A 72089-nucleotide genomic window follows, 5' to 3' on the forward strand; every position below is an offset into this window, starting at 1 on the left:
TTAGTGCGTTTCTGGCCAAGGGAAACATCCTGAGGCTGAACATAAAATGGCTGCAACTACAGCTGCTGGCCTCTAGCCCATTTCTGTCCTTTATCGAGCCCATCTTTGCATGAAATGTTCCCTTGGTATCTCTAATTTTCTTGAAGAGATCTCTAGTCTTTCCCATTCTATTGCTTTCCTCTATTTCTTTGCATTGATCGCTGATTGCTGAGGAAGGCTTTTTTATCTCTCTTATCTATTCTTTGGAACTCTGCATTCAAATGAGTATGTCTTTCCTTTTCTCCTTTGCTTTCTGCTTCCCTTCTTTTCACAGCTATTTGTAAGGCCTCCTGAGACAGCCATCTTGCCTCTTTGCATTTCTTTTTCTTGGACATTAGTTTGAGTAAACTCCGGGTGTTGGTGATGGACAGGGACGCCTGGCATGCTGCAGTCCATGGGGTCACAAAGAGTCAGACACAACTGAGTGACTGAACTGAACTGAATCAAGGGAGGAACGGCCAAGAAACTAAGGAGGCAAGATTAAAAATTAAAGGTTAAAGGGATTAAAGAAGATAATCTAGATTAGGAGATCACCTGAGATGACATTCAGTTCAGCTCAGTTCAGTAGCTCAGTCCTGTCCAACTCTTTGTGACCCCATGAATCGCAGCACGCCAGGCCTCCCTGTCCATCACCAACTCCCAGAGTTCACTCAGACTCACGTCCATCGAGTCAGTGATGCCATCCAGCCATCTCATCCTCTGTCGTCCCCTTCTCCTCCTGGCCCCAATCCCTCCCAGCATCAGAGTCTTTTCCAATGAGTCAACTCTTCGCATGAGGTGGCCAAAGTACTGGAGTTTCAGCTTTACCATCATTCCTTCCAAAGAACACCCAGGACTGATCTCCTTTAGAACAGACTGGTTGGTCTCCTTGTAGTCCAAGGGACTCTCAAGAGTCTTCTCCAACACTACAGTTCAAAAGCATCAATTCTTCGGCACTCAGCCTTCTTCACAGTCCAACTCTCACATCCATACATGACCACTGGAAAAACCATAGCCTTGACTAGATGGACCTTTGTTGGCAAAGTAATGTCTCTGCTTTTGAATATGCTATCTAGGTTGGTCATAACTTTTCTTCCAAGGAGTAAGCATCTTTTAATTTCATGGCTGCAATCACCATATGTGGTGATTTTGAAGCCCAGAAAAATAAAGTCTGACACTGTTTCCACTGTTTCCCCATGTATATGCAGGTCAGGAAGCAACAGTTAGAACTGAACATGGAACAACCGACTGGTTCCAAATAGGAAAAGGAGTACGTCAAGGCTGTATATTGTCATCCTGCTTATTTAACTAGATGCAGAATGCATCATGAGAAACGCTGGGCTGGAAGAAGCACAAGCTGGAATAAAGATTGCCGGAAGAAATATCAATAACCTCAGATATGCAGATGACACCACCTTTATGGCAGAAAGTGAAGAGGAACCATAAAGCCTCTTGATGAAAGTGAAAGAGGAGAGTGAAAAAGTTGGCTTAAAGCTTAACATTCAGAAAACTAAGATCATGGCATCTGGTCCCATCACTTCACACACCCTTTATATCTAACCAAACTCTTCATCTCCTTACCCTGGATGGCTCATTCTTTTTACCTTCATCAAGAATCGCCCATCCTGGATGTTTCCTCCTAGTGGTTTCATGTCCACCAACCTCACAGTCTTCTCATTGGCTGTAACCCCCTAGTTGTCTTTGGTCCATTCTGAGTCAGGCCTGATCTCTTGCCCCTTATTGCAATTGTCTCAAAAAAAATTTTTTTTTTCTTCTTTACCATTTGAACAGGCATCAGAATAATTTCTTTTAGCTTGTTTGAGAAGGAAACAGAGAAGTGGCCCAGTTGTCACTTCTTGGTCTGTTCCTACAGGTGACTGGACTATGGCCAGAGGCAATTTGGGGAGACAGCTGTCAGTTTCTGTGTTTGGTAAGTGGACAGTGGACTGCCTCCCAGAATTCATGTCCTTCTTTAAAAAAAGTATAGAAAAATGAACTGTGGGCAAAGTGATGCTGGGGAAGGGCATGTAGTGATCACTAGGGGCTTAGTAGTTAAGTGTTACTTCTGCATTCTCAGAACTAAGGGAGAAGCACCTGTCTATCTGGTGTTGGAGGGAGGAGGGTGGGGAGACCACAAAGCAGGGGTGCAGGCTCATGGAGGCGTCTGCACATGAACCCATGTCCCTGCAGCTCCCAGGAGGACATTGTAAGATCCTTTTATCAATCTTGGCCTCTTTTCACGTTTAAGACAATGTGTGCTGAGGAGTGCTCTATCTGCTCCCCCTTTAATTTCTTTTTTTAGATAGTTTTATTTATTTGTTTGTTTTTGGCTGCACTAAGTCTTTGTTACTGTGCTCAGGCTTTTCTCCACTTGTGGTATGCAGGCTTTCATCGTGTGGTTTTTCTTATTGTAGAGCATGGGCTCTAGGGGGCATGGATTTCAGTAGTTTCAGCATGTGGGCTCAGTAGTTGCAGCTCCCAGGCTCTGGAGCACAGACTTAATAGTTGTGGCACACAGGCTTAGTTGCTGCATGGCATGTGGGATCTTCCTGGATCAGGAATCTGATGTATGCCTCCTGGGTTAGTAGGTTGATTCTTTACCAATGAGGAAGATCATCTGGAGAAGGAAATGGCAACCCACTCCAGTATTCTTGCCTGGAAAATACCATGGACAGAGGAGCCTGGCAGGCTACAGTCCATGGAGTGGCAAGAAATCAGACATGATTTAGCGACAAATCCTCCTCCAACACCACCAGCACCAGGGAAACCATCCTTTAATTTTTTTTTTTTAACAAAATTTTTTGCAAAGAGCAAGAGACAGAAAATATAAGAGCTAGGTTGATTCATGAACAAACACAGATCAGTTAGGAGTATGTTGATATTACTTGTGTAACCCACCATCAGAAATGTTGCCTAGTAATGAAAATAAATCAATTAAAGCAATACAGATTACATTAGCGCTACTGATGCAAATATCAATACTCCATTTTCACTCTCTGCAAATTACAGAGATGAAATGGGGCCATGAAAGAAAATTGATCCACTGCACAAGTAGGGGAAAGTGGGAAAGGAGCAAGGACCATTCTTCTCTGCAAAGTTCCTAGCCTCTGGATTTAACATGTTGAATCACTTTAAGAACTGTTTGAAAAGAAAATGAAAGTGTTATTCACTCAGTCCTGTCTGATTCTTTGGATTGTAGCCCTCCAGGCTCCTCTGTCCATGGGATTCTCCAGGCAAGACTGCTAGAGAGGGTGACTATTCCCTTCTTTGTGGGATCTTCCCAATCCAGGAATCAAAAGCTGTTTAGCCACCATTAAAAAGATAAAGGCTATTGATACAGATTGCTGACAGTGATTCTGCAGGAGAACACAGATTTATGTTTTGAGGATCTATTTGGAGAAAATATGTGGTGTCTCCAGCTGAAAAAATTTAGAGTTCTAGGGGAAAAGCTTTCTAGACATTAAATAAAATTTATGGAAAAAAAGAACCAATATAACCCAATATAGTTTATGTTATAGTTTTTAAAAGTTCTATAGAAAACTCAGAACAGATAATGCACAATTTTTTTTTAATGGTTATGAAAACTGACTTTGGTTTTAATCTCACAATGTACCATAAACATTTTTCTATGCAATGAAACATAGAGGCCTGTGAATAATGAGAGTGATACCTAAAGTATCAGATTAGCATGATAATGTATGAAATTTTAAGCTAACCTTTTAGATCATCTTTCTAGAGTGTGATTTCTTCTTGAGCTGGAGACTAGAGACAAGGGCCCAACTGCTAAGGAAAATTAAGCTGAGGAAAGAAGGTGGTGATGTATGGGGGGAAGGATAGTGGTTTTTAAAACACAGCCTTCACTAGAGAAACAGAGCTATAAATACCAGCGCAGTTAAAAACTCAACAAAACAATATACAGTCAAGCACCTAGACTTTTTTTTCAAGGTGATAGTGAATGTGGAGCTATTTCGGAAAAATATAAAAATTCTCCATGTCATCTATAGATATTAGAGTTTGTTGAAGGGTGTAAGTGTAAGTGTAGTTTGTCAGTCGTGTCCGACTCTTTGCGACCCTATGGACTGTAGCCCATCAGGCTCCCCCGTCCATGGGCTTCTCCAGGCAAGAACACTGGAGTGGGTTGTCATAGAAGCTCTGAAAACAGACTCCAAGTTACTTTTTGTAAGGGACATTTACATTTAAAAAGGAAATCTCCATTTGTATTGGTGGCTCTTGCTATGTACCAGGAAGAGAAGGATGACTCCAAATTACAAGAGAATCTGCTAAGTGAAGGAGGCATACACTTGAATCTGCATCACAACCTTGTCTTTGTTTATCCTGTTCTTCTAGGAGACAACCCCCCACCCCCGACCCCCACCCCCCAACCTCCCATCACCATCAGTGGCTTCCCTTCCCTAACACCTTTATTTCATCTTTAGCTAAAGATGGTATTTAAAGTGGTGGATTGGGTGATCTGAGGATTTAATAATTTTTCTTGGGTATCTTTCCTGTATCCATGAGGTATACATGTTAATAAACTTTTTTTTTTTTTTTGGTCAATCTGTCTTTTTACAGGGAGATCTCAGCCAAGAGCTCAGAGTACAGGGAAAATTATTTTTCTTCCCCCTCCATGCCAAGCATAAATTTAAATCCCCAAATTAGTTGTGATACTGTGGGGTCCTGGGCACAGGGCCTTTCTGGGTCCCCCATTCCTTCGATTATAGGAAATAGCCTTCATTTAGGCTTCATGGTCTTCCCTGAATTCTAATGGGCAAATTCAAGCAGTTGTTAATTGGGGAAGAGAGGGGATACAAGACCAGGGAGAAACAAACAGTCAAGAACAGCCTTGGGTTGAGATCCTGTTTCCCCATCAACTTGTTGCAGGAAAGAAGCCAATTCTGACTCCAAGCTGGAAATTGTTTCTTTGACTTGCTTTTATTATTATAATCATATTCAATGGCTTGCCTGGAGGACCCTGCCCCTCTGCTTGACTATAAACTGAAGTGCCTTTGTTCAATTCATGGAGAGATAGTTTGTCCCTGCCCACCTGTGAATGGAGGAGATAAACGCACCCCTTCTGAAGGCTGGACATTCTCTTGGAGATGTTTTGCAAGACTGAAGACCCTTTCACTTTACTTCCCCACTGCGTCTTCCTCTCTATTCTGTCTTTCGACTTTAACTCCTCATTGCTTCTTTCTCTCTGATCTATTAAAAAACCTGGCATCCAGACCCCAGTAAGATGGCTATTTTGAGTCACAAGCCTGTGGTCTTCTCGGTCTGGTGGCTCCTGGATTAAAGTCTCTTCCTTGCCTCAACACCTAGTCTTTCAGATTCATTGGCCTATCGTGTGGCAAGCAGAGTGAGCTTGGACTTGGTAACAAACAGATACACACCACGGTATCTTTGAGCTGTTTTTCAGATACTGAAACCCTCTTCAGGTGGAAGAAGTTAGCAATTAATGATGATATACTGCCCAAAAGCATATAGACTCCAGACCAGCTGGACCTGAAGTTTGATGATGTTGACTCCTACTTACCTCATCATCCACTCATCAGAAGAATGTATGGACTGATCACACTCTCTTTGAACAATTACTATAAAACAATTACTATAAAACTTATTACTGTCTTCCCCAAGTGGGAGTATATGGTTTGGAAGGTATGAGCTCACCGTGTCTCCCTTTGCCTGGCAAAGCAATAAAGCTATCCTTTTATATTTCACTCAAAATACTGTCCGAAATTTGATTCGGCACCAGAACACAGAAAAGCTGAGCTTTCAGCATCAGTTGTTAAATTGTGATAAATATTAGTTTTTCCAGGCCCAAGTTTCTGATCTGAAAAATGAAAGAGGAGGGCTAGCAGTTGGAATATTTGTCTTATGTCTCTATAACCTGTTTATGGTTTAACACTCTCTCGGATGAGGATAACACAGAAATCTTACGGCCCCTGTGTCCATGGAATAAGTGATCCCTATTGGCTGCCAAGAGGGAAACATTTTTCCTCTCATCTTCATGACGGGCTCTCATGGGAGTGGATGTTGCGGGGTTAATGTGTAACCCTGACAGCTGAGGCATTCTGGCTTTAGCTGTAACAAGCAGGATGTGTTTGTCACCTGCTCCCTGGCACTAATGCCCACAAGTTGATTGGCTTCAGACAGCTGACTTCTCAAGGGGCTGAAACTCATACATTCACAGTGGGAATTTTGTCTTAAGACCTCATCTCCTGGGGCATCATCTGTACACCACCTCCTTAGAGGAGACGGGGGAAGGTGCCTTTGTGGTAGAGGGTGGTTAGTCCTCACCTCTTCCCTGGGGAAAGCGTCTGTTTTTCTTTTTCAGGGTAGCAATGCCTTGAGTGAGGCTGTGTTTGATATGTTATAACAATGGGAGTCTATGCCTATCATCCAACAAGTATTTGTGAAGAAGTTGCTCTGCTCTCTGCCAGACGCTGCTGGGGATACAGTCACATGTCATGTCTTGTCAAAAGCAGGAATGTCTCAGTCAGGGGTTGTATTTGGCTATGTATAATAGCCAGATAGACTCTTGAGTCACCCAAATAAGAGTGACTCAAATTACGAGGGCTTATGAAAAAGGAGAGTGGGGGCTGGTGATTGTTGGTGGAGAGCCGCAGCTGCATGCCATGGTTAAGGTCTTCATGCCTCCCACCTGCCTTCCCTCTAGTCCCAAGACAGAAATAGACACATTTGTTTGTCAGCAACAGACACATCCCAGGGTGCATGCCCCTTTCCAGACACTTTCCCAGATGTTAAACTGAACAACTTCCAGTCATGTCTCCTTTGGTACCACAGCTGCAAGGAGAACAATACCAAGTAACTCATGGTCTGTATTTGGTTATTTCTTTTTCATTGTTTTTTTTTTGTTGTTGTTGTTGTTTTTTAATTTGTGGCTTAATACAGATAACATAGGGCTTCTCAGGTGACACTAGTGGTAAAGAACCTGCCTGCCAATGCAGGAGACATAGAGACAAACGTTCAGTCCCTGGGTCAGGAAGATCCCCTGGAGGAGGGCCTGGCAACCCACTTCAGTATTCTTGCCTGGACAATCCCATAGACAGAGGAGTCTGGGGGCTACAGTCCATGGGCTCACAAAGAGTTGGACACTACCAAAGTGACTTAGCATGCACAAACAGTTAAAATAAAACTTGACATCTTAACTGCTCTTAAGTGTGAAGTGCGCAGTTTAGTGGCATTAAGTAATTCACACTGTTATGCAACCATCACTGCCATCACCTCCAGCACTCTTTTCATCTTTCTAGACTTAAACTTTATACCCGGTAAGCAATAACTCCACATTTATCTGGGTTTTAAGTTGGTGAAAATCTTCTCAAATTTCTCTAAGTGTGCCATTATTGTACGTGTGCTCGGTTGTGTCCAACTCTTTGCGATCCCTTGGACTGTAGCTATGGTTTTTCCAGTGGTCATGCATGGATGTGAGAGTTGGACTGTAAAGAAAGCTGAGCACCGAAGAATTCATGCTTCTGAACTGTGGTGTTGGAGAAGACTCATGAGAGTCCCTTGGATTGCAAGGAGATCCAAACTGTCAATCCTAAAGGAAATCAGTCCTGAGTATTCATTGGAAGGACTGATGTTGAAGCTGAAACTCCAATACTTCGGCCACCTCATGTGAAGAGCTGACTCATTGGAAAAGACTCTGGTGCTGGGAAAGATTGAAGGCAGGAGGAGAACGGGACAACAGAAGATGAGATGGTTGGATGTTATCACCAACTCGATGGACATGAGTTTGAGTAAACTTCAGGAGCTGGTGATGGACAGGGAGGCCTGGCATGCTGCAGTCCTTTTGGTCGCAAAGAATCGGACATGACAGAGTGACTGAACTGAACTGGACTGTAACGAGCCAGGCTCCACTGTTCATGAAATTTTCCAGGTAAAAATACTGGTGTGGGTTGCCATATCCTACGTCAGTGGATCTTCCGGACCCAGGGATGGAATCTGAGTCCCCTGTGTCTCCTGCGTTGGCAGGCAGATCTTCACCACTTGGGGAAGCTCCAGTGTAGTAGGTTAGAGATTTTTAAATGTGTATGTTGTTCCCAAATTATTGTTCCTCCCCCTGCCCAGCCATTTGTTTATATGAGTATTTGTCTTATAAACCATTGGTTCTCTTTTTCCTGCATAGTGACTGATGGATATTTGTTACAAGAGAGCTTGGTAGCCAATGGAAATTTATGCTGTGGTTTTGAATGGTAGTCATATCTCCAGTGAACTTTGACTGGGAGCTCAGCGGATCATTCACTGACCAGCTGACTTCACTTAGAGTATGTCCCCAGGGGCCTCTGGGATGAAAAAGGTACTGCTATAGGCAGGAGGTAGCAAGTGGAATGTAATATGTGTCCTTGGTCTGCTGTCCTGAACTGGACTTTCTTATATCTAAAATTTTAAACCTCTGAATAGTTTTCTATAATATTAAGGTGATACAGTTTAATTAAATTCTCCTTCTAATGTACATCTAGGGTGTTTCCATTTTTCATTATGATGAACAATATTTCTATTAGCATCCACTTAACATATGCGATTATTTCTATAAAAAAGCTTTTCAGAAATGTTATTGCTATCATAAAGCATACATGCACTTTGAATTCTGATTGATAAATGCTTATAGATAATTCTTTTTAAAGTCCTAGACCAATTTTCTACTGGAAATGTATAAAAATAAGTTTTCCTTCCCATGCAGAAACAAACAGATTCATTTGCTTACACTGGATATTATTAATCTTTAATATTTAGGCTCATCTAATTAGCTTAAATGATATCTCACTGTTTAATTTTCTTTTCTCTGATATGTTTTGCTAACCATTTGTGTTTTTCATTATCTAACTAGTCTACTGATATCTTTTATGCATTTCACCCCTACTGGGTTGTTGTAATTTTCTTTTTATGTTAAAAAATTTTTTGTACATTATTTACTTTTTTTATGGTGTCTTGCTGTATTGAAGTTTAAATTTTAATGCAGTCAAATCCATGTATTTAGTGATATTTTCTTTATGACTTTGGCACTTCCTATCTTCATTAGTAAGTACTTTGTCTCAACCCATTTGGATTGATAAAATACCATACACTGGGTGGCTTACAAGAAACAGAAATTTATTTCTTGTCCTCTATAGGCTGAAAGTCCAGGATCAAGTCACTCTATCTGATTCAGGGTCTAGAGAAAGCACACTTTCTGGTCTTCACACTGTGTCCCCCACCTGGCAGGAGTGAGGCAACTCTCTGATGCCTTTTTTTATAAGGCACAAATTGTATTCATGATGGAATCACCTCTCAAAAGCCCCACCTCCAAACATCATCATATTGAGGGTTAGGATTTCAGCATATGAATTTTGGGGAGACATAATATTTGGTCCATAATGTTACTGAGTCTAAGCTCACTTTGCTCACTGCACAACAGGCCAATTAACCAAGACGTGAGGTGTTGAGACAAGGAATACAACTTTATTTGGAAAGTTGGCTGACCGAGAAGATGACAGACTAATGTCTCAAAATAACCATCTTGTCTGGGTCTGGATGCCAGATTCTTTCATAGAACCAGAAAGAGAAGTGGTGAAGAACTAAAGTCAAAAGGCAGAGTAGAGAGAGGGAGAGGCAACAAGGAAGTAAAGTAAAAAGGGCCATCAGTCTTGCAAAACATCTCTGGGAAGGAATGTGTTAATCTCTTCTGTCTTGCAGCCATCCACAGGTGGGCAGGATCAAATTATTTCTCTGTGAGCTAAACAAAGGCACTTTAGTTTAACAGCCAGGCAGTGGGGAAGGGGCCTTTCAGGCAGGCCATTATGTATGATTATAATAACAAAAACAATGAAAATCAAGTTAAAGAAACAGATCCAACAGGCAGTCAGAATGGGGTCTTTCCTGCAACCATTACAATACTTTTGTTACTGAAGACAAGTTCTTGTGCATCATGCACAGAGAGGAGAGAGAGGTTTAGAGCAGGAAAAGGTTTATTGCCAGGACAAGCAGGGTGAATGTGTGCTCATGTTGAAAATCTGAACTACTTAGGCTTTAAGTAAGAAGTTTTTAAAGGCAAAATTTAGGGTGAGGGCTGCAGGGTGTGATTTTCTTTTGATTGACTGGTGGTAAAGTACCAGGGTGGTGCTTCAGGAATCTTGAGCTCAGCTTAAAGTTACCATCCTGAGTGGGGGCCTTAGTTCCTTAGTTCCTGTTATTATTATACATATTTCTTCAAGAGGAGCCAGGACCCAGCCCCAAGGCTGTACTATTATTTCTTAACTGCTCCTCCCTTGTTCTGCATTCCCTGCTTTCCCTGATTAGCAATGGTTTGAATTGGCCCTTTGGAGCACAGGGAAGGTCCTGAAGGCTGAATGAAGCTTGCTGTTATTTAGTCGTGTCTGATTCTTTTGTGACCCTCTGAACTGTAGCCTGCCAGGCTTCTCTTTCCATGGGATTTCTAAGATAAGAACACTGGAGTGGATTGATATTTCCTTCTCTAGGAAATCTTCCTGACCCAGGGATCAAACCCACATCTCCTACATTTCTGATTCTTTACCACTGAGCCACCAGGGTAGCCCTGAATGAAGCTTATTGTCTACAAACAAGAGATGGGGGACACAGAAAGGATTCATACTCAGGAGACCCACAGGGTTCTTTTGGTTTCACTTTCCCATCCAACAGTTAAAAATATTCCTCCTTGGTTTCTTCTAGTACTTGGTTGAATTTGCTGATTAAGGTTGGTAATTTTTTTTTTTTTAATAGTTTTTGTTGGGATTGTTTTGCATTACATTTCTAACAGGATGTTCCTTGTTAAGATGTTCTCCTGTGTGAAAAAACTGTTACAAAACCAAACTTGCATTTGCTCTCCTGCCATATAGTAAAGCCAATCTATTGATACCAAGGTGAGGTGAAGGAAAGACAGTGTTTATTTGCAGGGAACTGAGCAAAGAGAATCCACTCCATTATTCTTGCCTAGAACATCCCACGAACAAGGGAGCAGGAGGGTTATGGTCCATAGGGTCGCAAAGAGTTGGACATGACTGAAGCGACTTAGCACTGCACAGCACAGCAGAAGTGAAGAGAATGGGTAGCCATTGGTTAAAAGACCCAAACTTCCTGATGGCTTTCAGGAATGGGTTTTTAAAGGCAATACTAGGTGATGAAGGTCACAGGATTCGTGCATGATCACCTTGTCATTCTTCTGATTAGTTGATGGTACAGTAACAGGGTGATATTTCAGGAATCTCAATTCTCAACCTTCTGATTCCAATCAGTCTGGGGTCTGTGTGCTTGTGGTTTCTAGACAAGGGAATCTAGTTTCTGTAAAACAACTCAAAGATAGGCATCAGATTGTTATCTATCCCTTCAGCAGGAACTAGGAGTGACTATTGTTCATGTTTAGTACTTTTCTTGTTTGACTGCTTTTCCTTTGTTTCTTCATTTTCTCACTTCTGTAATCATTAACTGTTTGAGTTTGCTCTTTGGAAATTGGGGGAAGGATAGGGTACTGAAGCTTTTTCTGCAAATAAGAAGCTGGGACAAGAAGGGGCTTGTACCCAGAAGGGCCCTTCAGGGTCCTGCTTAGTTTCAGGAAGAGTGATTGTTGTTGTAGGAACTGTGTCTGCCCACCTAATGGAACTCTCTTACTACTTCCACCAGGTTTATATTGATCATTTTGAATTTTGTTAAGACAAGCATTATTCCATTATTCAACTTTCTAGTTTTTTTCTCCCTAATACATTGGCTAGGAACCTCAATCATGGTACATCTTTTTTTTTTTTTTTTGAAAATTCAATATTGTGAATTAAAGTAGGAAATTTTATTTTTATAAAATCTTCAAAGTAAAATTTGTAGTTTGAACTCTGAAGTCGTAACTGCAAACAGCAAAAAAGAAAAAAAGGAATACAACACTAATGAAATTACACATTCAAATATAGAACATCATGAAATTTCTACTTTGTGGTTAAAGGCTTCCAGTTGTACACTTCCCCGCACCACATGCAACATTCTAAATTCGGGGGGCGGGGTGGGGGGGGAAGAATCTAAAATATCCTCAGGGCAAAAATATTTTTATAAGATACAAAAATCAGTCAATATATTGAGATATAAGGCATTCATCTTGCACAAAACTACAGTTATACAAAAGCAGCTGAACACCATGTTTATGTAATTACCAATCTTAGATAGAACATAGTAGAATATGTTTCTACTTCAGAGCTGTGTAATCTACCCGATTGTTTTCTGTGAAGATGAAACTCAATTCATATCATGTTCCCAGGACCCAATGAACAAATCCCTTTTATGTGTAGAAATGGCATTGGTAATTCTTGAGTGGCAATGTCACTATTTGTTATCACAAACTTCTTTCTTTTTTAAAAAAATATTATTATTTATTTCTTTGGGGCTGCACTGGGTCTTTGTGGCTGTGCAGGCTTTTTCTAGTTGCGGCAAGCAGTTGCTACCCCTTGTTGTGGTGTGCAGGCTTCTCATTACAGTGGCATCTCTTGTGGAGCATGAGCTCTAGGTGCTGGAGTTTTAGTAGTTGTATGCTCAAGCTTAGTAGTTGTGGTACATCGGCTTAGTTGCTTTGAGGCATGTGGGATCTTCCCAGACCAGGGATCAAACCTGTGTCCTATGGATTGGCAGGCAGATTCTCAACCACTGGACAACCAGGGAAGCCCCATTTCTTTCTTTTTGTTTTGACTGCACCATGAAGCAAGTGGAACTTCCCTGACCAGGGATCACACCTGCACTGCCTGCAGGGGAAATTCAGAAACTTAACCACTGGACCACCAGTGAAGACTGTAATCACAGATTTTTCATTTTAGTCAATAACTTCTCACCCAACTCTATACCTGAATGTTATTTAAAAAAATTTTTTTAATTTATTTTTAATTGAAGGATAATTGCTTTACAGTATTGTGTTGGTTTCTGCCACACATCAACATGAATCCACCATGGGTATACATATGTCCCCTCCCTCTCCATCCCACTCCTCTAGGTTGTTACAGAGCCCTGGTTGCATTTCTTTTGTTCTTCTTTACCATGCTAGCTCTCTTGATCCTATAGCTCTCAACTTACTCGTCACTTTATCAAGGCGACTAACTCTTCCTGATGCCTAGGCTGGGTCACATCTCCCCTGGGGCTCTCTCTATTTTCCAATTTCTGGTGTAAAAGGAAAATAAAAACGGAGTCAGTGTTGTTAAGAGAGCACTCTAAAATGGAAATAGGAGGCCATTGACATTGTGGGACTTATGCATGTCTCAGCCCAGATGGAGTCTGAACTTTTAACCACTTATTATCTTAATATAAGCGTCCAGATCAACTGTGTTGTAGAAATGTAGTGTTCTACAAACCCAAGATATCTATGGGACCCTTACCCTAAATAACTAGTGACATCCTATGTCTTAAAAACAAATACTTCCCATAATAGCCCAGACATATAAGCAACCTAAATGTCCAACAACAGATAAATGGATAAAGAACAGTGGTATATATACACAATGGAATACTATTCAGCCATAAAAAGAATGAAGTAATGCCATTTGCAGCAACATGGATAGACCTAGAGATTATCATAGTAAATGAAGTAAATCAGAAACACAAAAACCATATATATCATTTACATGCAAACTCTTTTAAAAAATGGTATGAATGAACTTATTTATGAAACAGAAATAGACTGACAGACATAGAAAACAAACTTATGGTTACCCAGGGGGAAAGGTGGGCAATAGAGATAAATTAGGGGTTTGGAATTAGCAGTTGCAAAATACTATATATAAAATAAACAACAAGGTTCTACTACATAGAATAGGAGCTATATTCAATATCCTGTAATGGATAGGAAAAATGAAAAATGGAAAAGGAAAAAGAAGGAAAAAATGGACAAATGTCTCCCTTTTGCATCAGATCCAATTGTCAATCTTTTAAAATTGTATTTATTGATTGATTTTTGGCTGCACTGGGTCTTCTTGCTATACGTGGGCTTTCTCCAGTTGCAGAGAATGGAGGCTACTCTAATTACAGTGAATAGTCTTCTTGTTGCAGTGGCAGTCTCCTGTTGTGGAGCAGAGGCTCTAGGCATGCTGAGGCTCCGTAGTTGCAGATCATGGCTTCTAGAGAGTAGGCTCAGAAGCTGTGGCTCATGGGCTTATTTGCCCTGTGGTATGTGGAATCTTTCTAGATCAGGGATCAAACCTGATTCCCTTACATTGGCAGGTGAATTATTAACCAGGAAAGTCCCAGTTATAAGTCTTGCAAGAGAACTTTTAACAACCTTGTAGCTTTTCTCTCTTCCCCAGACCACTCTTTTGGTTTTACCTGGATCCCAGTTTGCTGAATTGTGATTCCCACAGCTACAGAGAAAACTCTGTCTTTTCAGTCTCAATACTGATACTGTTTGATACCAATCATAACTCTATTTGGCCCTTCTACTGGGATAGGAGCTTGTCTGGGCACGTGTGTTCCTGGCATCTTAGTCCTGTATTCATCCAGATTTGTGGAAGGAATGAATGGATAGTTTTCATTCTTGAGCTTCTAAGAATTTTTTTTTTTACCAGCATCCTGTTCTGCTTATTTATTAATATGTAATATGTCAATTAGCTTATTTACTCTCTCTATAGGATGTTTTTTCTTTCCTACATCTAAAGTGCTTATAATTTTGTCAACAAAGCTACACCTCCAAGATGTAAAATAACAGAGACTCATACCCTCCAGTGGTGGGGAAGGGTATCACCAAACATTACAACAAAGTCTGTCTCCAGTCTTGAAAGTGAAAGTGAAAGTGAAAGTCACTCAGTATCCCGCTCTTTGTGATCCAGGCCATTCTGCAGGCCAGAATACTAGAGTGCATAGCCTTTCCCTTCCCCAAGGAATCTTCCCAACCCAGAGATCGAACCCAGGTCTCCCACATTACAGGCAGATTCTTTACCAACTGAGCTATCAGGGAAGCCCCAAATTGGTAGTTAAAAAAAAAAAAAATCATTAACTACAGTCCAGAAAGCTTTTAAAAAAAATTATCTTCAAGTTTAATAATTAATTGTTTATATAAAATTACAGTGGCATTTTTGTCATATCTTAGTAAGTTTTTTCTTCAAAAAGGATAAAATATGAAAATATTTTTCAATATTAAAAAGAGGATATTGAAAAACAGTTAACCAGATTCTAAACCTTATTCTAAAATTATTATAGTTAAAAGTGTGATTTTTTTCTCTTTTTTTAAATTGACTGGAGTATAGTTAATTTACAATGTTGTGTTAGTTTCAGGTGCACAGCCAAGTGAATCTATTATATATCTATATCTCCACTCATTTTTTAGATTTTTTTTTCACATATAGGCCATCACAGGGCACTGAGTAGAGCTCCCTGTGCTATACAGTAGGTTCTTATTAGTTGTCTGTTTTACATTGTAGCCTGTATGTGTCAATCCCAATCTCCTTATTTACACCTTCCCCCAGTCCCCTAGTAAATTTGTTTGTTTTCTGTATCTGTGACTCTATCTGTTTTGTAAATAAGTTCATTTGTACCCTCTTTTTTAGATTCCATGTATAAGTGATATCATATATTTGTCTTTGTCTGATTTAGTTCACTCAGTATGGGAATCTCTGTGCATGCTAACTCACTTCAGTCATATCCAACTCTTTTCGACTCCACGGGCTATAGCCCACCGGGCTCCTCTGTTCATGGAATTCTCTAGACAAGAATACTGGAATGTGTTACCATTTCCTTCTCCAGGGGATCTCCCCAACTCAGGGATCGAACCTGCATCTCTTACGTCTCCTCTTTACCACTAGCGCCACCTGAGAAGCGTGTCTCTGCAAATGGCATTATCTTCTTTTTTACGGCTGAACAATATGCCACTGCCTACAGGTACCACAAATTCTTCATCCATTTCTCTGGGATTTTTGTTTGTTTGATTTTTTTTGGCTGTACTTCAAGGCATGTGGAATCTTAGTTCCCCAATCAGGAATAAAAAACGCTCATCCTCTGCAATGGAAGGTGGAATCTTAATCACTGGACTGCTGGGAAAGTCGCCTACCCATACCTCTGCTAATGGAGATTTAAGTTGCTTCCAGGGTGAGAAGCGGCTGCAACGCCGAGCGGAGGAGGCAGGAACCCGAAGGCAAGCAGGAGCTGGGTGGGGACCATGGCCGGGATCACCACCATAGAGGCGGTGAAGCGCAAGATCCAGGTTCTGCAGCAGCAGGCCGATGATGCAGAGGAGAGGGCCGAGCGCCTCCAGCGGGAAGTGGAGGGAGAAAGACGGGCCCGAGAACAGGCTGAGGCTGAGGTGGCCTCCTTGAACCGTAGGATCCAGCTGGTTGAAGAGGAGCTGGACCGAGCTCAAGAGCGCCTGGCCACTGCCCTGCAAAAGCTGGAGGAAGCTGAGAAAGCTGCTGATGAGAGCGAGAGAGGTATGAAGGTTATTGAAAACCGAGCCTTAAAAGATGAAGAAAAAATGGAACTCCAGGAAATCCAACTCAAAGAAGCTAAGCACATTGCAGAAGAGGCAGACAGGAAGTACGAAGAGGTGCCTCGCAAGCTGGTGATTATTGAGGGAGACTTGGAGCGCACAGAGGAGCGAGCCGAGCGGGCAGAGTCCCGTTGCCGAGAGATGGATGAGCAAATCAGACTGATGGACCAGAACCTGGAGTGTCTGAGTGCTGCTGAAGAAAAGTACTCTCAAAAAGAAGACAAATATGAGGAAGAGATAAAGATTCTTAGCGATAAACTCAAGGAGGCAGAGACCCGTGCTGAGTTTGCTGAGAGATCGGTAGCCAAGCTGGAAAAGACAATTGATGATTTGGAAGATAAACTGAAATGCACCAAAGGGAGCACCTCTGTACACAAAGGATGCTGGACCAGACTCTGCTTGACCTGAATGAGATGTAGAGCACCCCAGTCCCGCCCTGCCGCTGCTCCTCCCTCTCACCCCGACTCCGCTGAGGCCAGCCTGCCCGAAGCTGACCTTTAAACTGAGGGCTGATCTTTAACTGGAAGGCTGCTTTCTCCTTTCGCCACCTCTCCCACCCCCCTACTCCTGTGTCCTTTTCGCCAAACTGTCTCTGCCTCTCCCCAGAGATTCCAGTTGGGCTAGAGGCTGAGCACCTTTGGAAACAACGATTAAGGGAATGTGAGCACAATGCAAAGTGTCTTTAAAAGCATGTTGTGATGTACACATTTTGTAATTACCTTTTTTGTTGTTGATGTAACAACCATTTGTAAAAAACATTCCAGATAATTCTGTAGTTCTGAAGCAGCAGTCTAATCCCTTTCTCACTTTTGGAAGGTAACATTTCAGCTTAATACATATTGCCTTCTCCAGAGAGAAAGGGAAAAGGTTTGGGCCTGCCTTACTGAGAGCCTAGCAGCCGAGAGAAAGGCTCCATTTGGGGAAACCTCATTGCTCTGTAAAAAGTACCTGCCAAACCAGAAAGATGATTCCAGGAGGAGTTAGCAAAAAAAAAAAAGTGCTGTTCAGGTTTTCAGCTTTACGGTATCTTTGGACAACCTTTTTTTTTCATCAGAAGTGACCAAACAATTAAGATGGTGAAACCTCTGAGGCCAAATCCTTGTCCCAGCTCTACCCTGTTCCCAACTGCTCGCAGAATGGATCAGGTGCCCCTTATGTTGAAGTGACCACTTATTTGCTCTTCTGCCTCCTTGAAAGAAAGGAAAGAAAATTATGTTTTGCCACTGATTTAGCCATATGAAACTCATCTCATTACCCTTTTCTGCGTCTGAAGCTGCTGTCTCTAAAAAGTGCCATCTCATTGTGCTTTGTATCAGTTAGTGCTGGAAAAATCTTGAAAAGCGTATGTACAAAACTTTAAAAATTTTCTATTATTTTGGAACTTTGCTTCTTTGGGGTTGAGGCACACTGGTCACCCCTCTGCCTATTAAAGTTCTGTACAGTCTGTGGGCTAGCCATGTGCTGATCTTTCCAAGTTTCTTTCCCTACTCAGTCCCCCTTTTTTGATGAGGTTTCAGTGAGGTCTGTTAGGTGTGCATCTTGCAGCTTAATTGGCTTAAAATGTTCTCTCCTTTGGTGTGGTCTCTTTGGGGACCAACTGGGAGAAAAAAAAAAAACAATAGTGTAACTGTTTGATACTGAAAATTGATAAATGTCTTTTTGAAATAAAGAACCAGTCCCTCTAAAAAAAAATAATAATAATAAGTTGCTTCCATGTCCTGGCTATTGTAAATGGTGTTGCAGTGAGCATGGAGTGCATATATTTTTTGAATTTTGGTTCTCTCTGAGTATATGCCTAGGAGTGGGATTGCTGTGTCATATAGTAGTTCTAAAAAGTGTAATATTGATTCAGTCCCAGAGTTAAATGTTTTTTGCTGCATTCTAGCCTTGTGACTCAAGCTTGTCCTTCAGATCGCATTCTTTCTTTGCTGCATTGTGCTTCTTTTTTTATTTCTACCTGTTTCACAACCACTTCTCCCCCTCCCCTTTACTATTATCATTGTGTACTTTGTCTACTATTTTACAGTTGTTGCTTTTGTTTTTTTTCTTTGAAGGGACACATCAAATGCTGTTTACTTCCAAATCATAAATCTTTACATGTATTTTTTTCCTTTCATCTCAGTGCAATCTTCTAAATTTTTGATATCACAGATTTCTTTTAATAGATTCCATTTTTAGAAAACTTGTCTTTATACACACAGCCCACTCTTATGTTTTTATTTATTTTCATTTGTTATGTTTTTAATCTTGTATCAATGGTATTGCAGACATTATATAAATGATTTGCAACTTGTTTGTGCATTTAACATTTTGTTTTCAGACTTGATCATGCAGATACGTATAGGTCAGTGCAAGCTTTTATATTGTGTAATGTTCTTTGTATGATCAGTGTATTACTTTTTAAAAAATTTATTTTATTGAAGTATAGTTGATTTATAACGTGTTAGTTTCTGGTGTTCAGCAAAGTATATACATACATATATATATATATATCACACACAGAGAGAGATATATATACACACATATATATTCTTTGTCACATTCTTTTCCATTATGGTCTATCGCAGAACATTGAATATGGTTCCCTGTGTTATACAGTAGGACCTGGTTGTTTATCCATCCTATATATAATAGTTTGCACAGCAAATACATTAGTTTTTAGTCCTCTTTTCCACTGGTAGATATTTAGGCTATTCCCATTTATTTTGCTTCCACAAACATCACCTCATAAGCTCCCTATATGTTCTATGCTGAGCCTGAGCTTCCCAACCTTCCCACGTCACATTACAGACCGAACACAGCCCTACTGGCGTGGCAGATTGCAATCAGCACAGGATGGCACTGCTCCTGCAGGACGTGCTGATGAAAGCAATCCTGACTGCCCCCACCCCGGCCCAGCCATCAGGGGACACCTCAGAACATGCCCAAACCCCACACATCTGCATTCAACTTGGGGTACATCGTATGCTAGGGTATGGAAGCTCTGCACAGGAGGACAGACTCAAAAGGGAAATTACTGGGTGGGGGAACAGTCAGCTCCAGGAATTACTGGAGTAATTCAAGTAACTTGTAATTCAAGTCACTCTTCAAAGTGGTGTTTTCTCAATGCCTCTTTCAGTCTCGAGACTGTGTCTTTCCTCAGCTCTTGGAAATGTTTCAACTGTTTGATAATTTTCTAACCTTCACTTTATGTTCTCTTTCTCTCTTTCTCTCCCCTCCTCTTTTCCTCCTCCTCCTCTTCGTCACCTTTCTTCTCTTTCTGTCTGTCTCCCTCTCTATTTTTCTCCCTCTCTGTTTCTGCATGTTTCTCTCTCTCTCTGGATTTCCTAATAGTTAGGCACTATATCTGGATTAATCCTGGTTTAATCATCTATCTCTGACTGTTTTTGTCATATTTTCTGTCTCCTCTTTCTCTCTGTGGTCTCTGAAATGTGCTAAACATTATTTTTCATCTATGTTAATTACTTTATATTTTGTGAAACATAACCCCAGAGGCTTTTGTTGTGGGTATAGTTCACGACTCATTTTTCACTGTGCCATTTTTTTGTTCTATGGATGCAATGTTTTCTAAAACATCTCTGAGGATACTGATCATGCTTAATCACTGCCGTGTCTGACTCTTTTCGACCCCATTGACTGTAGCCCTCCAGGCTCTTCTGTCCTTGGGATTCTTCAGGCAAGAAAACTGGAGTGGGTAGCCATTCCCTTCTCTAGAGGATCGTCCCAACCCAGGGATCAAACCCAGGTCTCCTGCCTTGCAGGAGGAGTCTTTCCTGCCTGAGCCACCAAGAAAGGTCAAGGATACTGATCAAAGAGGTTTTCTGAATTTCCTCTGCTTCTTCCAAGATAAGTTTCTGTCTCTGCCTTTCTGTCTCGCTTTAGAATCCTGGTTGCTTTCTTTCACGCTACACGTTTTCTCTCATCTCCAGTGAGCCTCTAAAGGCTGATATAAACTCCAGGATTGGAGCAGGGACTGCTGACTTGAACTGTCCTCAGCAGGATTGGGCAGAGAAGCACCTGAGACTAAGTTAGGGCTCTGCTCCCCTCTCCTCTACAGCTATATTCCAGCAGGAGTAGCCTGTACTCTGGGTCTGCACACCAGCTGCCCAATTCCTTCCATAACTGGGCCCATTCCTCTGTGCCCAGGGCAGAGAGTTCTGGCAGCTCTGTGCACAGACTGGGATGGGGCAGAGGAATGCTGACCATCCTGTACACAGATCTTCAGACAGTGCTTGGTTTTCAGCCCTATTCTTCTCTCTTGCCCCTGAGTGTCAAGCCCTGGGCCCGTTCCAAATTCTATACGCAGAGCAGTCTCTTCCACGTTTCCTGTCCCCACCCCCAGCTGTGGCTCCTCATCTAGTTGTGGTTTCCTCTGGGCTGTGGTTTCCTTTGCTATTTCCTCCATCAACGCTCTTCTGTCTTCATTCAGTGTTCCAGAAATGAGCTGTGAGCTCTTGTCTGTGTGCACCCATCTATCAGCATCACGCTATCAGTGTTTGCTGTCTGGTGTTTACTGATTCCTGTCCTTTTGCCTTAACTTCTGAACTCATTGATGCCTAGATGTGGCTCCCAGCCCACACCAAAGCCAGTTCAAAGATCCAAGGACATCAGCGATCCCAGGTGAACCTGAAGGCTCTGAGGCCACAAGGACATCAGCGATCCCAGGTGAACCTGAAGGCTCTGATGCCAATGCTGGCTCCAAACGCACACGTTCAGCATGTTTGAATGCTTTGGGACATTTGAATGATGATGAATGGGTACAAGTTTGAGGCAAGAAGAGAAAGGTTTTGATCTGAATATTGGGCAAAAATTTACTGAGATGGAGGAGAGGAAACAGAAAAGAATAAGCGCAGACTCAAAGGCACATTCTAAGTTCAGTTCAGTTCACTCACTCTGTCCTGTCTGACCCCATGGACTGTAGCACACCAGGCCTCCCCATCCATCACAAACTCCCAGAGTTTACTCAAACTCATGCCCATTGAGTCAGTGATGCCATCCAACCATCTCATCCTCTGTTGACCCCTTCTCCTCCTGCCTTCAATCTTGCCCAGCATCAGGGTCCATTCAAATGAGTCAGCTCTTTGCATCAGGTGGCCAAAGTATTGGAGTTTCAGCTTCAACATAGTCCTTCCAATGAATATTCAGGATAGATTTCCTTTAGGATGGATTCCTTGGATCTCTGTGCAGTCAAAGGGACTGTCAAGAGTCTTTTCCAACACCACAGTTCAAGAGCATCAATTCTTCGGTACTCAACTCTCTTTATATCCAACTCTCACATCCATATGTGACTACTGGAAAAACCATAACTTTGACTAGACGAACCTTTGCTGGCAAAGTAATGTCTCTGCTTTTTAATATGCTGTCTAGGTTGGTCATAACTTTTCTTCCAAGGAGTAAGTATCTTTTAATTTAATGGCTGCAATCACCATCTGCAGTGATTTTGAAGCCCCCCCAAAATAAAGTCTGACACTGTTTCCACTGTTTCTTCATCTATTTGCCATGAAGTGATGGGACCGGATGCCATGATCTTAGTTTTCTGAATGTTGAGCTTTAAGCCAACTTTTTCACTCTCGTCTTTCACTTTCATCAAGAGGCTTTTTAGTTCCTCTTCACTTTCTGCCATAAGGGTGGTGTCATCTGCATATCTGAGGTTATTGATATTTCTCCCAGCAATCTTGATTGCAGCCTGTGCTTCCTCCAGCCCAGCATTTCGCATGATGTACTCTGCATAGAAGTTAAATAAGCAGGGTGACAATATACAGCCTTGACGTACTCCTTTTCCTATTTGGAACCAGTCTGTTGTTCCATGTCCAACTCTAACTGTTGCTTCCTAATCTGCATACAAATTTCTCAAGAGGCAGGTCAGGTGGTCTGGTATTCCCATCTCTTTCAGAATTTTCCATAGTTTACTGTGTCCACACAGTGAACGGCTTTGGCATAGTCAATAAAGCAGAAATAGATGTTTTTCTGGAACTCTTTGGCTTTTTTGATGATCCAGCGGATGTTGGCAATTTGATCTCTGGTTCCTCTGCCTTTTCTAAAACCAGCTTAAACATCTGGAAGTTCATAGTTCACATATTGCTGAAGTCTGGCTGGGAGAATTTTGAGCATTATTTTACTAGTGTGTGAGATAAGTGCAATTGTGTGGGTAGTTTGAGCATTCTTTGCATTGCCTTTCTTTGGGACTGGAATGAAAACTGACCTTTTCCAGTCCTGTGGCCACTGTGGAGTTTTCCAACTTTGCTGGCATATTGAATGCAGCACTTTCACAGCATCATGTTTCAGGATTTGAAATAGCTCAACTGGAATTCCATCACTTCCACTAGCTTTGTTCGTAGTGATGCTTCCTAATGCCTGCTTGACTTCACATTCCAGGATGTCTGACTCTAGGTGAGTGATCACACTACAATGATTGTCTGTGTCATGAAATGTTTTTTGTATAGTTCTTTTTTTTTTTTTGTGTGTGTGTGTGTGTGTATAGTTCTTCTGTGTATTCTTGCCACCTCTTCTCAATATTTTCTGCTTCTGTTAGGTCCATACAGTTTCTGTCCTTTATCGAGCCCATCTTTGCATGAAATGTTCCCTTGGTATCTCTCATTTTCTTGAAGAGATCTCTAGTCTTTCCTATTCTATTGTTTTCCTCTATTTCTTTGCACTGATCTCTGAGGAAGGCTTTCTTATCTCTCCTTGCTATTCTTTGGAACTCTGCATTCAAATGGGTATATCTTTCCTTTTCTCCTTTGCTTTTTGCTTCCCCTTTTTCACAGCTATTTGTAAGGCCTCCCCAGACAGCCATTTTGCCTTTTTGCATTTCTTCTTCTTGGGGATGGTCTTGATCTCTGTCTCCTATACAATGTCACGAACCTCTGTCCATAGTTCATCAGGCACTCTGTCAATCAGATCTAGGCCCTTAAATCTATTTCTCACTTCCACTGTATAATCATTAGGGATTTGATTTAGGTCATACTTGAATGGTCTAGTGGTTTCCCCCACTTTCTTCAGTTTAAGTCTGAATTTGGTAATAAGGAGTTCATGATCTGAGCCCCAGTCAGCTCCCAGTCTTGTTTTTGCTAAGTGTATAAAGCTTCTCCATCTTTGGCTGCAAAGAATATAATCTATCTGATTTTGGTGTTGACCATCTGGTAATGTCCATGTGTAGAGTCTTCTCTTTTGTTGTTGGAAGAGTGTTTGCTATGACCAGTGCATTCTCTTGGCAAAACTGTGTTAGCCTTTGTCCTGCTTCATTCTGTTCTCCAAGGCCAAATTTGCCTGTTACTCCAGGTGTTTCTTGACTTCCTACTTTTGCATTCCAGTCCCCTATAATGAAAAGGACGTCTTTTTTGGATGTTAGTTCTAGAAGGTCTTGTAGATCTTCACAGAACCATTCAACTTCAGCTTCTTTAGCATTACTGGTTGGGGCATAGACTTGGATTACCGTGATATTGAATGGTTTGCCTTGGAAACAAACAGATCATTCTGTCGTTTTTGAGACTGCATCGAAGCACTGCATTTCTGACTGTTTTGTTGACCATGATGGTTACTCCATTTCTTCTAAGGGATTCTTGCCCACAGCAGTAGATATAATGGTCATGTGAGAAAATGTCATTTGTCATCTGACAAAATGTGGTCCACTGGAGAAGGGAATGGCAAACCACTGCAGCATTCTTGCCTTGAGAACCCCATTAATAGTATGAAAAGGCAAAAAGATAGGAGATGAACTCTCCAGGTCTGTAGGTGCCCAATATGCTCCTGGAGATGAGTGGAGAAATAACTCCAGAAAGAATGAAGAATGGAGCCAAAGCAAAAACAACACCCAGGTGTGGATGTAACTGGTGATGGAAGCAAGGTCTGATGCTGTAAAGAGCAATATTGCATAGGAACCTGGAATGTCAGGTCCATGAATCAAGGCAAATTGGAAGTGATCAAACAGAGGAATGCAAGAGTGAACATCGACTTTTTAAGAATCAGCGAACTAAAATGGACTGGAATGGGTGAATTTAACTCAGATGACCATTATATCTACTACTATGGGCAAGGATCCTTTAGAAGAAATGGAATAGCCATCATAGTCAACAAAAGAGTCAGAAATGCAGGACATCTCTCAGTATATTATATTTGAGAAGCTTCTAATCATTACAGGGGTTCAGAATATGTCACCCCAAGATACACCACTTTGGAATATTGATGATTTTGAATTGAAGGTACTTGAGAAACAGCTGTTGCAAGAAGGACACCCCAAACTTCCTTTTCCCCCTTGAAAGCAGGAGATAAATCTCCTCTGTGTAAATTTCCCTTCCCACCAAGAGGGTAGAGGGCATTGTTACTATTGTTTCCTTGTCTAAAAGGTATAAAAGCCATCTGCTTTGACTTCCTTGAGTCCCATGTATTTTTTTAATTATTTCTTTTTAATTGAAGGATAATTGCTTTACAGTATTGTATTGGTTTCTGCCATACATCAACATGAATTAGTCGCAGGTATACATATGTCCACTCCCTCCTGAACTCCCCTCCCGCCTCTCACCCCATCCCACCCCTCTAGGCTGTCACAGAGCCCTGGTTTGAGTTCCCCGAGTCACAGCAAATTCCCGCTGTGTCTACTTTTCATAGGGTAGTGTGTTGTTTCCACACTACTCTCTTGATCCTTCCCACCCTCTCCCTCCCCTGCTGTGTCCACAAGTCTGCTCTCTGTATTTGCATCTCCACTGCTGCCTTGCAAATAGGTTCATCAGTACCATCTTTCTAGAGTCCATGTATATGCCTTAATATACGATATTTGTTTTTCTTTTTCTGACTTACTTCACTCTGTATAATAGGCTCCAGGTTCGTCCACCTCATTAGAACTGAGTTCCATATTTTCATGGACTTCTGTACCTACAAAATTAAATTCGTTTTTCTCCCATTAATCTGTTTTACGTCCATTTAATTACTAGACTAGCCACCTGGAAGGGAAGAAGAGAAGAGCTTTTCTCCCCTATCATACAAACAATTGCTTGGCAGCTCCTTTAAGTTCCTGCTTGGTTTACCACGGTTCAGAGAACTTTCAGCTGAGAACCAGAACTCCTTGAACAAGGAAAATTTTGAGCTTACTGCAAGTGGTATTTATCTACCAGCAACATTTTATACAGCATTAGAAATCATTCAAAGAAATATAGCAACTTAGTTGTAAACCTTGATTTTATTCATCATGTAATTGAATATTTGTACTGAGAGAACTAGGTCAAAAGTTCTGATTTTTCTCAGAGTATAAGGCATGATTATATATTTAAAGTGCTTCTTTGGGGAGGTTTGTTTTTCTTCATTTAATAACCCGTCTGCGATTTCTTTGTCTAATCCAGTAATTCCCTGAAGTGCAAGGGAAGACAGAAATTCCTCAGGGTAGGCATCCAGTGTTTTATGTTTGGTCAAAGTCGGGGATTAAATCAGCATGGTATAAATAATAAGTAATGACAAGCTAAGGCAAGTTTCACAATAAGTACTTTGTTTGGCAAAAGAAATTTAATAGACTTTAAAGACTGGAACCCAAGCTAGAGTGGGTAATTTAACATGAGTTAATATATGTGAATCAAAGATATAAACTCTGTCCTCCTGAGGTGTTTGTTTAAAAATCACGTTGCTGTATTTTTTTAATAGTTACTAATACTTAGAAGTTTGGCAACTTCTCATAAACATCCAAATTTTAAAAACCATGTAACATTGGATATGTGTGGGCATAGGAGTGGCTATCCATTAAGTAAGATGTACTCCAGGTTGTCAGGCTTCCCAGGCAGCAGTAGTGGTAAAGACCCTGTCTGCCAATGCAGGAGGCTTAAGAAACCTGGGTTCAGTCCCTGGATTGGGAAGATCCCCTGGAGGAGGGCATGGCAACCCACTCCAGTATTCTTGCCTAGAGAATCCCTTGGACAGAGGAGCCTGGTGGGCTACCATCCACGGGGTCACAAAGAGTCAGACATGACTGAAGCAACTTAGCATGCACGCAGTCCTGGTTGTCAAGGGCCTGTTACCCTGTCTGTACTCATGGGGTTGACCCCACCTGCTTTGGATACTCTTGTACCCACTTTATTCTGTTTTAGGATTGCAAAGAAAAGGGGATTGACTATTAAAAGCTTCCAAGAAAAGACAGAGAAACCAGCAGAATTCAGGCTTGAATTAAACCAGCAAGAGAAATTCATTCAGCAAGAGAAACTGAAAACATGAAGGAAAGGCAATAAAAGTATGCATGTTATTTCAGACCCTGAATACTAGCTGGAAGGCAAAATATGCCATATACTTTCTTACAAAGTGAGTAGTTCTCCGCAGAAATATTGTGTAAACTCAATTCAGTAAGTAGTTTTTCAACATCTATTTTATGCTTAACACCAAGTTGGGCCCTGAGGATGCCAAAATCAGGAAGTTCATCTCTGCCTCAAGGAAATCACAAACTAAAAGAGAAGACTAGCATATATAAATGCATAAAAATAAGTGGATTTACAACTCCAAAGTAAAAAGAAAAATAGCTCAATATAAGCCAGTGCTTACTTTGTGACACATAAAAAAAGAGCTTAAAGTGGACTGAAAATCTAAACATAAGAGCTAAAGCTATAAAACTCTTAGAAGAAAACATAGCAGAAAATCTTCATGATTTTGGCGTCTTCAATGTGACATCACAAATACAGCCAATAAAAGAAAAATAGATAAACTCCTTCTGTGTCAGTTCAATGGCTAAGAGTCTAAACTTCCAGGGCAGGGGACCCTGATTCGATCCCTGGTCAAGGAATTAGATCCCACATGCCACAAATAAGACCTGAAACGGGTAAATAAATAAATAACTATATATATTAAAAAAAAAAAAAACCTCTGTGCATCAAAGAAACACTCTCAACAGAGTAGAAAGACAACCCACAGAATGTGGGAAAATGTTTACAAATCACATACCTGATAAGGGATTAACATCTAGAATAGCTATCCAACAACACATGAGACGACTCTACACACAGACATCACCAGATGGTCAAAACCAAAATCAGACTGATTATAGTCTTTGCAGCCAAAAATGGAGAAGCTCTATACAGTCAGCAAAATCAAGACCTGGTGCTGACTGTGGCTCAGATCATGTGCTCCTTATTGCAAAATCCAGGCTTAACTTGAAAAAAGTAGGGAAAACCGCTAGGCCATTCAGGTATGACTTAAATCCATTATGATTATACAGTGGAGGTGACGAATAGATTCAAGGGATTAGATCTGATAGAGTGCCTGAAGAACTATGGACAGAGGTTCATAAAACCTCTGTCCATATACAGGAGACGGTGACCAAAATCATCCCAAAGAAAAAGAAATGCAAGAAGGCAAAGTGGTTGTCTCAGGAGGTTTTACAAATAGCTGAGAAAAGAAGAGAAGTGAAAGGCGAAGGAGAAAGGGAAAGATACACCCAACTGAATGCAGAGTTCCAGAGAAAAGCAAGGAGAGATAATAAAGCCTTCTTAAGTGAACACCGCAAAGAAATAGAAGAAGGCAATAGAATAGGGAAGACTAGAGATCTCTTCGAGAAAATGGGAGATATCAAAGGCACATTTATGCAAAGATGGGCACGATAAAGGATAGAAATGGTAAGGATTTAACAGAACCAGAAGAGATTTAAAAGAAGTGGCAAGAATACATAGAAGAACTATACAAAAAAAGATCTAATGACCAAATAACCACGATGGTGTGTTCACTCATCTAGAGCCAGACATCCTGGAGTGTGAAGTCAAGTGGTTTAGAGATGTGGGTTTCTCTTTGACATAATAAAACTGTTTTAAAGTTGACTGTGGTGATGGATGCATGATTCTGTGAATATAATAAAATCAATTCAGTTTTACATTTTAAATGGGTAAATTATATAGTATGTGAATACTCTCAATAAAGCTGTTATAAAATGCATAACACATTTGCTTTTTAACACATTTTGTTGTGGCAGATGCCTTATAGAGCCTGGTTTCAAGTATAAAGGGACAACAGCAGAAGGATGTGACTGTCCAACCTAAGAGGACAGGGGAGGTTTCATAGAGGAAGTGATTCACCAGACATACCCACAAACAAGAGAAAAGCTTTTTGGGGGGAGCAGAAAAGCATATACAAAGGCCGGGAAACATGGTAAAACCCAGAACTTTCGTAAGCATTTAGTTTGGCTGAAGAACAAGAGCGGCAAGAGGGACAAAGAAGGGGATGAAAGTCCAAGTTGTGGGGAATCCAGCTAGTGGGGTTAGGGAGGTCAGCCTTTATCCTGTAGGAGATGGGATCTAGAAAGATCCTCTGGCACCAGAATGGAGGATGAATCTGAGAGAATTGAGTACTTATTACTTCCTGCATTGTCCCACTGCAGTTAGTACAAGACACAATAAAATACATTTGTTTGTATAAGTATTTATATTCCAGTTGGGCTTCCTTGGTAGCTCAGATGGTAAAGAATCTGCCTGCGATGCAGGAGACCCAGGTTCTATCCCTGGGTCGGGAAGATAAATGTCAGTTTGTGACATTCTTGGGGGAAAGAAAGGGTCTTTTTGATCTTGGCATCCCTCAGCCCAGCCTGGTGCAAGGAATAAAGTAGGTGCTGGGAAAATACTATTGAATTGCTATTTATATGAGGATTCTAGAGAATACTACTTGGGTTATTACCTTAAAAATTACATGGGAGATTTTGTATGGCTCCTGTATTTTATTCACATAATGATATTAGGTGTCAAAAAACACCCTCAGGTGCCAGTTAAGAGATGACTTCTCAATAGGTGAGAGAATAGAGGTCTGAACTAGACCAATGGCTACAGGGATGAAGAAAATGGACTAACTTGAGAACTCTTTAAGAAGTAGATAACCCCCCAGGGGACAAATAGAAGTGGGCACAAGAAAGAGGTTTCTTGGCTCACTCCCAGAAACTAGTTGGGTATTATTGGTATAACAGTAGAGTTAGAATGTGTCAGGGGCAGAAGGCACCCAGGAATAAACAGATGAGAGAGGTGGGCTTAGCAAGGGGTGGGGCAGGAAAGTCAGAGTTGCATATGTGGAGTTTTAGGTGTTTGAGGAGCAAATAGATTTGAAATCCATGAGAACAGACCAGATTAGTTAATTCGGGGGGTGTGACCCGAAAAGCTTGCTTTAAAAAGCCCTGCACTGTACCAATTTTAAGGGCAAGATAGGTTGCACAATAAGGTGCATAAAAATACTACTGTACCGTACACTTAAAAATGGTGAATATGGTAAATTTTATGTTATATGTATTTTTTTAACCACAATAAAACAGTAAGAAATAAAAACATTTAGCTTCAATGTGAAAATAATATATGCTCACCATTGAAAAATTAAAACCATACATAAACTCTTTAAACCATAAATAGTCCACTGTACATAAGTAAAATGCAAGCCACAGATGTAATTTAAAACTTTCTTGCAACCACTTTAAAAAGAGATAGAAACATGTGAAATTCATTTTAATAAATTTTCATTTTTAATAATATATCAAAATGTTATTGTTTTGATATGTAATCAGCAGAAAGGATTAGTGAAGAGTTATTTTACATTCTCTTTTTTCACTAAAACTTCAGAATCCAGTGTGTATCTTATAGCACGTTTCAACTCAGACTAGCCACATTCAAGGGTTCAGTAGCCACATGTGGTTAGTGGCCACTGTACTGAATAGCAAGTATTAATTACAACCTTTTTCTTTTTATACTTCAAGTTATTAAAATACGTAGTCTTCTGTATTATCTTTTTGCTTCATAACTAAAAATAAACCAACATAAATTTTTTAAATGTTTTTTTCAGGGGGAAGAAGTGGAAACTGTGCAAAAAACTATTCTTTCAAGAGAACTTAGCTGCAAAATATAAGAGAAAGAGTGGTTAACTAAGATGATACAGGAAGGGAGGGAGTGTTGTTTTCTGATATTTAATAAGAGACACTTAAGCATATTTATAGGTCAAGGAAAGGAGACAAAAAGACAGCCCAAGACAGAAAATAAAGGAATAGGGGTGTTAAAAATTTATAGTAGTCTATCGCTATCCCATTATTTGGCCTTCTTATCACAAATTGAATTCCCAAGTGTATTGTATTTGGATCCAGATTTGCTATTCTGGGGGGCTTCCGTGGTGGTTCAGATGGTAAAGAATCCACCTACAGTGCAGAAGACTTGGGTTTGATCCCTGGGTCAGGAAAATCCCCTGGAGAAGGGAATGGCCCTGTTACGCCCAAGTCTCGAAATCTCCCAATGACCACCAGGGAGCCGATATCCGATACAAAAGCAAGAGAGTTTTTATTACCAAGCTCAAGCTGGGGCTCCCCCCAATACCGACGCAGCAGCTATAGGGAGGAGCCCTGAGCTCTGGGTTACATTGCTTATACAGGGTATTCTCGCATGAAAAATTCTAAAAACGGGAGTCTCCGGGTCTGATTGGTCACCTTCCGGTGAAGGGTTAGGTGTTGAGTTCTGATTGGTTCCCATTTCCCGGGCTTGATTCAAATTTCCCAGGCTGGCCAAGGGTTCTGATTGGTTCGCAGGTGGTGGGGTGAGGTCAGGGGATTTCCAAAGGTTCTTGGATTTCCAAAGGCTCTTTTCCCGGAACCTTACAAAATGGAGTAGCTTAGATTCTTCAGCCCATGGCATCCCAACGAGTCGCTGAGCAGCTGCTGCTGTTGCTAAGTCGTTTCAGTCATGTCCGACTCTGTGCGACCCCATAGATGGCAGCCCACCAGGCTCCCTGGGATTCTCCAGGCAAGAACACTGGAGTGGGTTGCCATTTTCTATTCCAATTCACTGTTCTATCTACTCATGCGCTGATACCATTCTGTTGTATTTACTGAGGCTTTATAAATGTGTTTTAATATCTGGTAAGACCATTATTTTCACCTCATTGTCCCCCTTCTTCTTAAGATTTTATTCCATTGGTTATTCTTGTTTGTTCATTTTTTTCATATACATTTTAAAATCAGCTTGTCTATTCCAAAAATAATCTTTATTTTTAAATTTTACGTATTTATTTTTGGCTTCACTGAGTCCTTGTTGCGTGGGCTTTCTCTAGTTGCAGTAAGCAGGGGCTACTCTCTGGTTTTGTTGGGTGGGCTCCTCATTGCGGTGGCTCCTCATTGCAGTGGCTTCTCTTGTTGCACAGCCTGGGCTGTAGGGCACACCAGCTAAGTAGTTATGGTGCACGGGTTTAGTTGCCCTTTGTCATGTGGGATATTCCTGGTCCAAGGATCAAACATGTGTCCCCTGGATTGGAAGGCAGATTCCTAACCACTGGACCACCAGGGAAGTCCAAAACAAAAATATCTTGATGATATGTTTATGAAGAAGAATTAACTCTTGGTCAATTCTATTCACATGTGCTCTTTCCTTCTGTTCTCAAACTAAACTACATTTCAATCTTACTTTTAAAGTACTCACAACAGCAGGAAATTAATAATGAAGAGAGATGGCCAACATTTGAGGCAGAAAAACAGAAAGAGTAGAGTCACAGAAGTCAGAGAAGAATGTGGCAGTGACAGAGAATTCCAAATGCTTAGACAGAATGAATGATACATAAATAGAAAAGTTTGTTTGGGTTTGCCTACAAGGAAGTGTCGGGGAGCTAAACTTGCCACCCCAAAATGTCCCTTTAGCATGCTGATTATTCTAGCTAAAATATTCAAGGCCCACAAGACTCAGGAAGAAAGTTTAACCTTCTCCCTAACTGCCTAAAATAATTTAAATAGAGGGCTTGTCCCCAGAATAGAGCGGCCACCAGAGATACCTGCACAGAATACAGTTTAGGTGTGGTGGCTGAACTCTAGGCAGGGTCTAGAGGTCAGAGTTCACTCTGTATCCCATTGTCTCTGCAGGGTTAGAGTTAGCCCAGCAAACATTTGTTTACCAAACATTTGTTTTTCTATCTTTGGGTTGTCTTCCTTCCCTCTGAAGTCCCAAACTACTACCCCAACATCCTCTTTGTCTCTAGCTGATGGTATTTGTGTGAGGATTTCAACATTTTTGGTGAGTTACTCAGTTTTCCTGGATCTCTCCCATGTGTACATGTTATTAAATTTTTTTTTCTCCACTTAACTTGTTTCACATCAATTTAATTCTTAGACCAGCTAGAAGAAACTAGAAGGACAGACAGAAATTTCTTTCAGATAGAAATAATTGGTAACCTTGACAAGAAGAATTTCCATGGAGTTGTAGGGACAAAGGCCCAATTTCTGGGTGCTGAGGAAAGATTGGGAGACCAAATGAATCGGGTGTGTGTGTTCATTGCAAAGCAACAGAGAGGGACTGGGCATTAGATGGTAGCTGCAAAATTGGATGGGGAGCATTTTAATGAAGAAGATGTGAAAACATTCATAGCCTGAGAGGAGATATGTAGTAGAGAACAGGAGGTTAAAAATAGAAGGAAAGGAAGATGGAGCAAAAGATGAGGAGGTGTGACTCAGAGCACAGGTGGAGGATGAATCTTGGACCTGAGGTCATTTTAAAAAGAAAGTGTCAACGTGTTTGCAAGTGTGGGATGGAGAACTGATTGGATCTATTTTTGCTGTCAGGTAGGACTCAGGTCAAATGCAAGATGCTGAGGGACACTAATTGATCAGGAAAAACGTGACCCTCGTTTGTAGTAACACCATTTGCTTGGTTATACTCCTTGGTGCTTGCATCCGAATGGAGGGTCAGCTGCAAACTGATTCAAAGTTAGAAGGATAAGGAGATAAGGGCATAGAGGATACAGATGGAAAAGAAGTTGATGTCATCAGTCACAGGATCTGGGGTGATCAATGAGGTAAGGAAATGAACAAAGGGCAGGAACAAGAGGACATAAATAACTGGCAGCGACAGAAAGGAAATGTCAAAGGACACGTGAGCTCTAAACCAATGCTGCTATGTGGCAGGATGCTATGGACTGAATGTTTGCATTTGCCCCCTCCAACTTCGTGTGCTGAAATCCTAATCCCAACGTGATGGTATTAGGAAATAGGGCCTTTGGGAGGTGACTAGGTCTTGAGGGTGAAGCCCTCACGAATGGGATTCACCCTCTTATAAAAGAAATCCTAAGAGCCCCCTCTCCCCTTCCATTATGTGAGGGTTCTTTGTGGAGAGGTCTGTCTATGAACCAGGAAGAGCCCTCACCAGCCAACAAATCTGTGGGCACCTTGATCACGGACTTTCGTTTCCCAGGACCGTGAGAAAAAATTCCATTTTTAATAAGCTGCCCAGTTTATGGCTTCTTAGTCCGTAGCAGTCTGCATGGGCTAAGACACGGTGCAAGGAATGTGAAATGCTAGGGGGCTGCTTGTTTGGAGAGTAAACTTGAGAGTTTATAGTTTCAAAAGGGCAACTATTCCTAAGAACTGATTATCCCTAGGATTTAGCTATGAGACTGGCTAAATGAATTGAAATGGAGATGAATATATCTGGAGTTAAGGAACTATAAGAACAAGCTACTCAATTGGCCTGTGAACCCTGAAATCATCCAGATGTTGGCAGTTACAGTGAAGTGACATACTGAGAGTCACATGTCACAATTTTGATGAATCTGAAAGAAGCCCCAGAACACTGCAATGCTTTTCACACTTTAAAAAGATAAATACAAATACAGTGTGCACTCAAATACATGTGCATAACTGGAATAAAACAAGTGTTTTGCAAAAATAATTTTATTTGTTAATTTCTGAACAACAGAATGGGAAAGACTAGAGATCTCTTCAAGAAAATGAGAGATACCAAGGGAACATTTCATGCAAAGATGGGCTCAATAAAGGACAGAAATGGTCTGGACCTAACAGAAGCAGAAGATATTGAGAAGAGGTGGCAAGAATACACAGAAGAACTGTACAAAAAAGATTTTCATGACCAGATAATCATGATGGTGTGATCACTCATCTAGAACCAGACATCCTGGAATGTGAAGTCAAGTGGGCCTTAGAAAGCATCACTACGAACAAAGCTAGTAGAAGTGATGGAATTCCAGTTGAGCTATTTCAAATCCTGAAAGATGATGCTGTGAAAGTGCTGCATTAAATATGCCAGCAAAGTTGGAAAACTCAGCAGTGGCCACAGGACTGGAAAAGGTCCGTTTTCATTCCAGTTCCAAAGAAAGCAATGCCAAAGAATGCTCAGACTACCCACACAATTGCACTTGTCTCACATGCTAGTAAAGTAATGCTCAAAATTCTCCAAGACAGGCTTCAGCAATACATGAACCGTGAACTTCCTGATGTTCAAGCTGGTTTTAGAAAAGTCAGAGGAACCAGAGATCAAATTGCCAACATCCGCTGGATCATCGAAAAAGCCAGTGAGTTCCAGAAAAACATCTATTTCTGCTTTATTGACTATGCCAAAGCCTTTGACCTGCCTCTTAAGAAATCTGTATGCAGGTCAGGAAGCAACAGTTAGAACTGGACATGGAACAATAGATTGGTTCCAAATAGGAAAAGGAGTACGTCAAGGCTGTCTATTGTCACCCTGCTTATTTAACTTATATGCAGAGAACATCATGAGAAACGCTGGACTGGAAGAAACACAAGCTGGAATCAAGATTGCCGGAGGAAATATCAATAACCTCAGATGTGCAAATTACACCACACTTATGGCAGAAAGTGAAGAGGAACTAAAGAGCCTCTTGATGAAAGTGAAAGAGGAGAGTGGAAAAGTTGGCTTAAAGCTCAACATTCAGAAAACGAAGATCATGGCATCCGATCCCACCACTTCATGGGAAATAGATGGGGAAACAGTGTCAGACTTTATTTTTTGGGGCTCCAAAATCACTGCAGATGGTAACTGCAGCCATGAAATTAAAAGACGCTTACTCCTTGGAAGAAAAGTTATGACCAACCTAGATAGCATATTCAAAAGCAGAGATATTACTTTGCCAACTAAGGTCCGCCTAGTCAAGGCTATGGTTTTTCCAGTAGTCATGTATGGACATGAGAGCTGGACTGTGAGGAAGGCTGAGCACTGAAGAATTCATGTGTTTGAACTGTGGTGTTGGAGAAGACTCTTGAGAGTCCCTTGGACTGCAAGGAGATCCAACCAGTCCATTCTGAAGGAGATCAGCTCTGGGATTTCTTTGGAAGGAATGATGCTAAAGCTGAAACTCCAGTACTTTGGCCACCTCATGCGAAGAGTTGGCTCATTGGAAAAGACTCCGATGCTGGGAGGGATTGGGGGCAGGAGGAGAACGGGATGACAGAGGATGAGATGGCTGGATGGCATCACTGACTTGATGGACGTGAGTCTGAGTGAACTCCGGGAGATGGTGATGGACAGGGAGGCCTGGCGTGCTGCGATTCATGGGGTCGCAAAGAGTCGGACACGACTGAGCGACTGAACTGAACTGATACTTTGGTAAATACAAAGTGTGAAAACTATATCCCAAAGGACAGTTTAAAAGAATGTTCTTCTTGCACACTCATGCATGCTAAGTCACTTCAGTCATGTCTGACTCTTTGCAAGCCAATGGACTCTAGACTGCCAGAGCCCCAGAATCCATGGGATTCTCCAGTCGAGAATACTGGAGTGGGTTGCCATGTCTTCCTCCAGGGGATTTTCCTGGCCCTGGATTGAATCTGGGATTCTTAGGTCTCCTGCATTGGCAGGTGTGTTCTTTACCACTATCGCCACCTGGGAAACCCTCCTCACGCACAGAATCCCCAGTCTCCAAAAAAATTTTGTCACTTTGGGACTTCCCTGGTGGTCCAGTGGTTAAGACTCCAGGCCTGCAATACAGGGGGCCCTGGGTTTGATCCTGGTCAGAGAACTGAATCCCACATGACGCAACTACTATGTGCTGCAATGAGGATGAATATCAGACTTGGCACAGCCAAACAAATAAACAAATGAAAATGAATATGGAAAAAAAAGACAAACAAAGAACAGCATCCTCGTTTTTATAGCTTTCCTTCAATCAATCATTTGTAAGATGAACTAATATGAGAAGTTTCCATTTTTAAATTTCTCTTCACATTCTAACGAATGCCCTTGGTTAATTGCCACCGCATTTAGGCACAGGGAGGTACACTGTTTGCATGTATTAGAAGGTGGGTACACACAGGATGTCTGGGACAGGGGAAGTTCCATCTGAGCCCTCCCCAGACCCAGTCATCTCTCCTGCTTATGTTTCCTCTGTGAGCTAGAAACACTGTCCTGACAGTCCCTGGGAACAGAGCTGCATAAGCAGAAGCTGCTGCTTTTCCTTTTTCCTTCTATAGTCTGGTAGTTTGAATGTATTTTGAAATAGTAGACCTGTGACATGCCCTGAAAAATATGTACAACGAAGATGAGCTAATTAAATAATGCAATGTGATGATGAAAATAATGCAATGTGATGATGAAAATAATGTAGAATCATACTTTCTAACATTAAAATAGAGTATCAAGGGCCAGGAGGGATGACATTCATGGCAAGAGGTAGGGAAAGGAAGGATGAGATAAGTGTCTGACTTCAGAAATGGTTTTCCTTTCACCAAAATTGCAAAGAAAGCCTGGTGCTTTAGGGCAGTGGTCTCACCCAGCTGGGAAAAAAAAAAGTGTAGGCACACACACCCATATCCCAACACTGTCTTTCTTAGAGGTCACCTTGTACAACTGCCGGACAGTTTCCTGGAAGGAGAAACAGTGGCTCAGAGGGAGGAGCAGGCAAGACACAGTCCTGTAGATTCTGCCTGTCATTGGTTCCTGGAAGCAGGAGGAGTTCCAGACACTGCTGACTGTACAGGAACAAAAGCAAGGGCTGTCTCCAGGCCACAGGGAACTGAATCCAATCCCAGGTGAGCCAATACTAATATTGGCCAACACTCTTTTTTTCTAAGGATGACTGTGTTTTCTGAAGGCTGCAGAGACATCTAACGAGTGACAACCAGAGACTTGTCTTTTGTTCTACATAGATAACACCACTGACCCAGTTTAGCTTCAGCAAGTGCTTACACAAACAGCATAAGTAGGTCTAGACCACTTTTTTGTTTATGTGACAGGAACAGCCTGTCTACTTGCCAAGGTGGGCCAGTCCTCTGACGCTGCAGCTACGTTCGCAGAGGTAGCAGAAGAGTTAAAATAGATTTGCTTGAGCTTTTTCTTCTTTAAGTGATAAGCAGGGGAAGAAAGTTGGATGGTTTACATTTCTAGACCTATCTGATTGAAAAAACCTAAAAGTTTCATAGCGCAGTATGCTTGCAAGCTTCTGGTTTGCTTATATACTGCTTTTTATAAATTTAATTTCTCTCAATTAAAGGGAAAAACTTTTTCCAAAAGAATTTATTCATTTTATTTTTGGTTGCACTGAGTCTTCATTGCTGTGTTAAGACTCTCTCTAGTTTCAGAGAGTGGGGGCTATTCTCTAGTTGCTGTATGTGGGGCTTCTCATTGTGGTAGCTTCTCCTGTTGCAGGGCCTGGGCCCAAGGCACGTGGGCTCAGTAGTTGTGGCATGTGGGCTCAGTAGTTGTGGCACATGGGTTTAGTTTCTCCATGGCATGGGAAAAGCTTTTTGATAATCAAAGATCACAGTGTAGTCACTGGGAGTTTCTAAGAGCTAGTCCTTTGTCCTTTTAGCATCCTATTGACATTCTTGAAAACATCTTAGCTTCCTGGCAGCAACAGGTGTTCCAGGTCTCCTGTGAGTTTTCTGTGCCCTGAGACATGTACTCAGCTATTCTCCAAGATGCCCTGGATTCTTCTAGGGGAGAATAGATTTGGAAACACAGGATGGATGTTCAGGATATACATGAGAAATGGTAGGCAGAAACACTATAGTAGATGCTGAGACAATTTTTTTAACAGGAGGAATGTTTCTGTGAGTTTACACTGACATTTCCACTTTGAGTTTAGATATGTTTTTCTCTGCTGCACATTTTAAAAGTCCTCAGGCAAACTATAATTGTATTACATGTCTTTCCCTATCATTATTGGGCGGTCAACATGTGATACATGTGATAGATAAAATACTCAACAACAAAGCATTTTATGGGACTTCCCTAGTGGTCCAGTGGTTAAGATGCTGCCTTCCAACACGGGGAATGCAGATTCAATCCCTGGTTAGGGAAGTAAGGTCCCACATGCCGTAGGATTCAACCAAAATTTTTTAAAAAGAAGAAATATATATATTTTTAAAAGCATGCTATTAAACAAATTAATATAAATCATTCATTTCCTTTACTATGTTAAAGCCATTTTCTTAGGTCCTGCCTTTTATTTACTAACTAGGCCAGTTAACCGACATTTCTCACCACTGCAGTACGACGCTGACCCTCATATCTAGGAGGCAGGGGGAGATCTGAATTGTTTTCAGTCCCCGTGATTGTAGTCCCTAGCTTGTTTCTTCTCTTCTCTCATAGATGGGCCTGGTTATTTGGTTTTCTAAAAGCTTTACTGAGATATTTCAGTTCAGTTCAGTTCAGTCACTCAGTCGTGTCCGACTCTGCGACCCCATGGACTGCAGCACACCAGGCCTCCCTGTCCATCACCAACTCCTGGAGTTTACTCAAACTCATGCCCATTGAGTCAGTGATGCCATCCAACCATCTCATCCTCTGTCGACCCCTTCTCCTCCTGCCTTCAATCTTGCCCAGCATCAGGGTCCTTTCAAATGAGTCAGTTCTTCGCATCAGGTGGCCAAAGTATTGGAGTTTCAGCTTCAACATCAGTCCTTCCAATGAATATTCAGGACTGATTTCCTTTAGGATGGACTGGTAGGATCTCCTTGCAATCCAAGGGACTCTCAAGAGTCTTCTCCAACACCACAGTTCAAAAGCATCAATTCTTCAGCTCTTAGCCTTCCAACTCTCACATCCATATGTGACTACTGGAAAAACCATAGACCTAACTAGATGGACCTCTGTTGGCAAAGGAATGTCTCTGCTTTTTAATATGCTGTCTGGTTGGTCATAACTTTTCTTCAAAGGAGCAAGTGTCTTTTAATTTCATGGCTGTAGTCACAATCTACAGTGATTTTGGAGCCCCCCCCCAAAATAAAGTCTGCCACTGTTTCCACTTTCTCCATCTATTTCCCATGAAGTGATGGGATTGGATGCCATGATCTTTGTTTTCTGAATGTTGAGCTTTAAGCCAACTTTTTCACTCTCGTCTTTTACTTTCATCAGAGATATTTAGGCTGTCCCAAACTATGCCTCAATGGCATATTGATTATTTTGAATTAAAGTTACTTAAAAAACAACCTTTGCAGGAGAGACACACTGACCCTCCTTTCTGTCTCCCTGAAAGCAGGAAATTAATCTCTCATATGAAAGGTACATTCCCTGCATGGGGAAGTAGAAGAACACCTTATCAGTAGAGATAGGGAATTCATGCCTATCTAAACAAACCTTATTTAACTCACTGCTCCAAGTCCAAACTCTAGATTCTTGACTATGTAAGCATCCAAAGCCTAAATTTCTTTGTCCTGACAATTCTTCACAAATTTATTTTTTATTTGTCTAAAAAGTATGAAAGCTGCCTGCCTTGGTTACTTCTCAGATTCCATTTCTATGAAACTTGTGTGTATAGAAATTAAAATTTGTTTGGTTTTCTCCTGTTATCTTGTCTTTTGTCAATTTTATTATGAATTCGGGCATTAGAACTCAAGAGGGGTAGGAGGGGAATTTTCCCCTCCTTGACAATAAACTTTGTCAATTGAAAAAAAAAAAAAAAAGTACATGTGACCTAAAAGTTGAGAGATTTATTTGGTGGGAATCATGAGGACTTCAAGCCCAGGAGACAGCATCTCAGTTCAGTTCAGTTCAGTTTAGTCACTCAGTAGTGTCCGATTCTTTGCGACCCCATGAATCGCAGCACACCAGGCCTCCCTGTCCAGCACCAACTCCTGGAGTTCACTCAGACTCACATCCATCGAGTCCGTGATGCCATCCACCCATCTCATCCTCGGTCGTCCCCTTCTTCTCCTGCTGCCAATCCCTCCCAGCATCAGAGTCTTTTCCAATGAGTCAACTCTTCTCATCAGGTGGCCAAAGTACTGGAGTTTCAGCTTTAGTATCATTCCCTCCAAAGAAATCCCAGGGTTGATCTCCTTTAGAATGGACTGGTTGGATCTCCTTGCAGTCCAAGGGACTCTCAAGAGTCTTCTCCAACACCACAGTTCCAAAGCATCAATTCTTCGGTGCTCAGTTTTCCTCACAGTCCAACTCTCACATCCATACATGACTACTGGAAAAACCATAGCCTTGACTAGAAGGGCCTTAGTCGGCAAAGTAATGTCTCTGCTTTTGAATATACTATCTAGGTTGGTCATAACTTTTCTTCCAAGGAGTAAGCGTCTTTTAATTTCATGGCTGTAGTCACCATCTGCAGTGATTTTGGAGCCCCCCCAAAATAAAGTCTGACACTGTTTCCACTGTTTCCCCATCTATTTCCCATGAAGTAATTGGACCAGATGCCATGATCTTCGTTTTCTGAATGTTGAGCTTTAAGCCAACTTTTTCACTCTCCTCTTTCACTTTCATCAAGAGACTTTTTAGTCCCTCTTCACTGTCTGCCATAAGGGTGGTGTCATTTGCATATCTGAGGTTATTGATATTTCTCCCGGCAATCTTGGTGACCCCAGAAAACTGATTCCTAGGGAGAGGGGAGGAGCCAGGCTATATAGAAGTTTGCAGCAAGGGGCAGGTAATCTGAATATTAAAAGATTACTGTTAACTAAGGAAAACCAGATCTCTCACATTAAGGGATCTAGTGTTCCTCTATGTATGGGAAAATGCAAGTGATCAGGCTTACTGAAATCATTTCTTTCATATGCATCTCAGCTATCTGGGGCCAGATCCTGCTTTTTGATTGTTCTCACCCTTAATTCCAGTCCCGTCACTTCTTGGCAAATAGATGGGGAAAGATGGAAACAGTGGTAGAATTTATTTTCTTGGGCTTCAAAATCACTGCAGATGGTGACTGCAGTCATGAAATTATTTTCTTCCACCCTTGCTCCTTGGAAGAAAAGCTATGCTTTAATATGCTAGGCAGCATATTAAAAAGGAAAGACATCATTTTGCCAACAAAGGTCTGTCTAGTCAATGCTATTGTTTTTCCAGTAGTCACGTACAGATGTGAGAGTTGGACCATAAAGAAGGCTGAGCACCGAAGAATTGATGCTTTCGAACTGTGGTGTTGGAGACTTGAGAATCCCTTGGACTGCAAGGAGATCAAACCAGTCAATCCTAAAGGAAATCAACCTGAATATTCATTGGAAGGACTGATGTTGAAGCTGAAGCTCCAATACTTTGGCCACATGATGCAAAGAACCGACTCATTGGAAAAGACCCTGATGCTGGGAAAGATTGAAGGCAGGAGGAGAAGGGGGTGACAGAGGATGAGCTGATTGGATGGCATCATCAACTCACTGGACATGAAATTGAGCAAGCACCAGGAGATAGTGAAGGACAGGGAAGCCTGGTGTGGTGCAGTCCATGGAGTCCCAGAGAGTCGGACGCAACTTTGTGACTGAACAGCAGCAATCCTTAATTCCTCGTTTACCATAAGGGGTAGCAGATGTGGTCAATTTCTGCCTCTTACACTTTCTCCTATTCCCCCTCCCCCCATCCCCCACTGCCACTCCAGCTCCTCAGCACTTATGGGGGAGGAAGTGGCTCATCGCTGCCGAGTAGCTGATATTGTTTTACCTGGGCTCAGAAATTTGCATTTGGAAGGCTGGAATCCCTGATGTCTGTGACATGGCTTGTTTACTAGCACAGCAGAAAATACTCTATTTCACAGAAATATTTCATTTCACAACTTTATATAAGAGGAAAAAACAGTTTTCCTTCTACCTATTTTAGATTCATTGGCCGGAACTCCATAAATTAGACTAACAAAAGATAGATTAACAAGAGAAAGAGAAGTTCATACAGGCTAGAGCACTCAGAGATGAGTGACTCCAAGAGGTAACCAGGGCTTATATTGCATCTCTAAAAATCGGTAATACCTTTTTAGAGAAGTGGCAAGACAAAGCAAAGATTGTTTAGGGGCCACAAATTGCAGGAAGTTAAATACATGAGGAAATTGATGGAATATGAGCTACTTGCAATGCAGGTTCCTCTGTCGTGTCTCGGGACTGATCTGGGTCTAGTGTTGTTAGGGTGATTAACTTCATCCTTCCTGGTAGAGAAAGGAGGATGGGGACACCTTTACTAAATTCATGTATTTTTAGGCAAATGGGAGGGGGGAGGGTTTTTCCTGCACCTGCTGCTTCTCAACTGCCTTCAGCCTAAAATAATACTTATGTCAAACTGGCACATTTTGGGTGGCACATTCTGCTACGCTTTACCGTACAGTTCATTCATTTAAAGTATATGTCAACGTTTTCAGTATATTCATAGAGCTGTGCAATCACCACTGCAATCTAATTTTAGAACATATTTTGTTCTCGCACCCCCACAAAAGAAACTTCATACCTATCAGCTTTCAATCCTCATTCACCCCCCAACTTAGGCCCTGTTTTACATTTCTACCAGCACCACATGAAGATACCAATTTCTCTACATTCTTGCCAGCGTTCGTTCCATCCTTCTGTTTACTCCAGTGAGTGTGAGTGAAGTATTCTCACTGTGCGTGTAATTGGCAGATCCCTAATGACAAGGAAATCAAACCAAGTGAATCTTAAAGGAAACCAACCTTGAATATTCACTGGAAGGACTGATGCTGAAGCTGAAAATCCATTACTTTGGTCACCTGATGGGAACAGCTGATTCACTGGGTAAGACCCTGATGATGGGAAAGATTGAAGACAGGAGAAGAGAGCAACAGAGGATGAGATGATTGTATGGCATCCTGATTCAATAGACACGAACTTAGGCAAACTCTGGGAGGTGACGAGGGACAGGGGAGCCTGGAGTGTTGCAATCCACGGTATTGCAAAGAGTCAGGCATGACTTGGCAACTGAACAACAACAATGACTTGATGATGTTGAACACCTTCTCAGGAGCTTTTGACTATGTCTTTGGAGAAATATCTGTTCAAATCCTGTGTCTAGTTTTTAATTGGGTTATTTGTCATTTTCTTATTGAGTTGTAGGAGTTCTTTATCTGTTCTAGACACAACTCAAATATCCAATTTTCTCCCATTCTCTGAGTTGTCTTTTCCTTTGTTTAGTGATATCATATATAACACTGATAGTGCCTAGCATTTTGATGTGATCTAATTCATCTATTTTTTTCTCTTGTTGCTTTTTTGGTATTATATCTAAGAAACTAGCTCCTATAACAAATTCACAAGACTTCCTCCTATGTTTTCTTCAAAGAGTTTAATAGTTTTGGCTCTTGTATTTAGGTCTATGAGTCATTTTGAGTTAATTTTTGCAGAGTTTGATAAGTGTTCAACTTATTTTATTGCATGTGGATGTTCAATTGTCCCAGCACCATTTGTTGAAGGGGCAATTCTTTCCCCTTGGAATGCTCTTGGAACATTTATCAGAATCATGTGACCATCATGTGAGGGTTTATTTCCAGTTCCTTAGTGTGTTTCATGGATCGAGGGAAGCTGGGCCTTTCCTCTCTGCATAACTCAGTTGCTAAGACACATTCTGACCCTATGAAGGGTCTTCTTACAAGTTCCTTTCCTTCAGCTCTGTGGGGTTGGATCTGTGTCTCCTGGCATCTCTGACCTAAGACCTTTGTTCTGCTCACTGCATCTCTGCCTATTTTAGAAACCAGTCTGTATGGTTCAGGTCTTAGAATAGAAGCTCCCACCTGCCTTCCATGCAGTGACTGCTTCCAGGCTCCTCTGGGGTGTGGGCCTGTGATAGCAGAATGTGCCCTTTGACCCAGTTGTTCGTGCTTCACTCTCTGCTGTGCCCTGACACCAGTTACTGCCTGGCTGCTGAGACCTCAGCTACATCAGGTCACTGGCTGTTTCACTGGGTGACAATCCACCCAGACTTGGTGGCTTCAGATAACAACCATTGTTTCATTTGTGCAAAATCCTGTAGCTCAGGATCCAGGGCAGGGTTCAGGTGGGTAGTCCTGCTCCACGTTGTGTTGGTGGGCTGAGATCCCTGTGGCTGGCACTGGAGAACCTGGCCTTGTGGTGGTTGACGCCTGGGGTTGGCTGGATCTCTCTCTCTCTCTCCACATGGCTCTTTATATGTGTTCATGGAGGGAGGAAGAGGAGCATGGCATTTCCATAGCCCCATCTGGGAAGTTACACTTCTGCATTGTCATGGTCAAAGTCAGTCCAGGGCCAGGTGAGATGCAAAGGGGAGGACTCAGATCTACCCCCTGATGGAAGGGTGACATCCTCACACGGAGGAAGAGCAAAGGGGATGCTGAAGCCTTCTTTGGAAACAAAATCTACCCCCAGGTCCCCACACTGACTTTCCCTGTGAATGGCCTCTAACTAACTAAATGTCCATGATAAGGAAAACGACAGTGTCTCACTAAGTCCCGAGCAGAGTCAAATGCCTTCGGAATCATTGAATAAACGTTTAGATTTAGTGTTGTGGTTGTTTAACTTCTATTTTTCATAAAGAAAAATGACTGTTACAATGATTTTGTCTTGTAAGCATTTTCGCCTAGAAATGTGTTCCAAAATTTACCGGTGATTTTACTATTGTTGACTCCTCCATAATAGGAGTTTGGTGAAATCTCCATGGGACGCATTCAAATGTTACGTGAAGTAAAAAGTATGCCATTAGGCAGCGATTCTCCCCAACTGGATGTTTCAGGAGACTTTAAGGTAGAGGCGGGCACACAAGAAATAACAGTACTTATTACATCTAGTGACTTTAACAACCACTGCCCCCCAAGAAAGTTCAAAGATGTCAGAAATAAGTTCTTTTATTTTCTGTACACAGTGATGAGAGGCAAGAATGAGCCAGTGAGCCAGCAGGGTGGGGGAAAGATTCGCCACTGGTGAGATGGGAAGGCCTTGGAGAGGGCATTTGTCCCCTTGGATGGGGCGCAAGGCACTCACACCCACGTCCCTGCTCCACTGCTTTAGTTTTATTTCTTTATTTGTTTATATCCTTCTTTGGCTTCACTGGGTCTTTGTTGCTGGGTGTGAGCTCCCTCTGTTGCAGTGCTCTGGATTCTCACTGCCTTGGCTTCTGTTGCTGCAGAGCACGGGCTCTAGGGCCTGTGGGCTCCAGGAGTTGTGGCGCTCTGGTTTAGCTTCCCCAAGGCATCTTGGGGATTCTTTCTGGACCAGCAATGGAGCCCATATCCTCAGTATTGGCAGGTGGATTCTTAACCACTGGACCACCAGGGAAGTCCACCTACTGCTTTTGTTATTGACAGAAAACTAGCTTTCCTTACTGAAGATGTAATACAACAGACAGCAATTTTTGTTGTTGCTGTTGTTCAGCTGCTAAATCATGTCTGACTCTTTGTGGCCCCATGGACTGTAGCCCTCCCTGCTCCTCTGTCCATGGAATTCTCCAGGTAAGAATACTGGAGTGGGTTGCTTTCTCCAGGGGATCTGCCCCACTCAGGGATCAAACCTGCATCTCCTGCTTGGCAGGCAGATTCTTTACCACTGATCCACAGATAACAAATCCTTCTATAAATGGTTTAGATGGATTTTCTATGAAGAAAAATAATTCTCTTGCTGTGTCAATCTGAGTAAACCATCTAAAGAATTGTTGGCATCTGGGAACATTTCAGCCTTACAGAAAAGGTGTCAAGTCTAAAGATAATGTACAGCCTGACATATTTCTTCTTGTACCAATGAATTAATCTGAAGGAAAAACAAACTGAAAATGCTGTAGACATTGAATTCTCTGTGGCCCGACCTAGAGACAGCAGAGAGGACTTTACATCTTAGGTTGATAAATGCTGCTGCATGGACACTGACTAGGATACAAACCCAAACCAACCATAATTCAAGGAGAGTTGGGCACCAGCCACAAGTCAGGCCTCTTAGATTAATATAGACATACCCAGAAACGCTGGCTGTTTTCCCTGGACTAGGAGGGGGTGTGGATTACACTGTGAAAGGGTTTAAGTGGGATTCTGTGGGTCAGTGGCCTCTTTTCCAGCAAACACTTGTGACTCTGCATGAGAAACATCCCAGCACATTCTCTTCAGACCACAGTAATCACAAAAAGAAAGCCTTAAAAAGAAATTGAAAAAGCCATTTTAATTAGGTTAAATTTCCATATCTGTAAGAGTTCTACCTTCTAGTGAAGAAATAACTTTCTTCTGCATAAAAATTTGCCATTTCAGTGCCAACATAGTGGGTTTTGGTCTCTCTCTCTCTTTCTCTCTCGATCCTTCTTTCTCCTTTGCTTCTGTTCGGTAAAAATGGACCACAGAAGCATGTTAATGGGAATGGAGAGGCAGAGGAGGAGAGCCTTTCTGGGAGTCAGTCTTCACGCTGAGTTCTGAGGGTTCCACTCCATATCCATGGATGACAGGGAAGCAGACAAGCAGATCAAGTCCAAAGTCAAGGCCCCCGGGTCCAGCGTACACAAGGTGAACCTGAGACTCAGGCTTGTTCACGAACATGGTCGCCTGTGGTTCAGGTAGTGCTGGAGTTGCGCTTGGGGCCCAGAAACCTGGTTCCTTCCCCTCTCCCCAGCCTCCCCTCCCCCTTCCACACTGCAGAGCTTGATCATTCTTTCTTTTGCTAGTTCAGGGAAGTCAACTTAAAAGCAGTTTATTTGACTTACTATCTACATAGGGGGCTTTGCACATAGTATGTCATATAACTGTTGGCTTTCTTTTGTGTGTGTGTGTGTTCTCAATTTTATATTTATTTTTTAAAATTTTATTATTGGAGTATAGTTGCTTTACAATATTGTATTAGTTTCTGCTGTACAACAAAGTGAATTAGCTATCTGTATACATCTATCCTCTCCCTTGTGAGTATTCCTCCCACACACCCCCCATCCTACCCCTCGGTGGATCACAGAGCACCAAGCTGAGCGCCCTGCAGAACACAGTTATTTAGTCATCTGAAATTAGAGAAGTCCTGCCTAGAGACAGACAGACAGACATAATTCTTACCCCTCTAAGGGCAACTGGGGAAAAGAAGAATCTTGGATAAACTCGGAAGAACCTCACTCATCCTTACTCCCACCTCCCACTCCATGTATACTTCGGAGCAGAGCTATTCTCTAGAGTGGAAATCTCTCCTTTTCGCCAAAGGAGGAAAACTGCTGAACTCTATGTCTGATTTGTCCCGGCTAGACACAGAATGGTGACTCAGAGTCAACCCTCTTCAATAATAAATGGAGAATCACCAACAGAGGAAAAAACAAGCAAGAAAAAAAGGAACTGTGAAAATGAGTACTTTGTAATACAGAGAGAGGACACAGTCCCTAGTGGGAATATCAAGATGCATCCAGACCTCAAAACAATTTCTCAGGGGCATTAAGAAAGAAGTGCACAGATGACCCCCTTCTCCCCTGCTCTCAGGAGTGGGTGTGGACGCCTGGAGAAAAACAAACACTTCAAATCCTCTTTTAATGTCCTTGAAAGTGAAGTCTCTCAGTCGTGTCCAACTCTTTGCGACCCCATGAACTGTAGTCTACCAGGCTCCTCCATCCATGGGATTTTCCAGGCAATAGTACTGGAGTGGGTTGCCATTTCCTTCTCCAGGGTGTCTTCCCAACCCAGGGATCGAACCTGGGTCTCCCACATTGTAGACAGACACTTTATCGTCCAAGCCACCAGGGAAATCCTTTTAATGTCCTTGAAGGTCTTTAAAAAACTGACTTGGAAAACAAAAACAAAACCCAAAGCCATAAAACTCTGGAGGGTAGCTTTCAATTCTCAACCTCTTCCTGTCCTTCCCAACAAATAAAACTTCTCACAGGTTTTAGTTTCTTAGAGCTGTTTTAGGAAAACCCCACAAAGTGAGTGACATTAAAAAGAGAATTTTTTGCTCTCAGTTCTGGAGGCCAGAAACCTGAAGTCAAGGTGTAGGCAGTGCCACACTCTTTCCAGAGGCTCTGGGGAAGGTTCGTCCCGCCTCTTCCAGTTACTGCTGTTTCCAGGTTTTCCTTAGTTTGTGGCTGCAACATTCCTGTCTCTACCTCTCTTTTCTCATAGCCTTCTCTGTATCTGTCTCTCTTCTGTCTCTTACAAAGATACCAGTCATTGGATTTCATTCTGCCCTAACCCAAGATGATCTCACCCTAGAATCCTTTCCCCATCCTGAAAAGACCTTTTTCCCAAATAATTCACATTCACATCTGGCTTCCCTGGGGACTCAACAGTAAAGAATCTGTCTGCAATTGCAAGAGACGGGAGTTTGATGCCTGGATCAGGAAGATTCCCTGGAGAAGGAAGTAGCAACCCACTCCAGTATTCTTGCCTGGAGAATCCCACAGAGAGAGGAGCCTGGGAGGCTCCACGGGGTGGCAAGAATTGGACATGACTGAGCAACAACACATTCTGGGGGATAGGATCTGGGCATTTGCTTTGTGGGAACCATAACTCAACCCACTACCTGAAATATACCCTAAAAACTGGTCAGACTAAATACAGAGTAGATTTTTGGCAAACAAATTTATATATATATATTTTATATATATATATATAATTTACATTTATTTATTGGCTGCACTGGGTCTCATTTGTGGCACTTGGGATTTTTAGTTGCAGCCTGTGACTTTTTAGTTGTAGCATGCAGGATCTAGTTCCCTGACCAGAGATCAAACCTGGGCCCCCTGCATTGGGAGCTCAGAGTCTTAGCCACTGGACCACTGGACCACCAGGGAAGTCCCCAGAGAAATCGATTTTAAGAGTAATATCCAAATATGACTATACTGAGATTTTGATCTGAAACTTTTACTTCCTGTGCTGTTTGGTTTACACAAGGGTTTAAGACTAGAGTCACACTTTTCACTCAGACTGAGGAGTCCAAGAGTCTGGGCTGGGATGAGTGAAGGAAAGTTACTTGGCTCAAAATAGCCTGGAGTTAAAACTCCCCTCCAGGCCCTCCCCACCATTCTATGCAAAACAAAGAACTCTCTCACCCGAAGAAAAAAAGAAAGCTGGACAATAAGGTTGATTATGCCCAGCTCCCAGCTGGTCCAGCCTCTGGCCAATCTCCAGAATTCCTTGCCCCAGCCGTTTGAGAGATAACTACAACGAATAGCCTTGGAGAAGAACAAGACCCCTTAAGACAAATTTCCACATATATGCCTATATATACTTACTCTTTTCTTGGGTTAGTGCAGCAGCTCACTAATCTGACTGCTGCCCCTTCTGGCCTCGTTAAAGGTGATCTGTTCCTGTAAAGTACCAGTCTCATTCTTTTTCCAAACCTCACCTTCTCTAACTCCCTTACCCTACAATGAATGTTCAAGTCAAAATGGGTATCCCCATTCCTCTTGTCAGGACATCTCGTGGAATGCCTGCAAAACCCTGCATTTGCAAATCAACCCTCTTTTCACCAATTTGACAGATAGGCCAAGTCAGGCTGACCTTCTCTGATGGGCCAACCATCAATGCCCATTGTGATATATTAATATATCACCTGTATTTAACCCTCCAGGACTCTACCACCAATCTTACTCATGACAACTGACACACATGTGGCTCTGAGGTGCAACCCAACAGGAGCAGATTTACAGAAAGTGACCTGTTTAGAAATCAAGGCCAATGTTCCCTTGGAGGTGATACTCTTTTTCCTGAGTAACTGCAGCATAAAATGTTTTGTTTATTGTTTTTCCAGATAGCGATTCTCAGAGTTCATCTTATTAGTGGCTGGATTAAGGTCATATTTCTTGATTAAGCCAAACCATTAACTCATTTTTTACCTCCACTATGAACAGTGACCTACATCTCTTTAGTCACAGCTTGGGATGCATGGGGTGCCGGGCATGAGCTGGAGGCTTTTAACACAGAAATAAACTTCACTATTGTGGATGCCTGGTGTGTTGTGGGGAAATTTCAGTTTAGTTGTTCCTTTTAAAATCTGAGGCTTTCAACAGAAATAAACCTCACTAACTCTGCATGCCTGCTGCTTGGATGAAAAATTTTGGTTGAGCTCCATGTTTTAAAATCTAATACTTGTGAGCTGTCTCTCTGTCTACATCTCTCTCTCTCTTTTTAAAGATTTATTTATTTATATTTTATTTTTGGCTGCACTGGGTTTTCGTTGCTGTGCTCAGGCTTTCTCTAGTTGCGGTGCGTGGGGACTATTCTTCGTTGTGGTGGCTTCTCTTGGAGAGCATGGGCTCTAGGCACTTGGGGTTCGGTAGTTGTGGTGTGTGGCTCAGTAGTTGGGGCACGCGGGTTTAATTGCTCTGCAGTATGTGGGATCTTTCTGTATCAGGAATTTAACCCGTGTCCCCTGAATTGACTGGCAGATTCTTAACCACTAAACAGCGAGGGAAGCCCTCTACCACTCTTTATTGAAGACATACTTTGTGCCAGGCATTGTTCTAGGTATATGATGTTTCTTTTAGATATCCCATTCAATTAAGGAGAGAAGACAGCCAATGGAAGATGTGGTGATGACATAAAGAAGATAAATCACATGTCAAGGACTTTCCTGGTGATCTAGTGGTGAAGACTCCTTGCTCCCAATGCAGGAGGTCCAGGTTCGATCCCTGATCAGGGAACCATATCCCACATGGTGAAACTAAGACCCCATCCAGCCAAATAAATAAATAATCATTTTCTTTTTAAAAATCATATCAGGGTATAGTAAGGCAAAATCCCTGAAAGAGTGGTGAACAGAGGCGTCATACTTTTCATTGTGCAATAATGGCATTGTGATGGTTGAAAGCAAACAGCCAAGGGCTAGCTGACCTCTGGTTGCAATATCCAAATTGCCTCCAGAAGCCAGATCAGAGGCCTGGTTCATTGCTTCAGTCGGATGGTGATGTAATTGGTCTCAGCCCAGTGAAAAACTTAGAAACAACCAGAGAAGTAAGGGAGGAAGATTATGTGACTATGTTAATCAAGTTTTGTTCACTTGACATTTTCTACATGCACATACTTCACAAGATCAATCAATCAGCGGCTATTTATTGAGGATTTGAATGCAGGACAAAGGGATGCCTGCTTCAATCAAAGTAAGGGTATTGCTGAGCTGATGGGTCCTGATCCACTAGAGCTGGAGGCCTGCTCAGGAAGGATTTAATTAAAGATAAAAATGTCCAAGGCATTTGGAAGAATCAGGTCTTGGGAGGTAGGGAAAGCTGAAAGAAGAGAACTGGAAGTTTTCTGAGAGGACTCCAATATGATTGGAGGCTTTTACTTTAAGCCAAGTTTTCCCAAAACATGTTCCTTGAATCTTTGAAGTTCTAGTGTTGAGAGATGCCCTGAAATGGGAAAAAAAGAAAAAAAAAAAAAAAACAAGAAGGGTCTATCAAGTAAGCCTGCAGAGTCATAAGAAATTTCAGCTTCTAGACGGAGAGTTAATTAGACCAAAGGATGACTTTCCCTATGAAATCTGAAGACTCGAAAAGAACAAAATAAAATGTAAAATTAAAATCAATTCCAGGTTGCAGTTCAAATGGTTGCTCTACAGAGCTCTGAAGCTGCATAATTCTTAAAATAAGGATAAGATGTTCAAGGGTGCTTGGTGGACCATGGCTCAGGTGGAGGACGTGAGAAAACTGGTGCAGGGACCCCAGGTGTCCAGAGATGCTTGCTCCACCCAGTGGCTCGAGCCTGCTTTCTCTTCCTGGCAGCTGCCTGACTAGCAACCAGGGCTGCTCCGGGGTGCAGGGCTCCGTCCACCTACAAATTCTAGTTAATAAATGTATTATAAGACTCCTAAACCCGTGGGAGATCAGGTATTTTATCAATGAAGCTCCAGAGTAACAAGCAGGGAAGTGGCGCTTTTTTTTTTTTATGTGGACCTTTTTTTTTTTTTTTTTTGTCTTTTGAATTTTTATTGTTTTATCTTTGGGTTTTTTGGTTGCAAGACAAGTAGGATCTTAGCTTCCTGATCGGGATTGAACCCACAGCTCCTGCTTTGGAAAGTCAAGTCTTAATCACTGGAAGTCCTAGAAGCGGCATCTTTGATTTGTTTATCCTCTTCAGAGCATGAGATAGTTCCATGGTATCCAGGCACCATCTTTTTGTTTCAGTTTAGGAACCATCTCCATATTCTGATTGCCAAATACATTCTTCCCAGCTCACCTTAAATCTCCCACCACGAGTTAAGGTGGCAAATACACCTCCATGGTCTCTGAGAATGTTTTGGCATGACAACAAAACTGTTCAAAAGGGTGACCCAGAGACATAGGAAAAAGCTTAGGCTATACTTTGCATTCACTTATTTTGTGAATATTTCTAAACCAGACTTACTGATGTTTTCATCTTCTTACATTCTCTGCTCAGAACACACACACTTTCAATAAAAGCTGTTAAGGTTTCTGAATGGGTGTTCTTCAGGTATCTGAGCAATTTAATATTTTTGAATATTTTTTAAATATCCCCCACATCGACGGCTACATTAGAGATACTACAACATGTTTTGAATATGATGTCTTATCTCGGTAAGGGTCTATTACTACAGATGAATCCATCTACCTCAATCTATTTTAATTAGGCCCCTTGTTGACTGGGGAAGAGAATATACAGTGGGAATAAGTAAGTAAGATTCTGAATGCTACACATTTGTGTGACTATCCTGCTTGATGCTTAGCTCACCGCTAAAGTCGTTGAGACGTGATAATGAAATTGGTTCTAGACATTGCGAAGTGTCGAAACCATGGAGATGGAGATGTAATGAGAAACACAGGTGTATTGCTTGGAGACTGCCTAACACATCTAGTTGCCAACCTAAGGGGCTAAATTTAGACGTTGGAACAAAGCACACATGTTGAAGTTTGTTCCTTCTCTGGATCTGTGGGATAGAACGGGCCACCTGGATAGGAAATGACCAGAAGTGCTAGTGGAGGTTGGTTAGCAGGGTTAGTTGCAGTCCTACTCTGATATCGTGGAGCCTCCCCTCCCTGGGTTTCAGTTTACTCTTCTGTTAATTGAGGGGTATCCCAGCTTTGTTAAGCCTAAGAACTCTCAGAACCCAGCAAATCTGTTCGTAGGAAAATTGTTCTTGGAAGACGAATCACTATAAGGTTGGAAGCGCTAGGCTTTCTGGCTGGAGGTGGTGGGGCAAGCATGTCCCTTCCCACTTCCCATCCCTGTGGCCCCAGCTCAGGAAGAACAGCCAATCCCTAAGAAACCACAGCTTTGCTTCTCCAGATACTGTGTATTGCTTCTGTCTCTATCGCTTGTGGTTAACTGCCCAATAGAGCGTGGCAGGGCCGTGATGATGCTCGCGAGTCCTGTGTGGCAGGATTCACGCTGGGCTCACTTGGCACTTCCTGTGCATTGTGTGGGTGTTAACAGGATCATTCAGTGTTACCTTGCCTGGTCAGTTGGCTGTTCAGGAGGACCCCCAAATCCCTTCCTCGCGTGTCTGTGCCTCAGTGGGGAGGGCTAGAGAGGGGATCCGGCAGCACTGTCACCACCTTGCACATGGTCTCTCCGGCACACCCAGACATGGCGAGGAGGTGGCATCAGTAAGGACACAAGTGGTCCCAGAGGAGACAAACGTGTCTGAGCAGAGGTGATAGGAAACAGAAGGAGGTGATCAGCCTCCCTGGCCTGTGAATGAATGAAGGACCAAGGAGGTGGCCATCTCTTTAGAGATGGCTCCAGCTTTGGGACACTGTCAAGGAAAACTGAGTTACGTCATGGAAATTTAGGGGACAGAAACATGCCAGCCCAAAGGTGCCATTTGGCATAAGGATTTTTTTGAGCTGGAGGCAAATGAGAATCAACAGATGCAGAAAGAAGCCTTCCCAGAGCTTCCCTTATCTGACTGCAAGAAGAAACTTCTGGGAAATGGGAGTGCCATAAATCCCCTCTGCTGGGAAAGTTTTATGGCTGTGAAGAAGATGGAAATATGGCACCAAGATGGTCCTGCACAGACAAAACTTACTCCACCAGTGCCCCCCGTGTATTTACCTTCTCAGAGTTCAACTTCTTTCTCTTTCTCTCATCACTTCTCTACAGGTCTATTGTTCTTCTGTGAAGATGCTATATAAGCCCACAAGTTGTAACCACTCCTTTGAGTAACTCATCAAGTTCCTCCTTCATGTATGAAAGCTGCACACAATTATAAACTCTCTTTACTCTCTTCTCTTCTTATTGATCTGTTTTTTCAGTTCAGTTCAGTCGCTCAGTCGTGTCCAACTCTTTGCGACCCCATGAATCGCAGCACACCAGGCCTCCCTGTCCATCACCAACTCCTGGAGTTCACTCAGACTCATGTCCATCGAGTCCGTGATGCCAGCCAGCCATCTCATCCTCTGTCGTCCCCTTCTCCTCCTGCCCCCAATCTCTCCCAGCATCAGAGTCTTTTCCAATGAGTCAACTCTTCCCATGAGGTGGCCAAAGTACTGGAGTTTCAGCTTTAGCATCATTCTTTCCAAAGAAATCCCAGGGCTGATCTCCTTCAGAATGGACTGGTTGGATCTCCTTGCAGTCCAAGGGACTCTCAAGAGTCTTCTCCAACACCAGAGTTCAAACGCATCAATTCTTCGGCGCTCAGCCTTCTTCACAGTCCAACTCTCACATCCATACATGACCACTAGAAAAACCATAGCCTTGACTAGATGGACCTTAGTCGGCAAAGTAATGTCTCTGCTTTTGAATATGCTATCTAGGTTGGTCATAACTTTTCTTCCAAGGAGTAAGTGTCTTTTAATTTCATGGCTGCAGTCACCATCTGCAGTGATTTTGGAGCCCCCCAAAATAAAGTATGACACTGTTTCCACTGTTTCCTCATCTATTTCCCATGAAGTGATGGGACTGGATGCCATGATCTTAGTTTTCTGAATGTTGAGCTTTAAGCCCACTTTTTCACTCTCCTCTTTGACTTTGACCACACTACTCAGCATGTGGGATCTTAGTTCCCCAACCAGGTTTCTGGCAGGGAAAGTGTAAAGTCCTTAACCACTCTACCACCAGGGAATTCCCTTGTTGATCTTTTTTTTTTTTTTTTGTCATTCTAATTTGCAGGGCTCCAGCCAAGGAACCTAAGATAAGTAGAGGAAAAAAAAAATGTTTTCCTTCCCTATGGAAGGACTTGAGAAGAGTTTTCCTTTCCCAGTAAGAGCAATGGTGGTGTAGTTATTCACTATTATGGTCTTTCCAGTAGTCATGTACAGATGTGAGAGTTGGACCACAAAGAAGACTGAGCTCCAAAGAACTGATGCTTTCAAACTGTGATGCTTGAGAGTCCCTTGGACAGCAAGGAGATCAAACTAGTCAATCCTAAAGGACATCAACCCTGAATATTCACTGGAAGCGTGGATGCTGAAGCTGAAGCTACAGTATTATGGCCACCTGATGTGAAGAGCCGACTCACTGTAAAAGACTTTGATGCTGGGAAAGATTGAGGGCAAGACGAGTAGAGGGTGGCAGAGGATGAAATAGAGAGCATCACTGACACAATGGACATAAGTTTCAGCAAACTCCAGGAGATAGTGAAGGACAGAGAAGCCTGGTATGCTGCAGTTCATGGTGTCAAGAAGATTCTGACACAACTTAGTGGCTGAACACCAGCAATAGACAAGCAGGGAGATGGCGGTGGAGGAAAGAGAAGGATCCATCATTTGGTGGACCTGAACCGTTCAGATGAGAGATTACCTGCAGCCATGTGGCCATCACATGTTGATGGGCCTGATCAAAGACAAGGCCTTGAAGGGAGGGTAGCAACTCTGGAGGGGAGTTTGGATGTGAATAAAGGGCTTTGTAGAATAGACAGGCTTTAAGTCCAGCTGAGGTTGGATCTGGCCCAGGTGGTGGCTCTCATGTCCAGGTGGGGTGCTTGCTGTGTCCTTTCTACCTTGCTCCCTGTTGCATTTGCAGGACCAGCGTGCACCCCAGGGTTACTCTTGAACGAATGAAGAGTGAGTTACTCCAGAAATATTTGTTTGGTGAAGACTCACTGAAGCAAGGAGAGAAAGATTTGCCCTTAGAGTGACATGTAGATGCAATCTCATTTGTATTCATAAGTGCATTTGAATTCTGAAAACTATGAAACTGGGTGTAGATCTCAGCTTCCAGTATGCAGATGCTGGGAATCCCTGCTTTGTTCAGACATTGTTTTATTACTGCTGCAAGGTTTGGAAAATGAAAAGGCTCACATTTGGCCATATTTCAAAGCTCGATTCAAAGAAAAATTATTTGCAGCCAACAAAGAAAAACAATGGAGCTCCGAGTAGCATTCTTTGAGAAGCATTTTCAAATGCTGGTTGTCACTGATTTAGGTGACACCTGGCTTACTGCAGGATAAAGCAGAAGTGCCTTCATGTAATAGTCCAAAGGCGATGAGGGCTCCAAGACAGCCTGGGTGTGAAGTCAAGTTCAAGCTGCGTGCTAGGCTGGGGTGGAGTAGCATTTTATCAGTACCATAACAAAGCAATCTAAAGCAGGGATTGTTGATGTTCTCATGTCTCTATTGATTTCCTTTTGTCTCAGTGGCAGATTCTGCTTCCTCACGCTGACCACAATTGCATTCTGGCCCCATGGGCTCTCAGATCTTATTTGTCTCTGCACATTGAGAGGGGGAATCTCTATTCTCTCCCCTTGGACCTGGGAAGCCTTGTGACTGCTACAAAAATGGCCGGCATGGTTGATGAGGCTGGTTAGAGGACATGACACAGCTTCTGCATGGGCCTTTCTCAGGACCTCTGCCTTGGGCCACTTTTAGGGGGAATCTGGGTCTGCTAAAGCAGCTATCCCAGTCACCCACGTGGAGCAGAGATATGACGTTCTCAGTGAGCCTGCCCACACTGCAGGTTAATTCTGAGCTTTGATGAAGTTTAATATAAGCTACAGTTCAGTTCAGTTCAGTCGCTCAGTCGTGTCCGACTCTTTGCAACCCCATGAATCGCAGCACACCAGGCCTCCCCGTCCAGCACCAACTCCTGGAGTTCACTCAGACTCACGTCCATTGAGTCCGTGATGCCATCCACCCATCTCATCCTCGGTCGTCCCCTTCTCCTTGTGCCCCCAATCCCTCCCAATATCAGAGTCTTTTCCAATGAATCAACTCATCGCATGAGGTGGCCAAAGTACTGGAGCTTCAGCTTTAACATCATTCCTTCTAAAGAAATCCCATGGTTGATCTCCTTCAGAATGGACTGGTTGGATCTCCTTGCAGTCCAAGGGACTCTCAAGAGTCTTCTCCAACACCACAGTTCAAAAGCATCCATTCTTTGGCGCTCAGCCTTCTTCACAGTCCAACTCTCACATTCATACATGACCACAGGAAAAACCATAGCCTTGACTATTCGGACCTTAGTCGGCAAAGTAATGTCTCTGCTTTTGAATATGGTATCTAGGTTGGTCATAACTTTTCTTCTAAGGAGTAAGCATCTTTTAATTTCATGGCTGCAGTCACCATCTGCAGTGATTTTGGAGCCCAAAAAAATAAAGTCTGATACTGTTTCTACTGTTTCCCCATCTATTTCCCATGAAGTGATGGGACCAGATGCCATGATCTTAGTTTTCTGAATGTTGAGCTTTAAGCCCACTTTTTCACTCTCCTCTTTCACTTTCATCAAGAGGCTTTTTAGCTCCTCTTCACTTCCTGCCATAAGGGTGGTGTCGTCTGCATATCTGAGGTTATTGATATTTCTCCTGACAATCTTGATTCCAGCTTGTGTTTCTTCCAGTCCAGCGTTTCTCATGATGTACTCTGCATAGAAGTTAAATAAGCAGGGCGACAATATACAGCCTTGACGTACTCCTTTTCCTATTTGGAACCAGTCTGTTGTTCCATGTCCAGTTCTAACTGTTGCTTCCTGGCCTGCATACAGATTTCTCAAGAGGCAGGTTAGGTGTCAGGGACTTGGAAACATTTCTATATACCTCTCAAGGATCATAGAGAAGCCCCTAAATAATAAGTAACATCTAGTTCAAATGAAAAGCTTACTTTGAAAGAATTTCTTGTAGTAAAACTCTTCAAAACCTTCTCTTCTAATGAGCTCCGATTTTTGCCAAATTTTAAAAAATCAGTCTTTATCCTCTAAGTTTGTGGTAGGTAGAATTGAGATGGACTTTGAGATTCCTGGCCCTGGTAGACACATTCTCTTAGTTATTTTGTCAAACACTAACCTAAGTCCCTGAATTCTACAGCTGTAATTAAGGTTCCGATCAGTTGATCTTAAGAAGGAGATTCTCATGCACCTATGGTCAGCTAATTTATGACACAGGAGGCAAGAATATACAATGGAGAAAATGCAGTCTCTTCAATAAGTGGTGCTGAGAAAACTAGACAAATATGTGTAAAAGAATGACATTAGAACACCCTCTAACACCATAGACAAATATAAACCACAAAATAAAACTCAAATGCAGAACACTTATTGACATAAATCACAGCCAGATCTTTCTGGATCCACCTCTTAGGGCAATGAAAATAAAAATAAACAACTGGGATCTAGTTAAACTTAAAAGCTTTTGCATAGCAAAGGAAACTATGAAAAAATGAAAAGAGAACCCACAGTTCAGTTCAGTCGCTCAGTCGTGTCCGACTTTTTGCACCCCCATGAGTCGCAGCACGCCAGGCCTCCCTGTCCATCACCATCTCCTGGAGTTCACTCAGACTCATGTCCATCGAGTCCGTGATGCCATCCAGCCATCTCATCCTCAGTCGTCCCCTTCTCCTCCTGCCCCGATCCCTCCCAGCAGAATGGGAGAAAATATTTGCAAACAAAGTGACCAACAAGGGATTAGTCATATACAAAGTGACCAACAAGGGATTAGTCATATACAAACAGCTCATGCAGCTCAATATAAAAAGAGAAAAAGCCCGAATGATGCTGTCAAAAGATGGGTGGAAGATCTAAACAGGCATTTCTCCAAAGAAGACACGCAGATGGCCAAAAAGCACATGAAAATTTTCTCAACTTTGCTACTTATTGGATAAAAGCAAATAAAAACTGCAATGAGATATTACTTCACACTAGTCAGAATGGCTAGCATCAGAAAGTCTACAAACAGTAAATGCTGGAGAAGGTATGGAGAAAAAGGAACCCTCCTACGTTGTTGGTGGGAATGTAAATTGGTATAACCGTTATGGAGAACAGTACGGAGGTTCCTTAAAAAACTAAATATAGAACTACCATATGATCCAGCAATCCCACTCCAGGGCAAATATCTGGAGAAAATCATAATTTGGAAAGATACATGCATCCCAATGTTCATTGCAGCACTATTTATTGATACAATATGGAAGCAACCTAAATGTACATCAACAGGAGTGGATAAAGAAAATGTAGTACATATACACAACGGAATATTACTAAGCCATAAAAAGATGAAATAATGTCATTTGCAGCGACGTGGATGGATCTAGAGACTGTCATACTGAATGGAGTCAGACAGAAAAGGAAAAATATCGTATGATATTGTTTATATGTGGAATCTAAAAAAAATGAACTTATTTACAAAACAGAAATAGTGTTACAGATGTAGAAATCAATCTTATGGTTACCAGGACAAGAAGCAGGGAGGAATAAGTTGGGAGATTAGAACTGACAGATACACACTACTGTATGTAAAATAAATATTAATAAGTAATAAGGACCTACTGTGTAACACAGAAGACTCTACTCAATACTCTGTAAGACCTATATGACAGCAGTCCCCAACCTTTTTGCCACAAGGGACTGGTTTTTGTGGAAGACAATTATTCCATAGACCTAGTGGAGGGGAGATGGTTTCAGAATGATTCAAGTGCATTTCATTTATTGTGTACTTTATTTTTATTAATATATCAGCTCCATCTCAGATCATTAGGCATTAGATCCTGGAGCTTGGGGACCCCTGCTATATGGCAAAATAACCTAAAAAAGAGCAGATATATGTGTTTGTATAACTGATTCGTTCTACTGTACACCTGAAACTAACACAACATTGTAAATCAATTATACTCAGATTTAAAAAAAAAGATTATCCTTGGTGGACCTGACCAAATCAGGTAAGCCCTTGAAAGAACAAGACTTTTTTTTTGAAGAATGCAATTTGAATTGTGAGAGGGATTCAATGTGAGGAAGATACTCAATATAGTGTACCTTTGGGAAAAGCTTAGTAAGCTCACACGTGCCCCATTTATCTGAAGTGATACAAATTTTAAACCATCATTGAATTTCAGCAGATAGTGTAGTTTATCTAAACAATGTATTGCAAGCCTTTGGAACAACCAATTGCATAATAAAAGGTCTTTGTACATTTAGGGAAAAAAGAAGAAAAATTCTTTCTTGCTGGCTAAGTGACCCTGGCTGACAGTCGGTGAGGAAATGGTAACCTCAGTTCAACAACCACAGTGAGTTGAATTCTGCCACAGCTACATGAACCAGGAAGGGGATCTTGAGCTCCTGATGAGACTGCAGCTGGTGGACACATTGACATTGGTCGTGTGTGACAATGAGCAGAGAGCCCAGTCATGCAGTGCTGGACCATGATGGATAGAACTGTGAACTAGTAAATGGGTGTTGTTCTGAGTAAAAAATTTATAATAATTTGTTATGCAGCAATAGATAATTATTACAAACTCCATGAATGTGAACCCCCCAAAACATTATCCCATCTTACCAATGTTTCCTGTCTGTACCCCCACATATTGATACACTAGACCAAAGATGAGCAGTCTGCATCATGTCCCAGCATCCTATATAACTGACGCCCTTTCCCTCCCAGGGTACCAAGCTGGGACGATGCATTTGATGGTCACCCCAATCAGGTCACCCCACTCCCTGACAGTCTCCTAGTCAGTCAAAAATTTTCCCAAGGAAGAAGTGAACGGAATTTCACATGTGGAATTTCTGACTTACTGTTACTCTTGGAAGAAAATTGTCTAGAAAAAAATGTAAAATTGCTTATTACTTTTATTGATCTTACAACCTTAGACTCTGTGTTTAGAACTGGCTATACATTAAGCTACTTGAGCCAGACAGAGACTTTTAACTGAGGTCTCTATGCAAGTGAACATCTAAGGAAAGCAATCACTGACTAAGGCAACAGTTATGGACCACATGAATCCAAAACCACATGAACCAAGGTGAAGGCCTCTATAGTGACATTAAAATTATCTCCACTCAGAATCTAAGAGTATGATATTATTTGGAAATAGAGTGTTTGTAGATACAATTAGTTAAGGGCTTCCCTTGTGGCTCAGCTGGTAAAGAATCCACCTGTAATGTGGGAGACCTGGGTTTGATCCCTGAGTTTGGAAGATCCCCTGGAGAAGGGAAAGGCTACCATCCCAGTGTTTTGGCCTGGAGAATTCCATGTACTGTATTGTCATGGGGTCTCAAAGAGTTGGACACAACTGAGCGACTTTCACACTTAGGATGAAATCACCCTGGATTTAGGAGATGGGTCCTAAGTCCAATGAGTGATGGCCTTATAAGAAGAGGACACAGAGAGGCACAGAGAGACAGTCATGTCAGGATGAGGCAGAGGATTTCAGTCAAATCCAGGGAACTCCTGGAGCCATGAGAACCCAGAAAAGGCAAGAAAGGACCCTTTTGTGGAGCTACTGAGGAAGCATGGCCCTTGGGATACCATGTTTCAGATTTCTAGCCTCCAGAACCATGGGAGAATTAATCTCTGTCATTCCAACCACCTGGTTTGTAATCTCTTTCTCTCTGTCTTTCTTTTATGTTTCTTCAGTTGAGACAGCAAAGGAGATGATTTACTGTACACGTGTTCCATTCAGCCACAACTGAGGAGAAAACTTGTCCACAAAGTCACAGGTCTGGGGAAAGGACCAAAAGGGACCACTTGGGTACGAGTAAGGTGGGTCTCTCAAAGATGGTCGAGGTGATCAGAATGGCCATCGAGGTCCCAGATCCGCTGAGACAAGGTCTAGGTTGTAGGCTCGTACAACAGTTTGTACCAGCTTCCCTGGCCTCTGGCTTCCCTTGTTTTTGCTCTGTGACTTCAATGGGTGTACAATTTACCTGAAGCTCTGTCTCATCGTTCTTCTTTTGTGCTTCAGTCTGCACATTCCCTTCTTCCTCCACTAGCAACCGATCATAACCAGAGGCAGAGAATAAAACAAGATATCATTGGTTTTAGTATCAAGTTTAGGTATCTCTTTCTTTATATATGCATGCTCATTTGTGTTTCTCTGTGTATACTTTCAAAATATATATTTGGAGCTGTCAATGAAAAATTTATATTAATAGTCAATCTAAAAGGGAAGTAAAGAATTTCATTGAAGCCGATCTGAGAATTGTAACTCAAGTTATACTTTCAGAAAACTATCTGAGGGCTGTTCTGTTTGTTAGAAGTCGAAAGCATAGTCATGTTCATTTTTGAGACAAGGGATCGTAGATCAAAATGACACAGTGACATCCTGACATTTCACATAAAGTTCACCAAAGGTACTTAGACCAGATCTGCACATACGAAGTGAGCAGCAGGTCACCATGACCACTTAGACAGAACTAGGGAAAACAAAATTAATCTTCTAAGGGGTTATGTTGCTGGTGTCAGAGGAATAAATTAAACAACAACAACAACAATGTTGATCTTTATGGTTGAGTAGCAATCACTGCAGATGGTGACTGCAGCCATGAAATTAAAAGATGCTTACTCCTTGGAAGAAAAGTTATGACCAACCTAGATAGCATATTCAAAAGCAGAGATATTACTTTGCCGACTAAGGTCCGTCTAGTCAAGGCTATGGTTTTTCCTGTGGTCATGTATGGATGTGAGAGTTGGACGGTGAAGAAGGCTGAGCACCGAAGAATTGATGCTTTGGAACTGTGGTGTTGGAGAAGACTCTTGATAGTCCTTTGGACTGCAAGGAGATCTAACCAGTCCATTTTGAAGGAGATCAGCCCTGGGATTTCTTTGGAAGGAATGATGCTAAAGCTGAAACTCTAGTACTTTGGCCACCTCATGAGAAGAGTTGTCTCATTGGAAAAGACTCTGATGCTGGGAGGGTTTGGGGGCAGGAGGAGAAGGGGACAACAGAGGATGAGATGGCTGGATGGCATCACTGACTCCATGGACGTGAGTGTGAGTGAACTCCGGGAGTTGGTGATGGACAGGGAGGCCTGGCGTGCTGCCATTCATGGGGTCACAAAGAGTCGGACACGACTGAACGACTGAACTGAACTGAACTGAGGCATCCCCACCTTTGAGAAGGTCTGGTTAATATATAATGCACATTGCACATTAGGGAGAGCCCAGTATGGGCAGGGACTATGTTATGCTTCAGTTTTCCTGTCCTGCCTTAAAACATAAATTTTATTCCATTAGAGCCATTTCAGTGTAAATAGAAGATAGTATGCTACTTCACCCCTAAATACTTTTGCGTTTTTCAGAATTTTTTTTGAAATTTATTGTCTTCTGGCACCTAATATTACTGATGATAATCCTTGTGACAGTTGTTTGTTTTTTTAATTTCTGGCTGCACCTCACAGCATGTGGGACCTTAGTTCCCCAACTGGGAATTGAACCTGTGTACCCTGCATTGGAAGGTGGAGTCTTAACCACTGGACTGCTGAGGAAGTCCCTATTTCTATGTTTTTAAAAGAATGATGGAGATGTATAAAAAATGGCACCAACACCAAATCTGGAATGATTGAGCATCAGAATAATTAACAATAAAAGCAGATTACAACTTATTGACACAGTGGAATGCCTGCTAAGAAATAAAATCGTATTTTAGAGAAAAGAAAGCTGGCAGAATTCACCTTAAACAAACAACCAAAGTTAATATTGCCAGAATTGGTGACAAACGGATACCATGTTCCTTCTGATATAAGGCATGGTGAAAGACAAAATATTACTTTTTTTTTTTAGGAAAAAACTTTTTATTTGTATTGAGATATAGCTGATTAACAATGTTTTAGGTGAACAGCAAAGGAACTCAGCCATATATATACATGTATCCATTCTTCCCCAATCTCCATTCAGGCTGCCACATAACACTGAGCAGAGTTTCATGTGCTATACAATAAGTCCTTGTTGGTTATTCATTTTAAATGTAGCAGTGTGTCCATTTCCATCCCCAAACTCCCTAACTATCCTTCCCCCCATCCTTCCCCCTGGCAACCATAAGTTCTCTGAGTCTTTGTGTCTGTTTCTGTTACATAAGTTCATTTCCTGTTATTTATTTTTTTTTAAAGATTTGTTTATTTTATTTTTGGCTGTGCTGGGCCTTCGTTGCTCTACGTGAACTCTCTCTAGTTCTGGGGAGCCGGCTTCTTGCTGCAGTGGCTTCTCTTGTTGGGGAGCGTGGGCTCTAGGGCGTGTGGGCTTCACTAGTTGCAGGGTGTGGGCTCAGTCGTGGAGCACAGGCTTAGTTGCTCCACAGCATGCGAAATCCTCCTGGTCTGGGGATTCACCTCTATTCCCTGCTTTGGCTGGTGGATTCTCAACCACTAGACCACTTACCCTGTACCATTTCTTTTTAGATTCCACATATAACGGATGTCATATGATATTTCTCCTTCTCTATCTGACTTACTTCACTCAGTATGACAACTTCTAGGTCTATCCATGTTGCTGTACATGGCATTATTTCACTCTTTCTAATGGCTGAGTAATATTCTGTTGTATATATATATATATATATATATATATATATATACCACATCTTTATCCATTCCTCTGTCGATGACCATTTAGGTTGCTTCCATGTCTTGGCTACTATAAACAGTGCTGCAGTGAACACTGGGGTGCATGTGTCCTTTCGGGCAATGTTTTTCTCCAGATATACACCCGAGAGGGGTATTGCAGGGTCATCAGTTCAGTTCAGTTCAGTCACTCAGTAGTGTCCGACTCTTTGCGACCCCATGAATTGCAGCACGCCAGGCCTCCCTGTCCATCACCAACTCCTGGAGTTCACTCAGATTCAAGTCCATCGAGTCAGTGATGCCATCCAGCCATCTCATCCTCTGTTGTCCCCTTCTCCTCCTGGCCCCAATCCCCCCCAGCATCGGAGTCTTTTCCAATGAGTCAACTCTTCGCATGAGGTGGCCAAAGTACTGGAATTTCAGCTTTAGCATCATTCCTTCCAAAGAAATCCCAGGGCTGATCTCCTTCAGAATGGACTGGGTGGATCTCCTTGCAGTCCAAGGGACTCTCAAGAGTCTTCTCCAAAACCACAGTTCCAAAGCATCAGATCTTCAGTGCTCAGCCTTCTTCACAGTCCAACTCTCACATCCATACATGACCACAGGAAAAATCATAGCCTTGACTAGACGGACCTTTGCTGGCAAAGTAATATCTCTGCTTTTGAATATGCTATCTAGGTTGGTCATAACTTTTCTTCCAAGGAGCAAGTGTCTTTTAATTTCATGGCTGCAGTCACTATCTGCAGTGATTTTGGAGCCCCAAAAAATAAAGTCTGACACTGTTTCCACTGTTTCCCCATCTATTTCCCAGGAAGTGATGGGACCAGATGCCATGATCTTAGTTTTCTGAATGTTGAGCTTTAAGCCCACTTTTTCACTCTCCTCTTTCACTTTCATCAAGAGGCTTTTTAGCTCCTCATACTGTAGCTCTATTTTTAGTTTTTTAAGGAACCTCCGTCCAGTTCTCTGTAGTGGCTATACCAATTTACAGTCTCACCAACAGTGTAGGAGGGTTCCCTTCTCTCCACACTCTCTCCAACATTTATTGTTTGTGGATTGCTTGACTGGTGTGAGGTGATATCACATTGTTTTGATTTTCATTTCTCTAATAATTAGTGATTATTGATCATCTTTTTTGTGCCTCTTGGTCATCTACATGTCTTCTTTGGAGGAATGTTTATTTAGATCTTCTGCTCATTTTTCGTTTGAGTTACTTGTTTTAGTTCTGTTAAGTGTCATGAGCTGTTTGTAAAGTTCGGAGACCAATCCCTTATCAGTCACATCATTTGCAAATATTGTCTCCAATCCGTGGGTTGTCTTTTTGTTTTGTTTATTGGTTCCTTTGCAAAAAGCTTTTAAATGTAAGTAGGTCTTCGTTTTTGCTTTATTTCTGTTATTCTGAGAGACCGATACTGACAAAGATATTGCTGCGATTTATGTTAGAGACAAAATATTACTTTGATAGTATTCCTTCTAAAGCCTAACCGTAAGACATCAGACAAACCATCAGTGAGGAATATTTTACAAAATGAGTGTAATGAAAAAGAATTGTAATTTAAATATTACAAAGTCATAAAAGAAAAAGGCTGAGGAACTGTTCCAGATTAATAGGGATTAAAGGAACATGAAACAAAATGTACCGTATAATTCTGGATTTGATCAAAGACAAGGAAAAAGAAAAGAGCCATAAAAAGGACATTATTGGGACAACTGACAAGAGTAGACAGTGTTCTATGGATCAGATAATAGCATGGTGCCAGAGTTCAATTTCCTGGTTTTGATGGTGGTGTTATTGTTATGTAAGAAAAAGCTTTTGTTCTTAGGAAATTCCTACCGCTGTAAAACTTCAATTGTAATATATATTTTCTTTTTTGCCTATTAAGTTATTTTACTGCTTTTTATTTTTTCCTTTAATATTTTATTATAAAAGTTGACAGTTATAATACTGTTACAGACTGATTCCTGGGTCAGGAAGATCCCCTGGAGAAGAAATGGCAACCCACGCTAACATTCTTGCCTGGAAAATTCCAAAGACAGAGGAGCCTGTGGGTTACAGTCCATGGGATCACAACAGTCGGACACAACTTAGTGACTAAACCACTTGGACTGAATTGTATCCTTTCAAAATTTATACCTTGGAGTCCTAAACCTCAGTAACTCACAACAAGGCTGTATTTATGGACAGGGTGTTTAAGGAAGTAATAAGTTAAACTGAGGTTATTAAGAGGTTTCCCAGGTGGTTCAGTGGCTAAAGAATCTGCCTGCAATGCAGAAGACGCAGGATATGTGGGTTCTATTTCTGGGTTTGTCAGATCCCCTGGAGGAGGGCATGGAAATCCACTCCAGTATTCCTGCTTGGAGAATTCCATGGACAGAGGAGCCTGATGGGCTACGGTCCATGGGGTCACAAACAGTTGGACACAACTGAGCGACTGAGCGCGCGCACACACACACACACACACACACGTTTATATCTTATTCCCTTTTTACATCTGTGTAGTATTGTTGCTGCCATAACTATTTTTCAGATTTCAAAAATAATACCTATTTTTTTTTTTTTTTTACTTTACAATACTGTATTGGTTTTGCAATACATTGACATGAATCCACCACAGGTGTACATGAGTTCCCAACCCTGAACCCCTCTCCCACCTCCCTCCCCATATCATCTCTCTGGGTCATCCCAGGGCACCAGCCCCAAGCATCCTGTATCCTGTATCGAACCTAGACTAGCAATTCACTTCTTACATGATAGTATACATGTTTCAATGCCATTCTCCCAAATCATCCCACCCTCTCCCGTTTTAAAGATTCAAATGTACAGTAGCCCTTCATGTTATATATTTTATTTTTCTTTTGTCTACAATATTTCCTGATTCTCACCCCCACATCGAGCAAATGGCTCTTCTGGTGCTCAGCACAGACCTTTGTGCCTTAGCCCTGCATGCATGAGAAGAACAAGATGAAACACGCTCAGCGTTACGCACCTCCTGTGTGCTGTTCTATAGGAGTTGGAATATGGGGCAGGTGCCACAACGAACAATAACATCTTGTGAATTGGTTAATTTGTCTTACTTGTCACAGGCACTGGGGGCTCAGAATGCTGCCCATGCACATGCCCAGAGGCTCCGAAGATCTTCAGTCCTGTGAGTAGCTCCAATTAGAACCACGACAGGTCTGCAGACAATGCAAGCACTCAGCTCACCCAAGTACTCACATGTTTGGAAAATGAATCATCATCTTCATCTCTCCATGCACACTGCCAACACAAGCTGGGGAATGAGGCAGTCCTTGGCTGAGAATTAATCAACTTCTAACACAATCATTTTAAAGCTTTCACGGGAGTTTACATCACCATCAGTGGTGGCCCTGGCAAAGTAGTAAGAAGTTTAATCCATTAAAAATTTTTTTATTGGAGTGTAGTTGATTTATAAAGTTGTGTTAATTTCTGCTCTACAGCACAGTGAGTTAGTTATGTGTGTGTTAGTTGCTCAGTGTCCGACTCTCTGTGACCCTATGGACTATAGCCGGCCAGGTTGCTCTGTCCATGGAATTCTCCAGGAAAGAATACTGGAATGGATAGCTGTTCCTTTCTCCAGGGGATCTTCCTGACCCAGGTCTTTTGCATTGCAAGTAGACGCTTTACCATCTGAGCCACCAGGGAAGTATACATATATTCACTCTTTTTTAGTTTTTTTTTTCCCCATATGGGCCATTACAGAGTATTGAGTAGGGTTCCCTGGGCTATAGAGTAGGTTCTTATTAGTTATCTATCGTATATATAGTAGCGTGTATATGTCAATCCCAATATTGTCTTTGGTATGTGCGTAGGTGGGTAACCATGCATGCTCAGTCGCAGTCATGTCCGACCCTAGCCTGCCAGGCTTCTCTGCCCATGGAATTTTCCAGGCAAGAATACTGGAGTGGGTTGCCATTTCCTTCTCCAGGGAATCTTCCCAACCCAGGGATCGAGCCCATGCCTCCTGTGTCTCCTGCATTGCACCCAGATTCTTTATCTGCTGAGCCATCAGGGAAGCCTGTATTATAAAGCCTGCATGTGCACTGTTTAAACGTGGCTCACTGGACAATCAAGTGGATAATGTGAGTATGTTGCAACTGACCCTACTTTGGAGATGTTAAAGGGCTGGTGCCTCCTAGAAAGGTTCTGTGGGTGGAACGTCCCAAGCCAGTTCCTTCTTGCACCTCCACCTGGGGTAAGGATGGTGTTCAAGGAGTGGAAACTCTTATGGGTGAGGTGGCTTTTTTTTGAAATATGGCTAGAGGGGTGGAAGCAGGAAGTTCTTTTGTAGATATGCACAGGCTGAGGACAAGTGTGTAATTCCTTGGGTGTTTTTCACTAAATTATGGGAAAGATCACATTTGGCCCATTGATTCAACATTTCCATTTTCCATGTTAAACTTTCTTTTAGAGATTTGCCAAGGACCCCCTCTAGGTTTATTAGATTGTTACTGCAAGGGGAGGATGTGCGCCAGAGGAGCCTGAGAGAAGTTCAGCAAGGGAGAGACTTGGATGGGCTTTTATGGGGCTGAGCCTGCGCTGGGTGACAAGGGAGGTTACCACCATCTCTGAGCTGCACGTTGCCCAAGGGAAGCAGCATCCTCCAGTGGGGCTCTCAGATGCATTGTGGAGGAGTGAGGTGAACAGCCTTGGGAAGTCATTGATAAGCACAGAGTTGTCACTGTGTGGGTGGATAATGGCCATTTCAACAGCTACCTTGTTTGTAATCTATTAGAAAACTTGTCTACATTCTGTTGGTATTATCTGCATCCCACTGCAAACATGGTGTTCCTTGTGCTGGGACCATTTCAGGCTAACTGTGAGCTGAACAGAGAACCATTGTCTCAAACCCACACAACCTGTGTGGTCAGGCTGTGAGGCCATGGGGTCCACAGAGTGTGCAGGATGAATGGAAGGCCCTGACGTGGGTGCAGGGGGTGAAATGCAACTGCTCAGCTTGCCAGGCTGTGGGCCTGGGACGGGAGCCAGGGCAAGCAGCAATTTCTTCCAGTTTGCCTTCCTAGTTCATGCAAAGGTCCTATGTGAGCTAGCTGTGGCCCTAGGGACACAGGGTCAGGAGCAGAGGAGGGAATGGTCACCTACCCTGACCTGGGTCTCCTCTGTGTGGACAGCCAACAGTGCTGAGCTCAGGCTCTGGTGCAACAAAAGATATATCTGGTCTTTGTCCCCAGTTTCTGGCATAAAACTCCTAAAATCCTTGGAGTTCCTTGAGTAATAGGTTGTTCATTTGCCAAGTCGTGTCCGAATCTTTGTGACCACATGGACTGCAGCATGCCAGGCTTCCCTGTCCTTCACCATCTCCTGGAGTTTACCCAAGTTCATGTCCATTAAGTTGGTAATGCCATCCAACAATTTCATCCTCTGTCCCACTCTTCTCCTTCTGCCTTCAATCTTTCCCAGCATCAGCATCTTTTCCAGTGAGTCAGCTATTCGCATCAGTAACAGGAGGGTCTTGTAATTCACAAAGAGTCCCCTTTCACCAGACCTGAGTTCTTGCTAATGAAGTGACTAAGGGTGGGGCTCCTTGGTAGCCTCAGTATAGTGCTGGTATGAATGGCCTTTGGGACTTATGGCTAGCACTGAACTGGGGGTGGTTTCCTGGGACTGAGCCCTTTAACTTGTGACATCTGACTCCAGCTCTAGGTAGATGGTGGAATTTAATTGAATTAAGTGAATTGCTGGTGTTGGAGAATCACAGGGCCATACGCAGGGATGGGGAGCAGAGGTGAAGGTCCCAGAAGCAAGCCATGGGTGAGTTCAGCACCATGCAGGCATCTGCCAGAGGATAACTTAAGCATAAACATAGATGGAGACTTCTTTAGTGGTCCAGTGGCTAAGACTCCAAGCTCCCAGTGCAGGGGGGCTGGGTTCAATCCCTGGTCAGGGAACTAGGTCCCACACGCCACAACTAAAGATCCTGAGTGCCACAAAGAAGACTCAGCACAGCCAAATAAATACATTTTTATTTAAAAAGAGTAAATGAAGGTGCAGGATCCTCTTGCTCAACATACACAGGTTCAAGATCTCTTCACTGAGACCTGCGGGGGTTCGAAACATTTCACTGATGCATGGTGGTGATGTTAGTCACTCAGTCGTGCCTGACACTTTGTGACGCCATGGACTGTAGCCTGCCAGGCTCCTCTGTCCATGGGATTTCTCAGGCAAGAATACTGGAGTGGGTAGCCATTCCCTTCTCCAGGGGATCTTCCTGACCCAGGGATCAAACCCAGGTCTCCCGCACTGCAGGCAGATTCTTTACAGTCTGAGCCACCAGGGAAGTCCTCACTAATGCATAGTTTTCAAATTTTAGAAAACTGATGGAAAGCACATTCTGTGTTATAAAACACCTCTGGCAGGGCCTGGGCAGCACCCCAAATCAAACATAATAATATTTTGTACCATGAATCATATGATTATTCACACTAAGTGAGATAAAAAAAGAATATGAGAAACTTCAGGTTGGGCTTTGGTGACTTGAACTTTGGCAAAGGTGTGGCTTTGTGAATGTCTGGATTTCGGAATTGCTGGTGAGGACTCTGCACCTTTGTCACCTGAGAAAGCCCATGCTAGGAAGGTGGACGCTTGTTCCTCACTCAGGATAAGACTGACCAGCTGAGGCTGGATGGAGAGGTAGCCTGGGGAGCAAAGTGGAGTGCTTGATGAAGAAGGGCATGTCCAGCAGAGGTTGAACGGTCAAATACATTAACAACCTGTATGTTTTTGTGAATTGCATAGACATGGTCATCAGACAATTCTACTTCACATCATTGAAATTTTTTTGTTTGTTTTGTTTTATTCTTATAAATAAATAGACATGCTTTGAACCTATAGAGAATTCATGCTTTACCTACAGATCTTCAGGGAAAAGTTTCTCTGTCATGTAATATTTCAGAACATTAATTAGTGTTGCTTTTCTCTTGATTCATGACTGTTACTGTTTTTAAGGCATTTTCTTTACCATTGCAGATATTCACCATGCAGAGCACTAGTCAGAAAGTATAGATTTGTATAATCAGAATATGCTGTGTTAGAATGATGTGATTCTACTTTGGTTAGGAAAGGCTAAAATTATGTACTCCTGGCCAGAATATTT

General features: G+C 42.2%; 1 protein-coding gene and 1 pseudogene across 1 annotated transcript in view; one reads left to right on the forward strand and one right to left on the reverse strand.

The window, feature by feature from the left end:
* LOC120863879 (cytochrome c oxidase subunit 7B, mitochondrial-like) overlaps positions 1-73 on the reverse strand; it is a 276-nt gene extending 203 nt beyond the window's left edge. The window contains exon 1 of the mRNA XM_040240507.1: positions 1-73. This exon is cut by the window's left edge and continues 203 nt beyond it. Coding sequence (XP_040096441.1) covers positions 1-43 — 43 coding nt within the window. The 5' untranslated portion in view covers positions 44-73.
* A 16002-nt stretch (positions 74-16075) lies between these two features.
* Positions 16076-18075, forward strand: LOC120863888 (annotated as a pseudogene).
* The last annotated feature ends 54014 nt before the right edge of the window (positions 18076-72089 follow it).

This window comes from Oryx dammah, unplaced genomic scaffold (genome assembly GCF_014754425.2).
Source record: "Oryx dammah isolate SB20612 unplaced genomic scaffold, SCBI_Odam_1.1 HiC_scaffold_1, whole genome shotgun sequence".
NCBI lineage: Eukaryota > Metazoa > Chordata > Mammalia > Artiodactyla > Bovidae > Oryx > Oryx dammah.